Genomic DNA, 72,089 nt, shown 5'->3' on the forward strand with positions numbered 1-72,089 from the left:
GCTCTTGGAACTAAATGTATAATTATCTCCACGAACAATATTAACATCATCACCTAATATAAAGGGCAGCCCGGTGCACAACGCATCCCGTGTTAACGCAGGGTCCGGGGAACTGCTGCACCCCAGGGGTGTGATGAAGACAGCCTACCCTAATGCAAGAATTAGTGGCTTCTTCCACAGCTCGAATCCGAACGTACAGGTCACACAGACACAACTTTAGTGATGCTCCAAGATTCACCTTCCATCATCACCTAATACGACCCACAAAAATTCATAATCGTAAAAATCAAGTGTTCTACAAGAATATCATGATACATGTTGGATATTCAGTACCGTAAGATATAAATAGGTCCACAGAATGAATAGGTACAACCATAAGATAATGACCATTGTTAATGATTTTAATGATAACATACCTATCGCCTATAGAAAAAGTATTGCTTTGTATAAAGCAGTTGGCAAGAGAAACTAAAACCACAAATGCAGATTAATTGAAGAGAAGAGATGATGATGACTAGTCTAAAGAATCTCTTATTGGTTGGACTAAAGCTTACAAAGAAAAGGGGTTAACCCACTTTACAAAGTATATTATCACATGAGTCCCAACTCCCTACCCCCCCCCCCCCCCACAAAAAAAAAAAGAAACTTAGGGTCAACACCTCTTCAAGTCCTATCCCTACAAAGAGGAGGACTTAACCCACTTACGATCCTAAACTACTATTGATTGTTTGATCAATAGTCGCACCACTGAGAATAAAATAGTAGTGTTTGCTCTAAAGATTGCTGCTAAGTGGTCGGAAGTTCGGGAAATAAGAAATTGCTAAAGATGGAAAGTAACTCGACATGCACATACTAAATTATGTCAAAGATACGATTCTTCAAACCAAAGAAATCATGATATACACTAAATGGAGGCAATGGAAAACTATCAGAATCATCGTGTCAGAAGTAAGACGAATATAAGATTTTCATGGAAAAAAACGGAGACCTTAAGCCTATATAATATCTGTAAAAAGCCACATAATATGCCTCTAACATAACCTCCAGATTCCTTAATTACTAATTAGATTCAATAGAACCACATATGACTGAACTTTTCTGCAAAAGCATACGCACTTCAAATCCTAAAAGTACAGCATGCTATGGCTCTATAATGGAAAATTTATAAAAAGAGAAATCCTCAAGGTAGCTATTAGTCATGCCTTGTCTTAATTTTCTTAAATTCAAATCCACACATCCAATCATAAAGTGATATAACAGTCTTCACCATTTAGAAGGAGAAAACGTGCTTTTACAGAATTTGATGACAACCGAGTCATCTGAATGTGAAAAGCACTTCTAAGTTCTAACAAGTTGGTAACAGTAATGTTATCTAGAATCTTCAGTAATACAAGTGGCATATTAACTTGTAAGTTGTGATACGTTGGTGATAAGTCCATAGGCATCCCTTGAATCGTCAAATAAAAGTGAGGAGGCAGTAGAATTACTCAAAATGACTGACCTTCAGCTTTTTGTTATTCTTTGTCTCAGTGTACATCTGAATTTCAACAGCATAAACCTCCAAGAGCTGAGTCCCTTTCTTTTGATCATCAGTACCATCAGCTCTTTGACAAGATCTGTGAAGCTCCTTCAAAATCTTCCGTGGGCAAAATAAGAGGCATATTGAAATGAGTCAACCATGATAGCTCTGTAATCCATGAGAAACTAAGGATGTATATCCAAACGACACCATACCTTGTTCATTTTACCATACTCGCCCATGTCAAACCAGATCTTGCAAAGCTTAAGATTTGTCTTAAACCACAACCTCTGCACAACAATTATTTCATTAGCAAAATATCCATGAATAGCAAAAAAGACCTTCACCCTGGAAAGGAAGCAGCTATATGTAGTAATCAAATAAGTACTATCGTACTTCATTTTTAGCCTCTTCAAGGACTTTCAGTGTGGTTTCGTAGAACTCACGCAACAATTCAAAGTTCTGACTAGCTGAGCCAGAGACAAAATCCATTATGTTGTTTATACACTTCTCGCTGTAATTTCTTGTTACTGCTGATATTATATAAGTAAGCATTTCCCTGTAAGCGTCCATCATCTCCTTATACCTCCCTAAACGATAATGAATTTTAACTGTCTGCTTGAGAGCTTTAAAACCCCTAATCAAGACACAAGAAGGAAGATCATAAGCCATAAACCAATAAAAATCGTAGTGTAAAACCAGTTCAATTTGTAATCTAGAAATGATGAAGATAACGCAATATCCTTAAGAAAACATCTAATTAAAGAAGAGAAATACATTGATACTGATCAAATGGAACATAATGCTTAAAGGGAGCCAAGACCAGAAGATTGTTGGGGAGAATGTTAAGTCATATCTTATGTACAAATAATTATAAACATCACTATATTATGTTACAAACCATAGGCTTTGATCAGAAAATGGACCTTAGGTCTAACTCAATTTCAAACACTAGCTCATGAGGTGAGAATCGCCCAAGAACATATGAGGAGACCTGATACCCATCCCAAAAACCAACATGGGAACTCAACACCCCCGCACACCCAGGGCCTGGATATCTAGAGCATGAACAGTATATGATGGGGCCCACGGGTAAACCATGAACTGGGATGGGACTAACTTCAATACCATGATAAGGAAATGGACCTTGGGTCTCTCACTCAACCCCAAAAACTAGCTCAACAGGATTGCCTAGCACTATAAGGAAACCAGATACCATCCTACAACCGATGTGGGAACTCAACAGGCTTGGTATGGTTTATCCGAAATATGTTAAAATCATACTAGATGGTAACAGTAGTAAATTGTTTAACTAGATTTAAGACTCTCTTTTCTACCTGAATTGCTTTAATAAGTCTCGAGTTACTAAAAGACAAGAAAGTTATCATAATAAAATTAGACAAACTTAACTAAATGCATCCTCTATTTGACTACTACATAAAGTAGTACAATATCCAAAATAAATCCACGAAATTGACGATAGGCAAATGGATAGCATAGAAGAGATCTCATAAGCAATTAAAAGTTGTTACAAGGACTACCAGATCCTTTTCAATGCTCCTTTAATAGGTGATTCAATTGTCAATTCACTAAATCCAATTTGGCTTTATACGAAATAAACCCTATGGCAAGAAGTATGCATGACTAATGGGAATGTATTGGAAAATCTAAGACAGCTGTTTGATACAAATGCTATGCCAAGAAAATGTATCAAGAGGCATAGAGTACTTTGTTTACACTTCATCGTCAGTACTCAAGGCCTTTGTCTCGGGAAGCTTCCGTTTGGGCTCTTAGGTTTTTCGTTTTGTGTCCAATAGTTTTAATGACATGTAGGACCCATTATAAACAGCTTGGGCAGCAAGCGTTACAGAAACTATTACAGTCCAGCCAACAAGTTCTGATTTCCAGCTAGTGAGCTCAATTGAAAAGCTATGATTTTTTCTCGGGCCTCGAAAGCTAAGTAGTCAATAGGTTAGATCGGCCTACAAACTTTTCCTTCTATAACCATATTTTGCATGAAGGATAGTTAATTTATGGGAAAAAACCAACCAACAACGCCAATTTCAAAAAGAAAATTAGTCACCATTGGAATGAACTTCATACGCATAAGGCTGTAAATTACCATTCTGCCTTTTCAGGTTCCATACGTACCACCTCAGTGAATCCCTCAAGTGCACCCTCCGGATCCGTCTCAACCAAACCTGAAAAATCAGGGCAATAGAGAAGAAGATCTAGATTTAGCAAGCAGGAATATGAGTACAAATAAATTCCATACTGAAAATGACAAAATAATGTAAAACATGAATAAAAGCTTCAATTTACATGATCAACGTTCCAGGTACAGAGCTAGCCACTACACACAACTGTGCCCCAGTCACAGGTACAATAATGACTCTTTCATCCTTGTTATGATGTTATAGTAGAACTCAATTTCTTCACCGGATTCAATTTCTTCACCGGAATCCTAGAACAATATTTTTCTGATGAAATTCATTTCGAACCTCTTGATGGAACCAAGAGAAAGCAAGGGAAAGGAAAGGAGAGTTGCATAATTTTCCTTTTCAGTGTTAGGTTTTCAAGGAGAAAGAGGAAACTAATCTAGAAGAATGTCATATTTTGTTGGATCAACTTCTTTAATTGAGTAAAAAGAGTTACCTTAAAATTTCACAACTTTACTTCTGAACCAAATAAAGCAAAGAAATAATTTCTTTTACTTCCTCTGAAGTTTTACGAAAAGCAAACTCAAGTTGCTTCACGACCCAAAGATTAAGGAGGCTTGTCAAAAGTTAAGAGAGTGATCAGGAGAATCATTAAGAATATTCTGCAGGAAAGTCTTAATGATTCTGTCGCAAATATTTGGAATTCCAGGAATGAGAAAACTTTCATTATTACAATTAGCTCAAACCCCTTTATAAGAAGCCCTTGTAATATATGTTATTAACCACTCAAATTCAATAAGACATTCTCTCGTTTTTCATATTTTGTTATACAGCAAGATTGTTAAGTAGAGAAACTAAGAAAAAAGTTGTTAGGAAGTGACTTTCCGAAATATATTTAAGCAGCAATGGAGAAAATAATTATAGGAAGTAGAAATAATTTGGCAAAATAGGAAGTAACGGTGTTAAGTAAGAATGCATTAAGATGAATTGTATTTCAGATTTTCACTTTGGTGTAAAGAAGTTTCGGTGGATGATACTGAAACAATCTTACAGTGTTTGGAAGCGAGTGCGATTATCCAATACAGATGCGTATCCGCGGGTCGGATTCAGCAAAATATAAATTTCAAGATTCGGGGGTACGGATCAAGGTATGCATACGGGTGATGGGATTCGGCTAAAAAATCCAAAATTATAAAGTAGAGCTATATAGATATTCAAAATTGTGAAAGATCTTCTAGGTTGTCTTCCCCAAGGCCCAACTTTTTCTTTCAAGCTCTCTGGTTCTTCCCTCAAAAAGAAAAAGAAAGTCATCAAGGCCTCCCACCAACTCTCGCTACAGTTTGTTGCTACCATCTACCAGAAGTCACAAGACAACTGTTCGAATTCTTAGTTTCTCTCTGTTTGGCCTGATACATGAAGCAACAAATATTGACCAAGAGGAAGAGCTAAAAAGGAGGCAAAAGGACTACACTGTATGTATGCCATTTCCGATGTCTTAAATCTATTTTATCTTTTAGTTTTGAGAAATCAAAATCTCAATTTTCTCACAAATTTGTCCATGGACTCTAGTCAAAGTATCTGATGTGGGTTAACCGAATCCCACACACAGTGCTCAGGAATGCGCTTGCATCGTCGCATAATGCGATGATGCAAAGCGATGCAAGCCCCTCTCGCTGCATATGGCTGATGCAAGCCAACCTTACAAAAGCGGGCGCATCTTTGGGTTATGCAAGATGCCAGTCGATGTGAGCGCTTCATGTTGATTTTATTTTTAGGGTCAATTTTAAATTTTTCAAAAAAAGAGTTGTTTCATGTTGATTTTATTTTTAGGGTCAATTTTGAATTTAAAAAAAAAAGTTGCTTCATGTTGATTTTATATTTGGGGTCAATTTTTAATTAAAAAAGAGTTTAGTGCTGCGATTTTCTAGAGTTAACTTTGAAGTCCACTACTGCGACTTTTTCTTCACTGCTGCTACTCTTTCTTCTTCTTCACTGCTTTAGAAGAACAAGAATTAGATGTCGAAGCGTTACTAATTTAGATTTGATTTTTCTTCTTTTTTCTGGTTTGTTTTGCTATTTTGTTGAACTTTTTGGCGAGTGTGGTATGTGTTGTTTTGCTGATCTGTTTCGAAGCAGATGTTTTGGTGATCAAACTTGTGATTTTGGTGTTTAATTTAAAATTCTGCTTATATATTGTCTTTATTGTTGATTATATAGTAGTTGTGGTGTTTTCAGTTCTATTTTACTGTTTGGATGCTCTGCTTAGTCTTTTTCATAAACTCTTGAATGACGAGGGGGACAGAGGTGTTGTGCTAGGGGAGTTGGAGCACACCGGGGAGTGTCGCGATTTCGGCTATTGTTGGCGTTTTAAAGTAGAGGAGGTCAACGAGGCTATTCGCAAGATGCGACGGGGCAGGGCGACGGGGCCCGATGAGATTCCGGTGCATTTTTGGAAGTTTTCTAGCGTGGCTGGGGTGAGGTGGCTGACCAACCTGTTTAACAACATTTTCAAGTCCACGAAGATGCCTGAGGCGTGGAGATGGAGCACGATGATTCCATTATATAAGAACAAGGGTGACATTCAGAGTTGCAACAACTACCGGGGTATTAAGTTGTTGAGTCACACGATGAAGATTTGGGAGAGGGTGGTGGAGCGGAGGTTGAGAAATATTGTGTCTATTTCGGAGAATCAATTTGGATTTATGCCTGGTCGCTCGACGACTGAGGCAATTCACTTATTGCGGAGACTGGTAGAGCAGTATAGAGAGAGAAAGAGGGATCTTCACATGGTGTTTATTGACTTGAAAAAGGTGTATGACAAGGTTCCTAGGGAGGTTCTTCGGAGATGCTCGGAGGCGAGGGGGTTCCTGTGGCGTACATTAGAGCGATTAAGGATATGTATGAGCGGGCGAAGACTCGAGTAAGGACGGTGGGAGGAGATTCTGAGCACTTCTCGGTCTTGACAGGGTTGCATCAGGGATCAGCTCTTAGTCCGTTCTTATTTGCCGTGGTGATGGATGTGCTGACGCGAAGTATACAAGGCCAGGTGCCTTGGTGTATGCTTTTTGCGGATGATGTAGTTTTGATTGATGAGTCGCGGCAAGGTGTTAATGATAAGCTGGAGGTTTGGAGACAAACTCTGGAGTCTAAAAGTTTCAAATTGAGTAGGACCAAGACGGATTATTTGGAGTGCAAGTTTAGTGACTCGAGGCAAGAAGAGGAGGTGGTGGTGAAGTTGGACTCTCAGGCAGTTTGCAAGAGGAATAGTTTTAAGTATCTTGGGTCTACGATCCAGGGAAATGGAGAGATTGATGAGGATGTCTCGCACCGTATTGGGGCAGGTTGGATGAAATGGAGGCTCACTTCGGGGATTTTATGCGATAAGAAGGTGCCTCCCAAGCTTAAAGGCAAATTCTATAGAGTTGCAGTCGGGCCGACTATGTTATATGGAGCGGAGTGTTGGCCAGTTAAGACTTTCCATATCCAAAAGTTGAAGTTGGCGGAAATGAGGATGTTGCGTTGGATGTGTGGTCTTACAAGGGCTGACAAGGTTAGGAATGAGATTATTCGGGAGAAGGTGGGAGTGGTATCGGTGGAGGAAAAAATGCGGGAAGTGAGGTTGAGATGGTTTGGTCATGTGATGAGGAGGGACACTGATGCCCCAGTTCGTAGGTGTGAGAGACTAGCGTTAGATGGTTTCAAGCGGGGTAGGGGTAGACAGAAGAAATACTGGAGAGAAGTGATTAGACGTGACATGGAGCAGTTACATCTCACTGAGGACGTGACACTGGATAGGAAGGTTTGGAGGAAAAATACTAGGATAGAGGGATAAGGTGGGGGAATGAATCATAGTTCGTAGTTAGGAGGATTTTGGTGTCTTTTGTTTGGTAATGTACATTATTTTTGTGGATGTTGTATCTATGTTAGTTTTATCATGTCTCATGCTTTGAATATTTTTGTATATTGTCCTTTGTCTTGAGCCGGGGGTCTATCGGAAACAGACTCTCTACTTCTTTAGAGGTAGTGGTATGGACTGCGTACATTCTACCCTCCCCAAACCCCACTAGGTGGGAATATACTGGGTTTGTTGTTGTTGCAGTTGTTGTTGTTGTTGTTCACGATGCGCTTGCATCGCATCACGCTTCGTGTAATGCATGATGCAGAGCCTTGTCGCTTTTTTCCACATCACACTTCCCTAAACACTGCCTGCATGTGTCCCGCACCCGTCTCGTGTCAATACGCGAGAGACAATAAAAATGAAGAGTCCATGCAACTTTGCTTGTAAGTGTACAGGGTGATGCCAATTTTTTGTGCAGATACTGAATGTTGCTTGGGCTCTTCAAAAATGTCACTGGGTGCATGTCGGATCCTTCAAAATTAGTGCATTTTTGGAGGAACCGACAGGGGTGCGGCAACATTTTTGGAGAGTCCGAGTAATTTAAAACTTGTCAACATAAAATTTGTGCTGATGAATATATTGTTACCTTTATCAAAAGAAAACAAATAAAGAGAAAGTAAGAACGAAGTAGCAACAGGGAATGGTACACTCTTTATGACACTTCATTTATTAAATGACTATGGAGATAAAGCATTGATGAGTACAGGTGATAGGGGTAGTGATAAAGGCAAAGTATGGCGAAAAAGATTTTTCAGTACCAGAACAGTAAATACTATCCATGGTCCAGGACAACCTAACTGAATCTAAGTAAAAGCTAACCAGAATCAAAGTTTAACAATTAATTGGAGAGACACTTTTGTGTTCTGATTCAACTTTAAGTTATCTGTTTCACATGTATCATGTTTTCACAAGATTATCTCTAGTGGCTCCAATTTTTTTTTGAAAAAAAAACTGGTAGCTTTAGTGGCTCTCCAAAATTTTTAAGATGGATAACCAACCAGTGACTCAATCAACAACATTAGCTCGTGAATTTATACATATACTATTGATCAACAACAACATACCGAATGTAATCCAACAAGTTGGTTTGGGGATGATAGGATGTACGCAAACCTTAACCCTACCTTTGTGGGTAGAGAGGTTGTTTCCGATAGACCATTGATTAACAAAAACAAACTCAGTCTAGTCCCAAAAGTAATGTCTGGGAAGGTACGCAGACATTACCCCTACCTCGAGGAGGTAGAGTGGTTGTTTCCGGAAGACCCTCGGCTCAAGTAACGAACATCAGTGCAGCTACAAGAATAATATAGAAGTAAAGAGGACACAGAAAATAACAGAGAAAACATAACATAACATTCAAAAGAGGGGCAATAACCATAGCCAACTAACGTAATAATTGAATCACAGTAAATACTAGCAGATCACCCATCAAATTATACCAATACAGATCATTCATATAGCAGAAACCCAACTATTATGGGAGTATTTTAGCTGATTAATTTGCATAAATTTCAAAAATTACCTTTTGAATTATAATACTGATTCTCAATATCAACATCTTGTTCCTCCTGCTCCTCATCCGAATACTCAAATCCGTAATCCTCCATATCAGCATCTAACACATACAAATAATATCATATATACATAAAGAACCAAACCCCATGCCTCAAAATTTCAACATTTTTTGTTTACATACACCAAATATTATTTCATATCAGCATCCAACACATACAAATAACATAAGTATATACATAAAGAACCAAACCCCATGTCTCAAATTTCAACTTTTTTTGTTTACATACACCAAAAGTATATATATAAATAACCAAACCCATGTCTCAAAATTTCATCTTTTGTATATATACACCCAAAAAACAAATTTCACACAAATAATATCAGCATATACGTAAAGAATCAAACCCCATTCTCAAAATTTCATCTTTTTTTTGTATACATACACCAAAAAAAAACAAATTTCACACAAATAACATCAGCATATACGTAAAGAATCAAACCCCACGTCTCAAAATTTCACATCTTTTTTTTTTGTATACATACACCAAAAAAACACAAATCACACACAAATAATATCAGCTTAACATAAAGAACCAAACCCCATTCTCAAAATTTCATCTTTATTTTGTATACATACACCAAAAAAACAAATTTCACACAAATAATATCAGCATATGCATAAAGAACCAAACCCCATTCTCAAAACTTCATCTTTTTTTGTATACATACACTAAAAAAACAAATTTCACGCAAATAATATCAGCATATACATAAAGAACCAAACCCCATTCTCAAAATTTCAGCCTTTTTTGTATACATACAACAAAAAACAAATCTCACGCAAATAATATCAGCATATACGTAAAGAACCAAACCCCGTCCCAAAATTTCAACTTTTACGGTATACATGCATTAAAAATTATTCCACAAAAATCCTGATCAAGATTTAAAGAAATTTGGGTATACAATGAAAATAAACTCCCATTAAAACCAATAATTAAATTAATTTTTTAGATAAAAAATTGGAATTCTGACCTGAACCCATCTTTCAGAGAAGAAATAGAGAGCTTTTTGATTTGCTTCTTTAGGGATTTGTTTTGTCTCTGTGAAGAGAAATCAGAGTGTGTGTGTACAGAGGGGAATTTGTCTTCTTTATTGTTTTGTCCAAAGGCTTATATACTTGCTAATTTTGTTTTTTCTTTATGTTGTATGAGTTGTAATTTGTGATCTACACTTTAATATTTATATATTTTGGTTTAATAATATCTCGATTATCGATCAATTCTTATTACACGAGTATAAGGGGAAATATTAAATATTAGGATATGGAGGTGGTAATTTCGAGGATTGTTTTTATTGCAGTACTCTCTCTCTGTTTTATTTTAGTTAGCCAGATTTTATATATTCTTTAAGAAATTATTTAATAGAGACTTATTTTATTAAAATAATCTTATTAATTATGCATTAAAAATATAAATTTGAGTAAATACACTTTGTTTAATCATTTAATGTTGAGGGTAATACTGAAAGAACATAATAAAATTCTCTTTATTTCATCAAAGGAACAATTAAATTGAAACAAATATTTTAGAAAAAGAGTCAACTAAAACGAAACGAAGGGAGTAGTAGATTATTACTCCCTCCGTTCTAAATTGCAATGGCACAATAATTAAGAAAATAACTAATAACATATCTAGTTTACCATAATATCTCTATTAAATGATGTTTGCAACTTAATTTGAAGAAAAAGTAATTAATGCAAAGGGTAAACATGAAAAAAAAAATATTTTTTCTTGATTGATGAAAAAAGACGAGTAAAATAGAAAATCAAATTAGAAAATTTGGGAAGAATAATTTGGGACGGCGGGAGTAATTTATTTGTGTAGTTTTTAACTTGTGATATCTGATATCAGCTATTATTTATTATGCTTAGGTGATTGCTTCTTGTGTTGATATTATGGTTCCTTGCATATATTTTCCTTATCGCTTTGCTATTAGTTGACGTGTTTCTCTTCATTGTCGTTGCCTCTTTTAATTACTACTTTAATTTGCTTCATTTTAGTTGAGGATTTTTTGAAAACAGTATCTCTACCTTGAAAAGGTAGTAGTACTCTCTGCTGACTTCACTTTGTGAGGGAAAATTATGATTTTCATTGAATATGTTATTGTTTGTTGTCGTCGTCGTTGTCGTAGGATTTGGAGGAGGAAAAGTAGGGGCAGGAGGGTAATCTTGGTAAGGAGGAGGATAGTAATTACGGACTATAGACCAAAATCAAATGAAAATGTTGAATAATAATGATTGTCGATGTTGTCATCATCTATTGAGATCAAAGAAGAAGAGTGATGGTAGTTGTGGAGAGTGGTAGTATTTGCCTCCAAAGCTATATGGAGAGGGTGGAGGAGAAGTTGTACAGGAAGATGACGATGGACGAGACGACAAAGGTGGTTGTGCAGATGAGGTGGCGTATGAATTACGTGTTTTATACACATTGTACATACAATTTGGTACTTTGAACTTATTCAGATATATTAATTGGTCGTAACATAAAAAAAAATGCACTTAATGACTAAAATTTGAATAGTTCAAACCTAAAAACAAATAAATTCTCTTTAATAATTGACATCTTAATGATTAAGATTGTGACTTTGATCAAATGTCAACAAACGAGACCCTGATGGATCTGAATAGTTTGAAATTTTAATTATTAAGATCTATAACAAAATTTTAATATTATTCAAATACTTATTTAATGATTTTTACAAATATGACAATTGTTATTTGACCAACTTTCACCGCTAAACATCATCACCTATCATTATTAACTATCCCCATCCACAACCATCATGACCACCTTCATGAATCAGTTGACCATCACCAACATTATAGCCATCACCACCCGACCATCATTATACTCCCTCCGTTTAAAAAAGAATGACCTACTTTAACTTGACACAAAGTTTAAGAAAATAAAGAACACTTTTGAATCTTGTGTCCTTAAATTAAAGTTATGTCAAATATACCAAAACGTCCCTTAATCCTGTGGTCCTAAATATGCCATGTGAAAAGTTGAAATTAAAGTATTGTAAAAAATGAAAAGGGTCATTCTTTTTTAAACAGACTAAAAAGGAAAGTATGTCATTTTTTTTTAAACGGAGGGAGTATTATATATAACAAATCACCACTCACTACCACCATCAATAATATCATCCACCAAATTATAAAATTATCCTAACTATAATTAATCAATATCAATTTAAATTACAAAACACAACCAACCGTTATATATTTATATATATATATATATATATATATATATATATATTTAAAAAATAAGTATAAACAACATAAATCCCCTAACTTAAGAAAGTAATTACACAAAATCCCCTCTTATTTTCTCTCTCCCAAATTTTGGCAAATATACTCATACAATCGTCTACACATTATACTTTGGTGGAATGTATAATGAAACTGTTATTCCTAAAATTAAGGTAATTGAAATCAGTAATTATATCACTGTTCCTTAATTAACGGTAATAATTAGATATCATTAACTCATATATGGATAAAACTAGTAACTGAAATTTGAATTTCAAAAAAAAATATATATACAAGTCAAATTTTATTTTATGTATTATTTGATTGAAGATCTGGAAACGAAAAAGGTTCTAGTGCTGAAAAAAATTTCTTCAAAAAAAATCCCAATTAGCAACAAAATTGTTCTACATATGTTCTTCAAAAATTTAAAAAGCAACATGAATATCTCAATATTGCTGCGGCATTCTGGAATTTGGGAGTCAAAAACTAGTTATAAGTCATACAAAAGTGACGCAATAATTGTTTCGGAAAGTATTACTTTTTTGAAATTGATTTCTACTATCGCCATGAAGTTGGATATAGACGAAGTGCGTAAAAAAATTGAAGTGAAATATGTGGTTGAAGGAAACTCTTCTCCAATTGTAATAAGAAACGACAATGGAGTGAGGGTTTACGTTGAGTTAAAGAAACAACTTGCTGGTTTGGTTAATTTTCCGCTTTTTATTTCAAGTTGCGACAAAGCCAATAGTGAAATAAAGTTTGATAAAGCCACTGGTTCTGTAATATGTATCGAGTGTAGTGAATATGATTCGGTTGCGTTAACAGTTGTTGAAACGAATAATCAGTATGCTCTATATGTGCCTGAAATGGAAGTTACAAACTTCATTACTGATTGCAAGAATACTGAAATAATGGTGAGTCAGATATACAAGGATAAGGAAACTCTTGTTTCAGTAATGGCTAGACACGCAATAGCGAATGGATTCAACACAAAAGCGAAACGATCCGATAAAAAAAGGTATGATATCAATTGTATCTCCTGATCTTATAACATATTGATTTTTTTTATGTTAAGAAATTTATGTTGTGTATTTTTGTTAACTGTTGATATGTAATGCTATCATACGAATGTATAATGTGATATTTTATGTGTTGGGTAATGTATAATTAAATCGTGCCAGGCGAAGAAATGTATGATGCATTGATTTACTAGATTGTGAACTTGTTTGTCTGTTATTACTGTTTTTTTAAGTAAAAATTTTGAATGTATAATTTAAATTATACATTACAGAGATATGTATAATATAACTGTGGCATTGAAAGTTTTGTTTTTTGTTATTAATATTTTAATTTTTAATATTTTTGTTTTATACATTGATTAAGTTTTTATTTGTTGTTGCAGATATCTACTGATAACATTAATACATACTTTATGATATTTAATTCTTTGATTAATGTGTTGTATTATTTATTTATTTTTATTTTAAAAAAGTATGTATAATGTAGATTATACATGCAGAGAAATGTATAATATTACTGGGCAGTTGCTAGAATAAATTTATTTTCTTTATATTTTCAAGATTAATACTTTTAGTTAATAAAATGACTAAGTTTTTATATTTTGATGCAGTTATGTACTCATTTGTCGTAACAAAGATTGTCAGTGGGTCATGAAGGCCTCTTGTATGAATGAATCGAAATTATTTGTGATTAAAATATTTATTTCGGAGCATAATTGCAGTCTTAGGGACCAAGTGTTGAATAATGTGGTTGCGACAAGTAATTTTGTGAGTGAATTTACTGCCCCAAAATTAATCAATCACAAAAGAATACACACCCCGCGGACATTATCGAAGAGATGAAAGTTGTTTACGGAGTCGACATTAACTACATGAAAGCATCGCGCGCAAAAGAAAAGGCGATTGCGATGCTTAGAGGTGGACCAGCAGATGGATATAGAAAAATGCCCCGTTATATATATATGTTGAACCAAGTGTATCCCCAATCGCACATTCGGATGCATAAGGCAGCAGATAACGAGTTTAAATACTTGTTTATTGCATTGCATCCGATGATTAGGGGTTTTGAATTTTGTAGACCTATTGCTGTTGTTGACGGGGCACATTTAAGCGGTCCATATGAAGGAACATTTGTATCGGTAAAGCACATTAGATGGTGCAGGTACTGTGCATTTAATTTTTTTTGTGTTGTACTTTTTTTTGTTTTGTTATTTACTATATAGTATATTATCTTATACATTGATGTTTTATTTATAATAAATCAAACCTTGAGATTTTTTTTTTAAATTATTGACTTTTTTAATTTATATGTAGGTTGTATTCTGCCACTAGCTTACGGTATTGTTGATTCGGAGAATGACAACGCGTGGATTTGGTTTTTTCAAAACTTTCGAGAGGCATTTAGTGAAAGAGACAACATGTGTGTTGTTTCAGACAGAAATGAAAGTATCATAAAAGGTGTAAGCATTGTTTATCCTAATGTCCCTCATCTAGCTTGTATATGGCATTTATGGAAAAACGTTTGCACCCATTTTAGGAAAAGCAAAGATAGACTTAGTGACCTTTATTATTCCATGGCTAAATCTTATAAAAAACAAGATTTTGAATATATTATGTCAAAGGTTGCTAAGGTTGATCAAAAAGTTAAGGAATATCTAGAGGAAGCTGGGTATGAAAAATGGGCTCGGTGTCACTCTCCTGTAAATAGAGGTAGAATGATGACTTCAAATATAGCCGAATGTATTAATGGTTGTTTGGTTGAGGCTAGAAAAATTCCTATTCTATTTCCTAGAAGAAGTTAGAATCTTATTTGTTGCATGGAATTGTAAGAATAACGAAATTGTATCGTACATAAATACAACTCATAATGGTGTTAAATCTTTGCGGATGACTGTATGTGTTAAAATAATTATGGAACAAAAACTTTGTTTTACATTAAGTGTATATTAATATTTTTGCATCTGAAACATGTTATGCCTTTTGGTAACAGGTTAAACCAACAGGGAATTATCTTTATTGTGTTTATGATTCGGGACGGAGGTACATTGTAGATATTGAGCATGGTACGTGCAATTGTGGCCGATATCAAATTGATGAAATACGTCCACATGGAATTGCCGTATTAAAAAGTAAAAATATGGGTGTAAAGGATTATGGTCGTTATTGCTCTGAATTGTACAGGCCACAAACCATAGTGAAGACATACGAACTCCCGATAGTTCCAATGCCAGACAAGAAGGATTGAAACGTTCGATGTTTTGTTGATGATGAAGAAGTTTTACCGCCCAAATATCGAAGACCTCCTGGTAGGCCAAAAAAAGGAAGGCATCTGAAATCAAGTGAATCATTGTCTTCAAATTCAAACCGCTGTGGTAAATGCGGAAGAGCCGACCACAATCGTAGGACTTGTGGTTTCTTTCCAAAGGAATCATGATGAAGATATTATGTTTTTCTACATGTTGATGGTTTGTTTGTTTTTAGTAGTATAATCATATTAATTAGATTTCTTTGGAATGCTGGAACAATTAATTTTAAGTTTTTCGGTTGCTATTTGAGTTTCACTTGTTCATTTAATATTTAATAGTATTTGAACAGATTGTGTAATTTTTTGTTTATCATATTTCGTAATCATATCATTGCAACTTTTAACTGATTGGTGTTTGTGTTATGTTGACTGGGAAATATAACATTCACTTAAAAAATAGTTGAAAAATAATCTGTATGAACTGTTATACGTTAGTATTTAATGAATAAGAAATGTATGATTTAGCGTTATACGTTGTGTTGGTGTATTATCTTTCACAGAAAAAAATATCATTCTAATCAATATTAATTGTTACACGTTATACGTTTATATAAAGAATGGTTTTGTTCATTTTAAAATGTATAAATTAGATTATACATTTGTATCATTGTATGAAATTGTGTAATGCTTTATAAAAGTGATTCTGGTAAACTATGTTTGAAAATTTTGTTTAAGAAAATATAAAGTGTGAATATATGTTATGTGTAACATATATTTAACGTATTAATTATTAGTGTAATGTAGTTTTACCTTAAAAGAAAATTTACGTTACAATAAAAATATTATGTGTTCAAATACAATGGCAATATATTTTTATTTTTATTTGTACAAGTCGAAAAAAAGAATATAAGGCAAACTCAAATTAGACCAAAAAAAAGTTTGTATCATAACAGTATTGTATAAGAAACTGCTAATCAATTGCTTCAAAAAAAGAAGAAAACATACATAAAATTTTCATTAACCATAAGAAAGTATTACTGAAAATGTATAACATTAAACACCAAAACAAGAAATAGTTCTTTCAATGCCAACAATTAGAAAACATTGCTATTCTAAAGTAACAATTGCATTTGCTTCAATTTCTTCGATAACACTTTTCCTTGGTCGAGGCGGATCTCCATTATCACTCGTGTACCCTTCATTTTCCTTTTTCACTCCGTAATACCACAGTAAGAAAGCATAGCGTGCACGTTGACATGCAGAATCAAACCCACATGAATGAACTTGTAGTCCTTCGCTTAATATTTCTGCATAGGCACACACAAATACGCCACAATCTCTGCTTTGAAAATAATAATAATAATAATAATAATAATAATAATAATAATAATAATAATAAGTAAATCAATTCTAACATTACTATACATGAAAAGTAAACTGTAATTTACTTACAAACTATCAGACGCTTGTTGTGGGATATTTTGCACATAGTCAACATCAAATGGAATTTCATTTACAAAACCAGTTTGCTGAGTAATCTTTCCTTTGTAAGCTTCAAGTGATGGCCAGTCAGTTCTCTAGGTCTTATCATAAAAACCATTGTCTGACAAGTAAGTTGGAAGCATAACTGCAAGCTTTTGTATTTCAATTGGAGATTCTTTTTTTCTTTTACTTGACAGTGAGTCATACACACGTATTAGTCTTTCCTTCAAAACAATCACAGCCAATACCCAATGAAATTCTTTACCGCAGTTAATAGGAACATATACTTCATCAACCATATACCATGGTAATCCAATAGGCATACAGAATTCCTGAATTATATTAGCAATAGCATCTTCATTCTTAGCCACCACAATTGATTCTGCATAGTCTTGTTGCATGGATAGGTCAACTGCCGGTTCCGCTGGATAATAGCGAGTATGTGTCTTCTCAACATATGTTTTAAAGAAACAGCTTGTCGTTGTATATCTATAATTATCACCCAGCCAAATCTTTGATTTCTTTCTCAAGTGGTAGAAGATCACATCTAAATGCTACAAGTGAAAACAGGGTAAAATAGTAAAAACGAATCAAAGAAATCAGTAGCTTCAACCTTAATTGTTGAGTATATGTATGATATACAACTATGCTATAGTTACATGGTATTATACATGACATGTTAGTTAAACTTGAAGAAATTATAATGGAAAATACTGCATGTATAATGTGTTATTATACATTGACTAACATGTATAATATGTTATTATACATACGTTTTCATGTATGTTATGCTATTGTTGAATATTAAGTATAAGCAAAAGAACTTATGATATGGATAATAGTTAGAATAAGTTACCTCATTGTTCCAGCATGTCTTGCGTTCAGACATCAAGTAAAATCAATTTTTTGAAAGTGGGTATGACGACAAAGTCCAACTGTCTGTAACCTAACCCAGAAGCATTTACTCGATAGTGGTTGTCCTTCTCTTTCCTGGAAAATAATCATTGATTACACATGACAGTAACCCTTAAGACTAAGATGACAAAGTATTGTTAGACAAAAATATAATATCAAATTTCTTCCTTGGCAGAATGAGTTTTCAGCAATCTTATGGCAATCCATTGGGAGTAATCAATCATCAATTCGTTAGGAAAATCTTGGTTGATGTTGTACCCATCAAAAGCATACTTCAACTTTTTCTCTTTATCGATATCAACCGCATCCTCAGAGCCAGAACCGTACTTTGAAATGTATGGTGATCTTAAAACTCTGGACTTTTTTCTTTCTCGTTTGGCAGGTGCTTTTGATTTGGAGGCTTGACGCCTCCGAATCTGAGCATCAGGGAAGTCAGGTGGAATCTGACTGTATGGAAGGTCCCAGTGTCTTTCGGTCATTTTATTTGAAGCACCAACATCCAATGACTTTGTAGTCGAAGGTGTTGACAGACCAAATAAAAGTGTATCTACAGCTGATTATATAGAATCAGTTATTGTCCCACCAACTTCATCCTACGTGAACACATAAAGATTTGAAATGTATACATATAATATCTGAATGTGTAACTATGATAATTCTTACAACATTTATGTTAGAAATCATGACAACATCAATATCAGAAAAAAATTAAAATGCAGTAGAGAAAAAAATCAATACATTCCAGTTGGTTCAAATTCACAGAAAAAATTTGATATGCACCAGAGAAATAAAATTAAGTCTCAATACGTACTTTTACAAGGTCGAACACGTAGAATAATATTTTTGTGTAAAAAAAAAGCAAGTGTTAAGCAAAAATAAAAAATACCTGGACATCTGTCACATCAGTAGATTTCTGATTTTTCAAATTCACTTCAGTAACATCTTCTTTAGTAGTTAGATTCACATTCTAAATTAAATAATAATTATCGTGTATTAACATTTATTCAAAGTATAATGTAAAAGTTTGTGATGAAGTTTTACACCCGTGATAAGAAATTTCTATCTGTAATAGGTGCATTTGAATATATAAATATATCAGTAGTAACAAAGGATGTAATATTTGATGCACAAACGATTTTATGGCATTAAAAACATAAATATGTATGATGTTAATCATGAACTACAACATTTATGTTAATGAAAAAATTTGTATGTTGGATGTATGACTGTTCTTGATACATTCAATTGAATGTTTTATGTAGATTTAACTGTCCTAATATGAAGAAGTTAGAAGAAACTACATGTGTATAGAAACTTATAGTAGTAATAAAACAATATTAGGGACACAAGAATACCGACAAATCTTCTACATCTAGAATGTTTTTTTTTTTCAACTCTTCATCGCTATATTCTTCTTCATATGCCATAATCTCATCCTATTATTTATGTGTTAATTATCATTATCCAAGTTGCATGTAGATAAAAATTTGTATTTATTAAAACAACTGTTAAACAATGTGCAAAATATTGAAAGCGTCTAGATCACTAAACTGTTAGTCATGTATGATGGATGTTTATACATTGACATGATTAGATAACAGTTACTGATTGTATGATGTTCAGTTATACTTTCATAAAAATAAATCAAACCAACATTAAACAATTGTTAGTTATGTATGAGGGTAACTTATAACTGTGTAAGGTTAATATATACACTACATTAACAAATGTATAAGGTTAACTTATTCATTTGAAAATTAATATAATGTGTTAAACATGTGTGATGGTTACTTATTAAACAACAGTTAGTTATGCATGAGGGTTGTTTAAATGTTTAAATATTGAAAGCGTCAAGATCGATACAACTATATATTCAGCCGATAAGGTTAATATCCTTTTTTCCAAAGATAAATATAATGTACATAAAGATACCTCCAAAGCTTGCAAATCAGAACAATCCTCATTTTCAAAATTATCCTCACGACCTGCGTCCTTATCGGCCGCATTCACATCCTAAATTAAATTACAAGTCGGTTTAATTAACAGTTCTTCATAAACTTATTTTTGGTGATTCTTGAATGATGTAGTTTAAGTAAGTGTAAATGACATTATTATTCATGAAGAAATTTATAAATAACATGTATTTTGCTGAAGGAAAATGTAGAAAGTTTAATGTATAACTGATCATTATACATTCAATTTAATGTATGATGAAAAGTTAAACTGCACAAATTTAGTACGTAACAAGTATTCAGGGAAAAAATACTAGCAATTGTTGCTCTTCAAGAAGGTGATGCTTATTAGATTCTTCATCACGAGACACTTCCATATCGTTTAGTGATCCCTTATCATAATCTTCATGCTATTTTTTAAAAAAAAACATTTATTTTTTATAAGGTAAGTATGTTGATTTATAGTAAAATAACAACATAAGTGTTGATTTATAGTAAAATAACAACATAAGTGAGAAAAAGTACCTACATATCAGATTTATGTTGTCTCTCCTTTTTGTTGGATCCGTCTTCTTGACTTTGTTGTTGTTCATCAATTTTGTCCTCCTGTATAACAACAAAAACCTGAATGTATGAAGATTTCATCAACTTTATGCAAAATATAATGAAATTAAGTTGTTATACCTGTGATTGCTTATTTTGTTCATTCTCCAATGCTTTGACAACCTCAGCAGGTATTTTTGATATTAGTGTAACCAGTTCGGCCATATTTTCAGCAAACTTATCACGTAAAGGAAAAAAAATTAGTAGAAACACATCATGTTATTCTGATAAAATGTACGATGAAGAAACTAAACTTACACATTTGTTGATGTAATTCTTTATTTCATCACCATCTAAACTTGATTTAGAAGTCCTTTCAGGTTGTGTGGATGATGAAGGAACAAACTTGTGTTGGTGACTCTGCGGAGAAACACCAACTTCTATATGATGATGATGTTGAATTTCAGACACACCAATTTCTCCCTTGTCTGCTGCTGCATCCTTATGCGTTTCACAATACAAATTAGATCCATGATGTACTGCATGAACACATCCATATGTATCATCATCCATCACCGCTTGTTTTTCTTGATCAAACATGACAGTCTTTCTTTTCTTCAAAGGTTGGCCAGGTGATACAGGCAATTCAAAATCAGCCTTCATGAGGATTTCCCGCGGCGGTATAGTGCTGAAATCATCAAATTCTTCAGCAATGGTACCAACATGCTGTTGAAGTTCAACTGCTGTCCTTTTCAACTTTTCAGAATCAGATGTCGAAGCATAAGTTGTTGGATCACATATCTCAAATTTTTTTAAAAAGGACAAATCCAATCTGCTAACTTCATCGGTTGTAGGTTGTATATTCTTGTAAGAATGCTGGAAAGAATAATAAAAAAATAAAATATTTGCACATAAATGAAACGATATGAATAAACAAAATAAGTACAAAGTTAAAGAATTACCGTAGTGAACATGTCAGACATAAAAGATTCATACTTAGGCCTTATACACTGCACCGACCAGTTTAATATTCTGGGAATAGCGTTTCTCTGACGGATATCAGTTTTTGATTCTACTTCGGAGCAACACTCAAACATCCAAATATTTAGAACGTGCGACATTCCACTCAATGAATATAACTGTTTCACAGTGTTGAAATCCTGCTGCCAGGAACTCATTAACTTTTCAAATGTGATCTTCCCCCATGGAAAGTGAATGTATCGACCGTCCTCAACAATCTGAAAGTGCGCAACACTTATTGGTGCTTCCTTATGCTGAGAAAACATGAATCTATGAACAAAGAACAATATCGCCAGGTTCAGAGCATCTTCAGCGTTATCAAAGTTTTCATTCTGCACCCGTGTTATCAGTTTTGAACGAGTTATTGCTCCTTTATTGTCAAAAAAATACCTTGACATCAACGCTGATTAGATGATGAAGTATACATATAATCATCAATATTATCGGTACACTTCATACCGCTTATAATGGCGAACTCAAGTATTGTGAATTTGAGGATTTCCCCTTGTACCCAAACATGAAGCTCGTCTTTGTTATCCTGCTGAATTTCAAGCATGAGTAGGCATTTTGAAATCTGTCTTATCCAGTTGCACCGTGGCAAATCCAGAAATATGTCAAAAATCGTATTTCTAAATACTTCCAGTACATTTTCTCCAAAATATTCCTTTATCTCTTCCCCGAAAACACAGTTACATAAGCTCCCCATATGCAATGGGTGTGGTGGGACTTTATCAATTCGGTATTTCATGCCCTGGGAAAAAAACATAACATAATTAGCTAACAGTTAAAGATTGTATGATGTTCATTTATACTTTCATAACATAAATCAGACTAACATTAAACAATGGTTAGTCATATATGATTGGTAAGTTATAACTGTATAAGGTTAAAATATACACTACACTAACACATGTATAATGTTAACTTATACATCTGAAAATTAATATAATCTATAAAACATGTGTGATGGTTACTTATTAAACAACAGTTAGCCATGTATGAGGGTTATTTGGGTTAATTATACATTGACAATTAAACAGTTAGTCATGTATGAGGGTTATTTATACATTGACATAATTAGCTAACAGTTAGTGATTGTATGATGTTCATTTATACTTTCATAACATAAATCAAAGAGTATGATGGTTAGTCATGTATGAGGGTTAATTATACATTGACAATTAAACAGTTAGTCATGTATGGGGGTAACTTATACATATAAAATTTCAAAGAGCACCCTAATTAAACAAAATATACAAATGTATGATGGTTATGTATACATCTAACAAATTATGACAGATCAAAACATAAACAGAAAATACACATGTATGAGGTAACTTATACATTTCAAAAATTAATATCAACTTTATTAGAATGTATAACCTTTACAATAATATTTCAGATCAACTATATTATACATTCCTTTGATGAAACACTAATGTATGGTGTAATATTATACATGTGTCAAATTACACATGCACTCATAGTAAATACCTTCGGCAGACGTGGTCGGCCGGAATCGTCAAATTTCTTTTTACTTGCTTTTGAAGTAGACTTCTTCGATTTAAAAGCAGCCTTATCCATCGATTTCTTCATTGTAACGGGGTCGTTTCTGTGCTTTGATCGATTCTCTGCCCAATTAGGATCCTGTTCATCAAATGTAGCAGGAACAAATTCAAGTGGAATATCTTGTACAGTTGCATCTAACTGAGTAATTCCTAAACTAAAATTTGGAGGATTATCCATTATCAAATAACACTAATTTAAGTTAACAGTATTGTAAAATCGAACTAAAAAACAAGAAAATCTCAGATCTAACTTGTACCATATGAAAAATAACGAAAAGACAAACTACTTAACTTGAATAAGATTGAACAATACTATAATTTGAACATGCAAAAAACAAAAAACGGAAAACCCCTGATTTGAAAAAGTTGAAAAAAAAATCAAAAAAAATTAATGAAGTACAATATTAAAAACAAGAATAACTTACAATTTGATAACCACAAGTAGATTTTACTTCAAGTATGCCGTAAAAAGAGGAGTTTCAAAAATGGAGTAAATAACGGCTTGATAATGGGAGCATAAGGGAGTAAAAGACGGAAGGATGAAACCTGTTGTTACATGTATAATGTTGATGAGAGAGAAAATACCCAATAAAGGAATTTTTGTAATTATTATGAAATTTGTGTAATTACTTTACCAATTGGGGATTTTTTGTAATTGTGTAACTTAAATTTGTGTATATATGTAATTCTTAGAAAAAATAATCCATTGATGTAGTATTGTATTAATTTAATTTTTTATTTATACTTATTAAATATTAAATTTTAAATAAATACATATTTTATACATTCAAATTTTGAAAAAAACAAGTCGTCTAAATTATTGAGTATTTAAATCTTTTCAAAAATATTTAATATTCATATATATACTCTAATTTATACATCTAGATCTCACTGTACATCTAATATTTAAATGTGTTATTCATATGTCTTAACATTAATAAAAATAAACAAGACTTTTGCAATATAAATTAAATTTAATGTCCATTTGGACAATATTCAGTCAGTTTTCTATTTCCAGTTTTCACTTTGTTTTTGTTTAAAGTAAATTTTGGGTTATTAGACCAAGCAAACAACTTTTTAAGATTAAAGTCACAAGCAATAAATCAACAACAACAAACTCAGTCTATTTCCACATAGTAGATCGAGGGAGGGTAGAGTGTACGCAATTTCTACCACTACCTCTAAAGAGGTCGAGAGGCTGTTTCCGATAGACCCCCGGCTCAAGACAAAAGACAGTATGAAAGAGCAACAAAAGCATAGAACACGATAAAATAACATATGTACGACATCCACAAACACAGGATACCAAGTTCAACCTAAATATTGACTGCGACTCATTCACGCCCTTAGCCCTCTATCCTAATGTTATTCCTCCATAACTTCTTATTCAGGGTCATGTCCTCAGTCAGCTGTAATTACTCCACGTCACGCTTAATCACTTCTCTTCAGCATTTCTTCGGTCTATCCCTACACCGCTTGAAACCTTCCAAGGCCAACCTCTCACATCTACGAACTGGGGCATCCGCACCCCTCCTCATCACATGACCAAAACACCTCAACCTCACTTCCATCATTTTATCCTCCACTGACACTACTCCCACCTTTTTTCGAATAATTTCATTCCCAACCCTATCAGTCCTCGAGAATCCACACATCCAAAGCAACATCCTCATTTCTGCCGCCTTCAACTTTTGGATATAAAAATTTTTAACCGACCAACACTCCGTTCACAAGCAATAAATCAAATCCACTTAATTATTTGATTGCAGAGATAATAAAAACCATATAACAATGATAATGATGTAAATAATCAAGCAAAAATAATTAAGACAGAGAGAAAATAGTTATGTATAAAGTGAAATATAGCGTCCACGGGTAACAGTTAATGCATGGCATAAATGGCAGATGAAATATAAGTTACCATAAAGTTATTTTAGAGAAATGGGTAGGAAGGAAGTTGATCATCTAAATCTGATGTTACTGTGATTTAAGATGAATCATAACCAATATAGGTTATGATGCAGTGGATGAGGCTGCTCCACCCTTAATTAGAGGTCAAGGGTTCGACGCTGGGTACAGAAAAAACTTCGTTGGGAGCGTTGCCACCTTTGATCCAAATTAGTGGGGCTCCAATGCGGACACTGAACACCGAACGAAAAACAAAAAAAAAAAATCATAACATCATTTGACTATAAAATTCCTTCCGTACTTATCATGTATCTGGTCAAAAAGTCTTCATATGATCCATTAATTCCCAATCCAGTCAAAGGATGGTATACAAAAAAATAAAAATACATACAATAAAGAATCAATTTTACAAACTACTTGAAAAATCAAACCGAATCGATAAAAATGTTATTAGTTTATTATTATTGGGTTAACGATTTTTTATAATTTTATAAAAAAAATTATTGAGTTATTGGTTCGGTTAATTTTTTTTTTATTAGGTAAACCGATAACCAATAAGAATATATCTATATATATGTGTGTGTGACTTATTATATATTTCTCTTTAATTTCTATAAATTAACAAACTTATTATTTTGATTATACAAACTCTTAATTTCTTCTAACAATTAGTTCAAACTTAAAGGTTCTTGTAAATTAAAACACATTATGTAGGATTTTTGGTTGCAACTAAAATTCCATTTTTTTCATGTTAGTTACTACTATTTTTATTTTATGAGTATTTTCTTATCGGTTAGACAAAAAACTGAACCGTTAAGAACTAAAAATCGATAAAAAATATTTTATTGGTTTGGTTATTGATTTAGCATATTTAAAAATCGAAAATCAATAAATCAAACCGATAATATATAAAACCGAACCGAACCGATCGATGCACACTCCTACTACTCCCTCCGTCTCAAAATAAGTGTTACTAATTTTTAGCAAAAAATTACGTTAATTAAGAAACTATTAAATATGGTGTATAGTTTACTAAACTACCTCTATTAATAAATGTCTTTTGAGAATTAACACCATTAAAAAGATGAAGCATAAGGGTATCATTGGAAAACACATAAATTTGTGCTTTTAATTTCTAAAACGACATTTATTTTGAAATAATTTTTATTTTTTTTTGTTAGAAGTACCACTTATTTTGATACGGAGGGATTAAAAATGAAAATTGTAAAATTAAAGCTTCTTAAACAAACAAACACATTATTCATTGTATCTCACAAAAGCAAAAAACATCATAGAATTTCTTGTAAGGCTTCTTCACATGTGATGGGCTGATGTTCTAAAGAAGTACATTTCAGTTATAAAGTTTCATTCTTTTTTCTCTGTCATGGAAGGTACTACTAAGATTCTTCTTTAGTTAAATTCCTTTAATTTTTGTGTACTTTTTTTGACTTTGTGTTTACTTTTTCTTGACTGAAAATGGACTCAATGTGGAAAGAATAAAAGTCATATCTTTTTTTTTTTTTTTTTATGGTGTTTTTTTTAATGGTTAATGGTTAATGGTTAGTGATTTATTGTTTCTTTAGTTTTTGTGAAAAGGGGTTTTGATTAAAAATGTAGTTTTTCTTTTTGAGGAAGGAATAAATGTTGAATCTTGGAATTGGGATGTTTCTTGAATTTTGTGATGGTTAATGGTTGTTGAGTTGTCTGATTTTTGGCTTTCTGGGTAGTATTACTGAATGTGAATGTAGACTCTTTACAAGAAGGGAGCTGAGGGTGGTGGGGGTAAGGTTTGTGTACGCTCTAATGTCCCCGGAAGTCACTCGTGGATTTCACCAGGTATGTTATTGTTGTAGACTCCTTGTAGTCCGTAGGGAAGGGACAAAAAGGGCAGTCCGGTCCACTAAAGCTTCCATTGTGCGTGAGGTTGGGGGAAGGGCCAAACCACAATGGTCCATTGTACGCAGCCTAGGGAAGGAAAAAATGGGCAGCGTGGTGCACTAAAGCTTCCGTTATGCGTGGAGGGGAAACCACAAGGGTCCATTGTACGCAGTCTTACCTTGCATTTCCATAGGGAAGGAAAAAATGGGCAGCGCGGTGCACTAAAGCTCCCTCTATGCGCGGGGTCCGAGGAAGAGCCGGACCGTAAAGTTCTATTGTACGCACTACACAATATTACCTTGCATTTCCATAGGGAAGGAACAAAAGCTAATTTTCGAATTGAGGCTTTTTTGAACCTCTTTGTGTTATGATTCTATTGCAAGGTATGAGATTTGAGTCCCACATTGATTTTATGGGGAGTTGATGTGGGGCATATATAGTTTTGGGTTCTCCCTCTTTAATAGCTAGCTTTTGGGGGTGTGGTTCTCACTGGTTTGTATCAATGGTATCAGTGTCGCCCACCGGCCTTTGTGCCTTGGTATTGCAGTGTTGGTCTGGGGCTAGAAATAGTCTAGTGCATAGCCATCGAGGATGACGGATACGGAGTGTGGTTGTTTGTTATGATGTTAGTGCAAGGCACGGGACTTGAATCCAACATCGGTTTAATGGGGAGCTGATGTGGGGCTGATATAGCCTTGTGCTCTCCCACCTCAATAGCTAGCTTTTGTTGGGTAATAATTGGTGAGTTTTGTAGCTTTACAGTGATATGGTATAGAAGGTATGGTTTGATCCACTTATTGAAAGAGAAAAAGAGTAAAACAAATTATGGTTTGATCGTTGACTGAAGTTAAGTTTCCGTTCATCTCAGAGTATGCAGCTCTTGTAAAGTTGAATTTAGGTTCTGTTTGGAAGGGAAGAGGGGGGACATTAGTTATACAAGTGCACGTTGAAACTTCTTTTGCTTCGGAAAAAGGAAAACTTTCTTGAATTATTCTTCTGGAAAAGCCTAAATAGATCGTAATGATGACAGAGAATTCTTATACCAGACCCAACTAATTTGGCTTAGAGGCATAGTAATTGACTTTCCTCTGTGGTTCTGTTACTTGTATTGGGAATGCAGACTACGTGTCCTTCTAGCATACATTAGGAAAAATTTATCAAATGAAGTCACAATCCTCATGATTCAATTTTTGGTGAGATTTATTATGTTGGAGGAATCGAAGCAATAAGGCAGTCGAGGAAGGCAGTGCACTGTCTGAAAGTTGGCCTTTTTAATCATATTTTTATCCTTCTCTCTATCCTTCTCTCCTTCTGCCAGTAAAACAATAACAACAACTATGCTTCAGTTCTAAACTAGTACTTGGGCTGGTTATATGGATCCTCGATATCCACTACGCTATGCTTGGACCCATTTCAGTAGGATCCTCGATATCCACTATGCTATGCTTGGACCCATTGCAGTTCAGTCATTCAATGATTGATAAGCTAGGTGTTTTGTACCTCTAGAGGTTCTTTGCTTTTTTTACTAACATGCAATCCTCTAAACAGAAAGGGAGCCTTGGAGTAACTGGTACAGTTGCTTCCATGTGATCAAGAGGTCACGGGTTCAAGCCATGGAAACAGTCTCTTGCGGAAATGCAGGATAAGACTGCATAAAATAACCCCTAAAATTCCAGAAGAAGAAGAAAGAGTTATTGTTTAAAGAAGAAAAATAGTAAGCTAGGAATAAATAAAAAGATGCATAGAAACAGAAGTAGCAAAAGAGTTGGCATTACAAACTTGAAAAGAAGAACATAATGGCAAAGAAAACACTAAAGGTCGCGAAGAGGAGTCTTACTACTCGAATAGAAAAAGGCCATGTTATTTCCCTCCTTTATTTTCTATATTGGGAAATTAGATTAAAAAAAAAAACTTCACTTGTCTCTGCGATCACTTTGGACCTTATTTTATGACACTTGTGCTTGTTTGAAGTGCATCTCTTCCCCTACAAGGTGATAACCCTCCGAGCCGCATAACTCCATTGTTTTAAGCAACAAATCTATGACTTTCAATAACACTGTTGACTCTTCTGCAGACTAGCGAATTTATATGTTGTTTTCTGTAATGTTCTCTTTTAAGTATTGTAGAATGATTCTTATCAGGAAATCCTGGAAACACACCTAACCATCAGCTTCTGATTATCTGTACTAAAATTGACAGGTGGATCCCCAGATCAAGAATCCGTGGAATCTGGGACAAAAAAGTCCAGTATTTCTTCAGGTGGGAGGTTCCAAGATCGCAAAGAATTTCTCCGTAGGTTCGTAGATAGTGAAAGTCTGATTGAAAACCTTAAGACATGGTATGAAGAGGAACCTCCTTTTAATGTTCCTTTTGAATTGATAGATCTTCAACAGTTTGATTATGCTCTGGAAGGAGTTCCATTTCAGCAGCTGATTCGAATGCCTAGAGCAATCTATGACACTGCTTCTGGTACTGTGGAAGCAACTGTTTATCTTGCCCTTGAAGATTTTCTACATTCAAGTGTGAAAGGTTTATGGGAGGCATTTTGGGGTCAGGATGAACCTCTTCCTTTCTATGTTTCTAGCATCCACAATTCAAACTTGAGATTCTACCAGGCTGAGAAAGCCATTGCTAAAGGGAGAGTTGGAGGTCTTTGCGCGACAGCTATAATGCTAAAGAACCCAAAGCATCCACAAGGGAAGTGGGATGATGTTGTGCAACTTGCTATTCTAAGGCCTGATATTGGAAACCGTGCTTCAGTAGAGAATGACTGTAAGCCTTCTCTATCAGCTTTAGGTGAAGCTTTATTCTTTACGCTACGTGTATTGTTTGCGAGAAGCCTCAGCAAATACAATATTCCTCTCAGTTTGAATTCTGTTTATGTTCTTTTAGTTGACTCTCAATATGGTGGGGTCCTGAAAGTTGAAGGAGATATAACCAAGTTGGAGATGGACGTGAATGATGTTTATGGTTGTGCTGCTGAATGGATAAAAACTAATGCTTTAATTACATTCTCCCCCGTTGATAGAATATGGACCAAACTTGGAAATGCTAATTGGGGAGATATTGGTGCTTTACAGGTACTTTTTGCTACCTTCCACTCGATCACTCAGTACGCTGGAATTTCAAATAACTCAGTTGAAGATTTAGCTGCTGACCACAGTTCTCGTCTTCAAGCAAGAAGAATCGAAAGGCAATTGTGGGATAGCAGGTCGAGTGGAAATGGTTTATTTCGCCTTGAGCAGCATTGTGCTTCAACTGAAATTGTAGAAGTACATGAAGAATCTGTCACGTTGGTATCTGAAAAGTCCATGAAGCTGGAAGCTGGTTCTGTCTTGCTAATAGAAGATTCAAACTGGCAGAAGGGTTATCATATCAACGAAGTCCTGACTGACGGAGAGATTCCATATTATATCGCATCTCCTGTTGAAGATCCAGGCAAGGCTTTATTTATGTATGTAGGTTCGCATCCTTCTCAGCTGGAACCAGCATGGGAAGATATGAAGCTATGGTATCAAGTTCAGAGGCAAACTAAGATATTAAAAATTATGAAGCAAAATGGATTATCTAGCAAATATTTGCCTCAATTGAGCGCATCTGGCCGGATAGTTCACCCTGGCAAGTGCAGGAGACGAAATGGTGGTAATTGTGATTACCCATGCTGTGGGATACCTATTCTAGTGACTACCTCAGTGGGCACAACAGTTGCTGATATGGTGAGAGTTGGCCAATTTGGTAAAGATGAGGCTATCAGGTGTTGCCATGATTGCCTATCTGCCCTATCAGCAGCTGCCTCAGCTGGCATTCGGCATGGTGACATCAGGCCTGAGAATGTTATTTTTGTTACATCTGGTGTGAGTCAGCCATATTTTGTTCTTGTTGGTTGGGGACATGCTATTTTAGAAGAGAAGGATCGTCCTGCAATGAATCTCCATTTTTCCTCTACGTATGCTCTTCAAGAAGGGAGACTGTGTTCAGCTTCCGATGCTGAGTCATTGGTTTACATGCTCTACTTTTCGTCTGGTGGTGATATGCCTGATCTTGATTCAATTGAAGGGGCATTGCAGTGGAGGCAAACCTCTTGGTCAAGAAGGCTAATCCAACAGAAACTTGGAGATATTTCTGCAGTCTTGAAAGCATTTGCAGATTATGTCGACAGCCTTTGTGGAACGCCCTATCGTATGGACTATGATATCTGGCTTAGAAGGTTAGAGAGACATAATCGTGGCGAAGAACATGGAAAGGAGATTGAAACATCAAGTTAGTTTTTCTTCATTTCGCTAACCATTATTTTGTGGCTGTAGGACAGCCTCTCAGATTATCTGAACATACTCGCAAGATAGTTCTAGAGTAACCAATTGAATTGTTTTTGTCCCTCAACGGGGGGACTAGAAACCTTGTATTGTTTCCAACTTGAGGAGCAAATCAACCTGTGGTTCCTATACATCTTGGTGATTATATTTTCTGTTTAACTACAAAGGTGATCGCCGTTTCATTTTTTTTCATGGGCTGTTTTACATTTTGAAATGCTCAAGAGAGCTTCTCTTTGCTTGTTCAGTTGTTTGTCCTGTTTGTTGGAATGAAGAACGTTGGAGTTATCAACTTTGAGTTGTTACAGAGATGTGATTATTTCTTGTAAAGATAGGAACTGTGAGATTGGCCTGAACTGTGTGATTGTAAGACACTGTTCAAGAAATCATTCTATATCTGAAAAATGAAAATGGCATATATCATTCATCATTTTATGAGACTTAATGGTGTAGTTGAAATGGTCAATGAATCTTTATTCTTTTGTTCATATGCATTGCTATTTCTTGCTTATAGTGAAATTCTCAAAATTTCATTGTTATGCATCATTAAGAGTAATTGGAACTTGTTAGTATGAGCAAAATGTACTTGAACCATTTCTAGTGTTTTAACTTTTACAAGACACAAGGTTCCAGTTTTGGAAATGTGTCTCATGTACACACACATTTCCTCTCAACAGTCCAAAACCTGGGTTGAATTTGCCTGGTTTAATTCATAAATCAGCTCTTTTGTTGCTTGGACTAAATTCTATTCCAATTGAACATCTCTAACTCCTAAAAAATGTTTCAATTAGACAAGTCCTGTTCAAATTTCTAAAAAATGTTTCAATTAGATAAAACCTGTTCAAATTTTAGATTTTTTTTTGCGTGTATCTCATTCATCTATTAGGTAGTTAAGTAACCACATTATATACATCATTTCTTTTAATTATACACATTCACTTCATTAGGCATTTTCTACTTGAGACTAGTGTGTATAATTAAAGAATATGACATTTTATTTAGTTAAATTAACTATCTAATACTCCCTCCGTCCCAAATTTCCTAATTTGATCTCTCATTTACTCGTCTTTTTTCATTAATCAAGAAGAGACAATTTTTTTTTTCTTGTTTTACCCTTGTCATTAATTATTAATTATTTTTCTTAATCAATGTGTCATCTCAATTTGGAACGGAGGGAGTAGTTGACAGATAAAAACATGCACAAGCTTTTTAAAAAATTTGAATCGAAGTGTTCAATTGAAATAGTTTATTAGGAGTTGAGGTGTTCATTCCACTCGAGTTATCTAAATTGAATATCATGACAAGTGTTTTAAGGGGCTGTTTTGTATTAGGCCAAGATTCATTTGAAGGCATGTACCATCAACATCCCATTTTAGTGAAATTCTTCACTCAATCAAAGCAAATCTATAGCAGTATAACAATAGACCAACAGAGGAAAAAGGAACCAACTGCCACATCTCAAAGATAAAAGGTGGTTAAAAACGAGAATTCCATTTAGGATAATGCAACCTATCCTCTTGATCTTAGAAAATTACTTGAACAGATTACAGTTTCAACAGTTAAAAAGCAATAGCAAAGCTCTTTCATCGTTAACAGCGTTCGTCATACAGGAACCAAATTCCAAACATGGCAGAGCAAGCTATTTGAATCAGCTCATAAAAGGTAGGTTCATGAATAAATGAAGAAACAAAGTGTCTCTGTGCCACTTAGTCTGCATCCATCTCTTCAAGTGCAGATTTAGCTGCAGCCTTGGCTTCCTCTAACAGATCAGCGGGAACCTATGGCAACATCAAATATCAGCATGAGTTACTTACTCACCGGCTTTTTATTTCAATTTAACATCAAATTGTTCATTCACCATTATGAAAAATACATGCACACCGGCAAAATAAAAGAAAACTACAAAAGAAGTAAATAAGCTAAAACGAGTTATTTGCTTTAATATCTCCTTTTTGCTTGTGTGACAGGTCCAAGCAAAAAGGAATGCAGAGAGAATACAAAGATACCAGATCCTATTGGAAGTGTATGCGAGAAGGATTCTGAATTACCTTCTGATGCTGTCGGTTAGACTCATCACACACCCAACTCATTTCCAGTTCAAATGCCTTGTCCTTTGCCTCGTCGTGTACTCCATAAATTCTGATTCAAGAAAGAACATATTGTTAAAAAACTGAACCTACATGGAGAAAACTTTACCGTTGCTCCAAGCCTCCCTCACCACTATAAATTATCTGGATAAACAATTCAATCAGAACAATTACTTACATTTTGGCTATCTCAATTACCCCTTGCCGGCACGTCATTTCAGAGAGCTTCAACTTTTCAATTTCTCTGCAAAGAATTAATTTTAAAATCACATTAGTGTGCATAAACGAAAATTGGTGACAGTAAAAACACAAGAAATCCAAAATAAGGCAAACTAGATTGAATAAAACTCAGCTCGATCACTGTTTTTTTTATCTTACATGTATAAAATAGCTTAGCCTACTTCAAACATACTAACTATACCAGTAAAATATTTAGTTGGTACTTCTAACATCATCAAGATATTATCTTCAGACCATTATAAAACCTGAAGTGACAACAACAACATACCCAGTGTAGTCCCACAAAGTGGGGTCTGGGGAGGGTAGAATGCAAAACCTGAATTGACAAATCTATGGCAGTTCTATATCTTTAAAAAGGCGGTGCAGTCCAATGAGCACTGGGTATGTTGTTGTAAAAAGGTGGTGTAGGCACATGGGGATAGTGTTTCTGACCTCTCGTATAATGTCTTGGTCAGGTTACATATCTCACATCTCCTGCCCTTTATGTTTACTTTTTAACTGTTATACATTTTTGAAATTTAATATCAGCTATTAATGTCTGTACTAACCTCTAATATAGTTAAGGTCAGTAATATTAGTTCAATAGGTAAGCATAAAGTCAGTTTTTTTTCGAAGAAAAAGAAAATTGAGAAGGGTACATAAATCAACATTTCGATTTGAGTTCCAGAAAATTCAAAGTTACGTATATGTTTAATTCAAACATTTCAAATAATCCAAAGAAAGTGTGCAACACAAAAGTGGTTATAGATCTTTCTCATTCTCTCTTGCTCTTGCCTAGTACAACAACAACAACATGCCCAGTAAAATTCCACAAGTGAGGTCTGGGGAGGGTAAAGTGTACGCACCTTACCACTACCTCGGAGAGACAAAGTAGTTGCCTAGTAAGAAACAGAAACTATATTATATCCTAAGCATACTAGACCAGTTTAATGATATAAAGATTTTGGCTGAAGGTGTTTTTAAGTGGCTTTCTATGATGACCAAGTAATTCTCATTGACAATGGGTATTTTTTTGAGGGTAGAAATTCGAGAGAACATTCCCATTGTAGTCCTCATGGAGTCCAAATAAGATGTCCCCGAATTTCAATTACAACACCTCTGACAAACTTAGTCAAGAAAAGATATTTACACCTTTTAAACGTTGCTTTTAAACAAGAAGTGTTTAGGCAAAAGGCATCCTGTGGACATCGAAAGTACAATCAATGTTTCAGGAAATCAAATTTGATACTCCGGATCATAGTGACGTCGAAGAAAAACTTATGTGAAAACTTCTTAATTCTGTTTTTTAACCCAAATATTCATGTTAGTACTAACTTCCTAAGTAGTTTCTGGATCAGTAAGTGCTAGTTCTAAACATAAATTAAGTAATGTCCAAGCTAGGAAGATATTAATCGGTTTAAATGTTTCGTGAAGAAAACACTAGTCATTATCATAGAGGAAAAGGGTGTAAACTTGGTCATTTTCTTGTGGATGGCAGTGGACAGAGACTCAAATCTAGAAAAACCAATTGCATAACCCCAAGGATAGCATCCATAGCACTGCGAAAAGGCTGACCAAAATTTTAACTTGGAACATTCCGTGCAATCCCTTTTTGTTAGTTGAAAGTAAATGCACATTCAAAAGTCAATGCCATCACAAAGCCATGCCCGATAGTTTCAAATCTGAAATTTAGGCCTTAAAGAAGAGATTTAACACACTTACGTTTTAGCAGCTTGTCTGCCCTTCCCAATAGCCGCACCAAAGTACCTCTACAGAAAACAACAGAACACATCAACATCTTCAATTAGTAAGAGCACCCACAGCAAGGAAAGAGAGGTTATCTAGCCGTAGAGAAATTATAATATGATGCGACATGGTGCAACCATGTAGCAGTTAAAACAATGATTTAACTCACATAGGAGACACCAGACGGCTCAATCATGTAGAGTTGAGGTCCATCTCTATCATAGCCTCCAAGAATTACCCCACATCCAAAAGGCCTACAACAAGTAGTATTCCAATAATTCAGGTTCGAAAGTAAAAGGAAGGCATGATAGTATAAAGACAAAAAACAGATATTCCAGCATACCTGAGCCACCAATAAAGTGTGCACAAATGTACATAACTAGCAACACGTCCTGCAAGCTCTTTCACTGGAATTGGTTCACCATATGTACTACACATTACAAACCCAGTCAATAGAAGAGTCAAATTAGGGTGGTGATATAGGAAGACTGTGCAGCAACAATTTTCAAAATTTGAGTGGCAAAAAACTTTCAGCATCATCTAGAGTTATAAGATGAGCCTCTAAAATCTTTTGAATTTCCATCTACTAATGAAGGAAACATATACACTACACATTTGGTAACGATAATAAAAGAAACAAACTGCAAAATCCCCTGTCAAATCCAAAAGCTTAATGAATATCCCACATGACAACACGGACAATTTTCTATGTAGGAAGTTGTTAACAACAGGATCTGCTAAAGTGCAAATAACTCTTTGCTGGAATATCTACAGAAACAGAGAGGTATTAGACAATACCTCTTTGATGCAATAGTGACAGTAGAAGAGACAGAAAAATGACTTAAATGCCACTTTATCTCACTTTAGTAATACAAAAGTGCTTCTGAAAAGAAAAACACAACTCAACCCAAATTTCTTTAGTCTTGAGTAGCTTCATAGTGGAATTCTCGATCTGCAATATTTTTCATTGATCTAAGGTATTGATTGAATATAGATAACTAGATGGTATGCTTAAGGGCCAGATCATCCCGTTATGTTCTTACAATCACGAAATAATTGAATAAGAAGTTCACCTGCAAAAGCTCACTCAAGAAGCGAACTTTGCACTTCAAAGCCATGACAGTTGACACTATGTATAGATACTTAGATACTGCATTAAGCTTTTCGACCATGTATCTCACACTTATGGAGTATGAGATTTTACCTAACACTAATCAAAGACCCAAATGTGCCATACAACTTAAATTATTCCATATAGAGGGAGTTAAATCTTTTGATTGTCAATTGATTCAATAAACAATAGGTTCTAATCAATGTACATTTCCAGACACTAGCAGAAAATTGTGAGTATGAAAAACAGAACTTGAAAGCCAATAAGAACAACAAAATTGGTTCGCAGTTTTCATAGATTTTCAAAAATGTCAGATGTGAACTCCCATGAATCCTAAAATACAGGAGAACACGTGATTTAAGATAAGGTGGCAAGAAGCAAACCTTTCAAAGTTGGTTGCTTCAGACTTTGCCCGGGCAACAATTTGCCTCCCATCTGCAGCGAGCCCTGCAACAGCCTGTACATAAAGAAAATCAGCAAAATAGAATGAATCATCGCCGAAATGAACCAACAGCGTGGTAGTTCACAACTTTAACAGTGCCCTCTGTCCTTTTCAACTTCAATTTGATCATTTGATGATATTCTGTAAATTTACACCTCTAACAAATTAATAAACCATAACATCAATGCACTTTCATCACTACAAACCATCTTACTTTAAACGCCGTAGATAAGAAAGCTGACAGAGCCTAAACCTTTCCTCAGTACTAGTATGATGCTAAAGAACATAGGCGCAGAAAGCTTTCATCTTTTTTGACAAAATTAAACCAGAACCATCATCAAACAAAAAGAAGTAGGAGAATTAAAGAATCTCTAAGTTTAGAGAACCCCAATTTGTTTCAAAGAATGTATGGATGTAGAGGATTCATATAGCCGATCCGTTTTTTTATTTTTTTTTTGAGAATGGTAATCAAGATTCATATAGCCGACCTAGTCCAAAAAGAATGACTGAGACCTAATAGTTTAATTCTGTTTCTCTCAAATTAAGGTGGAACCTGGTAAAGTTGTTGCCATGTGACCACGAGGTCACAAGTTCAAGCCGTGGAAACAACATCTTACAGAAATGCTGGGTAAGTTGATGTAATAGACCCTTGTCATCCAACCCTTTCCCGGACCCCGCGCATAATGGGAGCTTTAGTCCACTGGGCTGCCCTTTTTTTTCCCTTTCAAATTAAAGTGGTGTCCAAGCAAGCTTACTCACAACTAGACTAATCCATAGATATGTGTTATCAAACTATTTTTTGATAAAGGCCCTGTTATCAAACTATATCAATCAAAACTTAGTAAGATAGAAAGAATTGAGCTAATATCACTCTTAGGGACTAAGGCAGCGATATTTGTTGTACTAGTAGTTGCATTGTCAACAAAAAAGGTACTCCTCCAATGTGAAAAATTAAAATTCACGTTGTCAATCAAATAATACAAATATCACATAGAAAAAAATGAGAAAATTACATTCTATCTCGTGCAATTTGACATGTAGGACGCATGCATCTCATGCGATTTGTCATGTAGGACACGTGTGTCTACTTGTTCAACTTTGTGATAGTTTAAGTGTCTACTTGTGTATTATGCCTTTCATATACGCTTTTATGCAAAGTTAGACACATTATGTATAGGCATAATACACAAACATGCCCTTTAACTTGGCCTCAACTCACATCTATATACTCCAAGATGTGAACAAGTAGACACTTAAACTTGCACAGAGTTGAACAAGTAGACACACCCGTCCTATGTCACATAGTACATGAAGGACGTCATGTAGGACACGAATTGGCCATGTATGACGCCAGATAGGAAGCATGTGTCTACTTGTTCAACTTTATACAAATTTAAGTGCCTATTGTGTACACTCAAAGTTAAAAGGGCACAATTATGTATTACGCATAAGGTATAACCACACAAGTGGAGTCTAATTAGCTGAAACTGAAGTCAGTAGCTTTGAGCATAAACGAATTACCATTCCAGAATGACGATGAACTGAATGAATCCGACGATTCGATCCCGGCAACATCATTGACGATGCAATCAGCTTCTCAACTCCCTACAATTCCAAAACCCTAAATCATCAAAACTAACATTCAACATTAAGAAAAAACAAAAGAAAGAAGCAAACAATACCAGTACGATTCCATCCTTGCACTTAATTCCAACAACGGTACCACTATTATCAACAGCTTTTCCGGCGTACTCGATCTGAAATACTCTGCCGTCCGGCGAGAATGTCGTTACCGACAAGTCATATCCAGTTCCAATACTGCTCATTTTTTCTCCTTTTCGCTATTTATACTGATTCACTTTTCACTTCAAATGCTTTTTGCTGAGAGGAGCTGTGAACAATGGAGGAACAAGGAAATAAGAGTTTTCTTTGTTAACAAGTTTTGAAAGAAAAAAAAGTTTATAAAAGAGGGGAATTATTTTTGTTAAAATTGTTATTTGTGAATTGAGTTCCAACTATTTTAATCCATGGGGATTATAATATATTAAAAGAGTGATTTGAACTTTTTATGTTAAAGTATTCTGATTCAAATTTTTTACCCTTTATTAAAACACTCTTCTTTACATAAAATATTTTTTTACTATTTTTTTCAAATTATAATAATACATAAATACTAATAATATATATTTTTGGGAAAATAATAAACCATCATTATTAAAAGAGTTCTAATTATAATACCTTATTTGACAAATTAATTACAATCGTAGAAGTAAAACAAAATTGTTTTATTAGTCTAGGACTGTAAAATTAATTAAATATAGCATTTTTCTTTAATGTCACTAAGTCATTAGCGGTAAACTCACTTCTTACTTTCTTGACCTGTTCACCATCTTCTAACTTCATTGGAATAGTAGGTCCATTAGTGATCTTGTCCCATAACTCGTAGTTTCCCCTTGAATGAACGTTTCCATCCTAGCTTTCCACCAAATGAAGTGAGAACCATCAAAAAGTGGAGGTCTAATAGTGGATTGACCTTCACTGTGACCAGTAGGTGGTGCGGAATTCATCATATTGATCTTTGTCTTAGGTGCTAGCCCCTTTTTAAGACAACCTCTCTCTGATACCACTTGTTAGAGTATGTGCCCTACTGATCAGTGACTTTAACGTAAGAGTTACCTATGGATGGAATGGGTTGCCTGACGTGTTCCAGGAAAGCAGTAAAATAGTAAGTAAAGAACACAATAATTTTTACGTGGAAAACACCCGGCTCAAAAAAGTGTAAAAAACCACGACCTGCACCTCTACAGGATTTAACCTCAACTTCACTAATAACTCTGAGCCTCAACAACGTCTGATTACAAAACTCTTGTAACCAACAAATAGGAATCATAAACTCTAATTCCTTTAACACAACGACTAGGAATTATAAACTCTAATTCCTAACTACACACACACCTCCCAAGGTATGCGTTCCCAAAGTCTCTGATTTTTCCCCAACTCGAAACTATCTCCTAATTCAGTTTATAACTCACTGAAACTAATATTACATCAATAGTTCAAACACAATGAACAACTCTAAAAATCAACACTAAAACTCTTAGCTGGATTCTATTCTTAGGACCAGGTTCTTCAATGTGTTTCTTCAGTGATTGAGTAGCACTTCATGAAGTCAATCTGTCGATTGTACTTTTCTGCTTTATAAGTGCGTAGTTTATTCTGACTGATTCATCTTCTATTTAAGCATAACACTTCAAAGAGTCATTCTTTATTTCAAACTCCAAATTCAATTATAACTCTCATTGCATAGAGTTCTACTTTAAGTGAGACTCCTTCTTCAATTTTAACTCTTGTCTCCTTAGTGTTGTAGTCAAACTCCAACTCTTCAAAGAGTCCTTCAAATTGTACGTTTTGCATAGACTTTTTCAATTTTCAGAATCTTTCTCCTTCTACACATAGGACTATTAAAGATATGCTCAGAAGTGAAACTTCTTCTTCACATAAGACTCCTTTTTCAACTCAACTTGCTTTCCCTTATTATCAAGTGTTTGAATCAAATTCAACTTGTGTTATTCCCCACGTGATCAGTAAGTTGAAGTTTCCAGTTGCACTGAATTAACTCATTCTGATTTTTAATTATTTATACCATAGACTGCACTCTTGAACTTGTCGGATCAGTGGAACACGTATATCAATTTGTTTCATTGATATTTTCATTCATCAAAACATCAAGGTTACAACAAATTCTCCCCTTTTTATGATGACAAACCTCTTGTCTTTGTGCATTCAAATATCTTCACCTGAAGGCACTAAAGTACAAAACACTAGAATGAAACAAGTTAGTCAATGAGTTATAAACATTGCATAACCCTCTTATGCAATAAAATATTAGCCAAAGTGATTTGTTATGTTATTCGTGGCCACTGGGGCTATCACCAAAACAATCAGACAAAGACTTTAGCCAACATAGTAATGTATTAAAGAGAGCAAATATATGAGTCAATTTAGCAAAGATAACCATTCCATTTAACTGTCAGAACATGTTCCACATTTAACCTAAGCTGGTCCTGAACAAAGCAAAATAACTGAGCATTAATAAAAAATTATGGTATAAAAGTGGGACATGGCTAAGGATACGAATAGCTGATGAGAAAGGTGGAACAGATATTATCAACTGTGTCAATTGACGAATGACTTCAACATTTTCATCCTTTTCTCAATCAAGGTCAAGCTTCAAAGTCATGATCCTAGCCTGAAGGACCACTTATTCCGTTTTATGGTTGTCAGATGCAACTTCTAGTTCAGAATTTATCTCAGCTAAATTATTTTTCTTATCATTTTTTTTTGCAATGAGTTTTAGCGCTCCTTATTGAATCAGGTAGAGCAACATAATTCATTTGTTCAAAAACATCCATTGTTGTTTGAAAATTCAAACCTAAACTTGAACTGAGAAATCCTAAAAGATCTGAGCCAATTAGGAACTAAAAAAGAGAGTATGTCCCTTTTCATTCTTCCGAAACATATGATGCATGTGATTGATGTTTAAGCTTGGTAAATCCATGGTACAAAACTGATATTTTGGTTGAGAGAGAAGAAGAAATTTCTGGTGTAGGATTAACTCATTTGTGCACAATCATTTGGAGAGAGTCAAAGAAAATTTGATCAACCAATTCGTCAGCATCATAGGACAAGGGAAGGATGAAGTATGAGGAATGGAACAGGTGTGCTCAACTGTTTCAACTTAGACAGCCTATGCTTATATCAGTGTAAAGCATACCTGATAAAAAGAACTTTGTGGTCACAATTGCTTGCTTGTACCTATTTTCTACACAATCTAATACAAAATTAGGTTAGAAGAGTCAAAAATCTGGAACTGGGACACACAACTAAATGTGTAAGACTGAATCGAATAACATTTTAGCTAATAAGATTTAAAAGAAAAATAATTGTTCTAGTCAATCAGTGAGGGGAGTTCATGCAATTTTAATCATCCCCAAATCGAACCTATTCCTTTCAAAATGCTCTCTACTTAGTGTCTTTGGTGCTTCTCCAGTAATTTAGGTAACCCACATAGTCAACATTTTTATAGCCTTCAAGAGTGAAATTACTTTTATTTGAATACCATAGTCTCAAGCCATTGATTCCCATGAGATATCTCAAGATTCTTGTGACAACACCAATTCTTATGAACTACCAACAAAATTATCATTAGCTTGTGTTGGTGTTATTGATGCATCAATTTATTGATTTGTTGTTCCCCCTGTTAATATGCCCTCAGTCTGTACAACAGTTGAACCAGGTGGTACAACATGTTCCTGTGCATGCTCATCAGTTTCACTGTTATCCTCTTTTTTTTTGCCATCTCCAAAAGATCTATTCCCCCTTTAAATGTGGTGAGTGAAAGAAACTTTATTTGCTTCCAGTCTTATACCTTGAGCAAGCTTTATCCATGTACAAATTTTGCTTACCTCCTTTTACTCTCACCTACAAAACAAATTAGGGGTTAACTTTAGGCACCTAGACAAGCTTGGGTCCTTTCTTATGAGAAAAAGAATGTATGAGGTTCCTTCTAGCCCATCGAGGCAACAGGTTATATGACCTGTTTCTCTGACCAGATTTGACCTTCTTGTTAGCTTGTGCTAATATGGAATCAGATTTTTTTACTAGGCTTATGCTTCTTGATTTGCTTTTTGCTGCAACTGGACATTCAGTGGTTGGATGCCCCTGGTTACCACAAATGTAACACAGATCCTTAATAGCATTAGAACTTTTATAAAAGCCCAACCCATCCTTTTCATTGTGAGTTCTTGACCTAACTTATGAACAATTTTTGAAGAATGTGTCCATTTATTAGCTCTTTCAAGATCAAGTTTTAATTTTGAAACTTCTTGACTCAATTGACTAACTTTTTCTATTTCACAAAAGTATTCATGTTTAATCTTAGTCAGTTCTGACTCAATTTTTTCTTGTTCCTCACTTTTGACCCTTTTTCCTTTTTCAGAAAGAGTCAGTTTCAAGATTTCAAATTTAAGGGTTAGGTTTGATGAATTAAGTCTGCTAACCTGTTCCTTAAGAGTGCAGTTTTCCTTTTCAACAGTGTTCTTACAAGTTTCTAGATCAATAAAATCAAACTTGAGACTTGCAAAATTGTTGAATAACTCATCCCTATCAGAAGTTAATTCTTAGAAATCATCAATTAGAAAACTCATTAAGGAAATAAGTTTGTTTTAGAAAACAAATGCAACTTTTCTTTAAGTTCAAGTATACTTACCTCAGAAGCATCATCTTCTTCCCCCAAGTCTAAATCTTCAAGAGCCATGAGTGTTGTTTCATCAACTTCATCATCATCTGAGTCAGATCCCCAATATTCTACCATTGCATATTCTTTCCCCTATTTCCCAGACAGGACAATCCCTGATCTGATGATCAGTCTTACCACACTTGTAGCATCCATTTGGATGTCATTGGACCATTTTTTGTTACCTGTTCCCTTCTTCTTTTTGAAGAATTTGCTAAAGTTCTTAGCTATAAAGGCAACTTATTTTTCATCAAGTTCAATTTCTTCATCACTGTCAGATGCCTTCAGAGCTAAGGTATCCTCAGGGGCTGCTAGCTATTTAGTTCCATCAATTTCTATTTCATAAGTTCTCAGATTCCCTATTAGTTCATCTAGTTCATACCTGTGAGATCCTTATTTGCCTCCCTAATAGCAGTCACTTTAACATTCCATTTTGATTTTGGTAGCACCCTCAACACCTTTTCAACTTGTTCTTCAACAGTGATGACTTTTCCCAAAAAAATCAACTCATTTGTCAAGGCAGTAAGCCTTGCCATCATTTCATGCAGGGTTTCATTCTCCTTCATTTTAAAAGCTTCGTATTCAGTAAAGAGAAGAGCAATCCTGAATTTTCTTACCTGAGAGGTACCCTCATGTGCATTGACCAGTACATCCCAGATTTGCTTTGCAGTGGTACAGTTTAACACTTTGTTGTATTCAGCCGGTCCTAGTCCAGTGACTAAGATGTTCTTAGCCTTAACATTTTTCTTTAATGTCACTAAGTCATCAGCGGTAAACTCATGTCTTACCTTCTTGACCTGTTCACCATCTTCTAACTTCATTGGAATAGTAGGACCATCAGTGATCCTATCCCATAACTCGTAGTCTTCCCCTTGAATGAATGTTTTCATCCTAGCTTTCCACCAAATGAAGTGAGAACCATCAAAAAGTGGAGGTCTAATAGTGGATTAACCTTCACTGTGACCAGTAGGTGGTGCAGAATTTATCATATTGATCTTTGTCTTAGGTGCTAGCCCTTTTTTAAGACAATCTCTCTCTAATACCACTTGTTAGAGTACATGCCCTACTGATCAGTGACTTTAACGTAAGAGTTACCTATGGATGGAATGAGTTGCCTGACGTGTTCCAGAGAAGCAGTAAAACAGTAAGTAAAGAACACAATAATTTTTACGTGGAAAACACCCGGCTCAAAAAGGTATAAAAAACCACGACCTGCACCTCTACAGGATTTAACCTCAACTTCACTAAATAACTCTGAGCCTCAACAATAACTGATTACAAAACTCTTGTAACCAACAAATAGGAATTATAAACTCTAATTCCTTTAACACAATGAATAGGAATTATAAACTCTAATTCCTAACAACACACACCTCCCGAGGTATGCGTTCCCAAAGTCTTTGAGTTTTCCCTAACTCGAAGACTAGCTTCTAGTTCAGTTTATAACTCACTGAAACTAATATTACATCAGTAGTTCAAACACAATGAACAACTCTAAAAATCAACACTAAAACTCTTAGTTGGATTCTACACTTAGGACCAGGTTCTTCAATATGTTTCTTCAGCGATTGAGTAGCACTTCATGAAGTCAATCTGTCGATTGCACTTTTCTGCTTTATAAGTGCGTAGTTTATTCTGACTAATGCATTTTCTATTTAAGCACAACACTTCAAAGAGACATTCTTTATTTCAAACTCCCCCTTCAATCACAACTCTCATTGCATAGAGTTCTACTTCAAGTGAGACTCCTTCTTCAATTTCAACTCTTGTCTTCTTAGTGTTGTAGTCAAACTCCAACTCTCCAAAGAGTCCTTCAAATTGTATGTTTTGCGTAGACTTCTTCAATTTTCAGAATCTTTCTCCTTCTATACATAGGACTCTTAAGGATATGCACAGAAGTGAAACCCCTTCTTCACATAGGACTCCTTTTTCAACTCAACTTGCTTTCCCTTATCATCAAGTGTTTGAATCAAATTCAAATTATTCTATTCCCCACGTCATCAGTAAATTGAAATTTTCAGTTGCACTGAATTAACTCATTCTGATTTTTAATTATTTATACTGTAGACTGCACTCTTGAACTTGTCGGGTTAGTGAAATATGTATATCAACTTGTTTCATTCATATTGTCATTCATCAAAACTTCAAGGTTCTAACAATAATAAATTGACTCATGTATGCTTAAGGCTTAACAATTCCTCATGTGTTTTAACTTATGATGAAGAGAGAAATTACATTGTGGTGTGGTGAAGCCTATTGGTATTATTGGGTGTTCAAGTGATTATTATCTTTCTTTACATCTGTTGTGAATCATACCATCTCTTATGAAGATGATCTTAACTCACACGGAGCTTGTACTGCCCTAATTAAGGAGAAGGCAACGAGAAAGTGTGTTCAGCATATTAAAGCAAATTTACCTCCTGGAGTTGCATTGTTAACATCTGGTCATGGTTTTACAACCAAGGTCGATGACTCCAAATTAATTTAAATGTGGAAAGCCTCTATGACTTATTATTATGTGTGGTTTGGCACCCTATACCTCTTCAGTGAAGAAAAGCTCAAGAATTAGTGTTGTAAAGAGTAAAGTCTAGAAATATTTTAGAAAGAATAGTTATAGAATGAAATAGTTAGGGGAACATTCTAGAGCATAGACTTGTTGAGTCGCGATAGATGCTCTTGCTCGAGTTATAGAAGAAGTTTTTATTTTCTGCTTGCTAACATCGATTTGGTTCAAAGTATATTCAGTAGTCCTGCACATCTTTTTGGTGTTTAGTGATAACATTCAGCTTACATGTCAATTTAAGTGTAAAGGCGGTCGTCGTCAATATATTTATCCAACTTGCGAGTTGGGGTCGAATCCACGAGGAATAATGTGAGTGACAATCAAGTTACTTCGTAATAATAGATACGAGCCAAATCCAAATCAGTGTTACAAGAAGGTAAAAATAGGGGAGGTTGGTATCTACACTAGTGTTTCTTTTTGAGTTTTTTTTAGTATAAATTTGGGGTTACGAATAATTAGAGTTTAGACAATTATGCACGAGTGTCGCCAAGCCTATAGGAATAAAATAAATGAATTTTAGAAGAAAAATATTAGTAATTACCGCAGTAAAAAATAATTAGCGTAGAAGTAACATCTAAGTAGATTTTGGTTCTAGGATAGTGTTTTCTCTCATCTGCAAAAAATCCTTATGAATACTCTAACCAACCAAAACGTAATAAATAGTGTTAATATTTCTGCTATCTCTAATAAAATAGCTAAAATAGAGAGTGATTTGCAGAATTGAAATATTTCAAAAGAAATTTTTAATAGAGTCTATAAAACTGGACACTTTGATTTTGTAAAAAATTATAATATTAAAACTTTGGAATCTACTGTTGCTATTAATAGAAATATTGAGACTATCAAATTATTAGCATCTGAAGATATTATAGATATAGAAAAAACTACAAGTTCCTTCACATAGGTCTTTTTCAAGTAGCAGTTAAACCATTATATATATTAGATTTAGATGTTCCTATATGTATACTTTTCAGAGATAATAGGTTATTAACTTTTGATGATTCATTATTAGCAGTATTACAAAGTAACCCTGCTAATGGCCCGGTATACTTTAATGTTATCCTAATTTTTGTATAGATTTTAATGATCAAAATGTTATGAATACATTAACTTTAAATGTTAAAACAAAAAATATGAATAGTAAAATACATACTAGAGAAATAACAATAATATATAGAGTATATTATAGATTAATGAAAACAATCTTAGGCCCTAAGGCTAAAATAGTTAGTAATAAAGGAGCTACCATGCTTATGAAAGCTAATCATAATCACAATAATACCTTTGTCCCCAAAATGATAAAATAGAATGATGTATTAACAAAAAATAATTGACATTTCGACTCCATAACGGAGCCAAAAATTGAAGAAAATTCAAACATTAAACAAGTTATACAATAACCAAACGGATCTATAGGTTTAAAATTTCTAAGATCCCAATCCTTTAATCAAGCATCTTCAAGTAGAAGAATGTCCTTTTCTAGACCTTCAGTTTCCAAATCTGTAGAAGAAAGGAAAGAAACACTAGAAGATATTGAAAAATAAATAAAAAAGGAGTTGATTTCTCAAGAACAATTTCAAAAGTGAAATATAAATCAACAATTTTAAAAACTAAAAAATCAGTTAGTCTCATTGCTAGTGAAATGCTAGGAGTAAATGACTCTTTATGCATGATTATGTCAGATGTAATATTTCAATCTGACTTTGAATATTTAGATAAATTATGAAATAGCCCAGAAAATTATATTAAGAAGAAATGGTATAAATAAAGATATTCATTAAAAGAAAGATATTCTTTTAGAGAAAAATGGTGCAATGATATGAAAAGATTAAGATGTAATATTGAATTTTTTAAATGGTTCGAAATTACAGAAAAATTGGATGATCAAAAGGATTCGTTAACTATGACTGTCAATAAATGGTATACTACTAGTAATAAAGTAGTAGAATCAACAATTACTCCTTCAGAAGAAATTAGCCTACCAGTAGATGGAAGAGTTGTTACTGCCTCACCCTTCAAATTAGATATAGTAGATTCTAAAGGTGGTCCTACAAATAAGGATATAAATAAGATACTTCAACAGAATAATTATACAAATCAATTATTACATGTAGTATTTAAACAGATTTTTGAAGTCGAGAATAAATTAACTTTTAAGGATAAACCAAGTTCTTCTCATCATGATAAAAAGTTAGAAACTCACCGAACATTTAAATTATCAAAATTGCCCAAGGATGAAATTCCTATATTTGAAAAAGATTCTAAAGTGACCAATGACATTATTAAGGAAAATAATAAAAATTCAGAATCTCAATCAAAATCTATTAATAATGTAAATAATAGTAGTATAGGTTGGGACTATGAGAAAATAAATCATAAAACTAAAGATTGCAGAATTCTAGATAAAAGAAAAAAACATGAGTAATAATTTATGTTGTGTCTTTGAAGAAAATGAAGATAATTCCTCTCCAAAAAAAAAATTAATAACGTTTACAGTGATAAATTAGCTAATCATTGTAAATGCACCGGTTCATATTTCACTTGCAATAATCGTTCTATCAATGTTATTACCAATAGTAACAAGGAGAAAGAAGTCTTATTTGATATTATCAATCATCCTTAAAAATATATTTAATAGCCTTAAAAAATATTGTTCTTAATCAACAGTTTGATAAAGAAATAATTGAACCCTCTAACATGAGAGATATGTTAAATAAAGAACAAAAATCAGAAATAACTATGCAAGACCTTCAAATAAAGTTAAAATACTTTAAAAAAGAAGCTAAAAATTTTAAGCAAGAATTTAGCAATGGATCACCTGCTAATAACTTAACAACTAATTAAGAACCAAATTCAGGTCAACTTGGAGAATCATCAAAAATAAAAAGAAATGATAAAGATATTACGTCTCACGATAATCAATCAAAAGTTGACAAAATTACAAAAGATAAAGCACAAAGTTACCACATACCCATTACATTAGTTATAAGTAAAAATTACACAATTCACAAAGTGGCATTATTAGATATAGGAGCTGATCAAAACTGCATCATTAAAGAAATAATCCCCACTAAATATCTTGAAAAGGGTACTACAAAATTATTCTCTGCAACAGGCGAAAGATTAAAAATAAATTATAAACTTCACAATGCACAGATCTGCAATGATGGAATTTATTTTATAAATGACTTTGTAATAACCAAAGGTATAAATGAAGAGATAATATTAAGTTTGCCTTTTATAAATCAAATAAAACCTTACATTATCGAATTAGATGGCATCCACACCACTATTTTGGGAGAGAACATTATTTTTCCTTATATAAATGGTTCATCAAAAGAAAAGAGTGACCTTATAAAAAAATAAAATGGTCTTTAAAATCAATTTTATTTCGCAACAAATTATTTAAAAGATGAAATAAAAATTCAAATAATTGAATCCTATTTAAAAACCCCGGAAGTATAGGCAAAGATTAAAAATCTACAAGAAGTCATAGAGCGAGAGGTTTGCTCGAATTTTTCTAATGCCTTTTGCGAACGAAAAAGGCATATTATAATTACCCTATATTGAGGGATTTGACGAAAAGATTGTTCCAACAAAAGCAAGACCCATTCAAATGAACCATGAATTAATAAAATATTGTAAAAAGGAAATTAACGATCTGTTAGATAAAAAAATTATTAGGCCGTTTAAATTGCCTTGGAGTTGTTCATCCTCTTATGTTAATAATAGTGCTGAAAAAGAACGAGGTGCCCCAAGACTAGTTATCAATTATAAGCCTCTTAACAAAGTATTAAAATGGATTAGGTGCTCGATACCTAACAAATGTGACCTTCTTAAAAGAACTTATAAAGCTAATATTTATAGCAAGTTTGATATGAAATTAGGATTTTGGCAAATACAAATCCCAGAAAAAGATAAATATAAAACAACCTTTACTATTTCTTTTGGTCAATATGAATGGAATGTAATGCCTTTTGGACTAAAAAATGCTCCATCTGAATTTCAGAATATTATGAATAATATATTCAATTAATATAGTCATATATCTTTAGTTTATATAGATGATGACTTAATATTTTCTGAAGATATTGACCAACACTTTAAACATCTCCAAACCTTTTTAAAAATCGTCAAACAAAATGGATTAGTAGTTAGTGCTAAAAAGATTAAATTATTTCAAACCTCTATTAGAATTCTCCTCTAAGTTTTCAGATGAATTAACTGATAAAGCCCAACTTCAAAGATTCTTAGAAAGTCTCAACTATGTTGCAGATTTTATTCCTGATATTAGACAAGTTTGTAAGTCCCTTTATCAGCATCTTAAGAAAAATCTAATACCTTAGGGAATAGAGCACACTAATACAGTTCAAAAGATTAAATCAATAGTTCAAAAACTTTTATGTCTAGGAATACCATATCTAGAGGCTCGTATGATTGTAGAGACTGACGCCTCGTACATAGGATATGGAGGCATCCTTAAACAAAGGATTTTCGTAGAATCTACTGAACAATTAGTAAAATTCACGTCGGGAATCTGGAATGATACTAAAAAATTATAGTACTATTAAAAAAAATTATCTATAGTACTATGTATTACTAAATTTCAAGATGATTTAATAAACAAAGAATTTTTACTAAAAGTGGACTGCAAAGCAACCGAAGATGTTTTACAAACAGATGTTAAAAATTTAATTTCTAAGCAGATATTTGCCAGATAACAAGCTTTATTATCAAGTTTTGATTTTCAAATAAAATTTATAACGGGAGAAAATAATTCTTTCCCAGAATTTTTGACTAGAGAATTTTTTCAGGAAAAAAATGAGAAGACCCGAAAAATTTGAAATAAAGATGAGGCCTCCATTTCGGTCTTTTCGACCAGAAGAAAAAATGAAAAACCCTTCAACGAAGAAAATAAAAAGTCAGAAACTAGATTTTTAGTCCTGACAGAATTTTCATCCCTGCCAAAACATTCCACTCTCCTACCATCAAAAGAATCCATCACCAGAATGCGACTACCTAAACAAATATTTCAAGAAGATTGTTCATTAACCAATAAAAGTATTGCTATCAAAATCAGAGATAGTTATAGGATGAAACCACCGGAGACATATGCACAAGCAGTCTCCCCAATCACACTACAGAAGAATGGAGAACAGAGTATTCCTAATAAAAGACAATTTGAGATAAGAGATGTATAGGTACTGCCAATAAGAAGACTTGATAAAAAATACGAAGGTACGAGAATGGTTAAGGCCTTGTTATACAAAGTAAGACAAATAATCCCCTCGAGACCCGAAAATATTAGTGAGTTCATTTTAACAGAATATCTCTACACTATTGGAGAATATTGAGTCCCTTCGCTAATTATTATTCAAATAAGTTTTATCAATAGAAATATTTTAAACAAGAAGCATATTTTACAAAATTAATAGCTTCGCCAAATTACGACACTTAATAAAGAAGCATAACAAGGTTACAAAAATATTTTAAACCTATAAGATGAATATTAGCCCATCTACCAGTAAATTTTTAGTTTTCTAATATTGTACCAAAAATCCTATTTGGTCCTTTACTATATTTTGAAATAAATAGATTTGATGAATGTTTACCTTTGCATAAAAATGCAAAATTTTAGGTAAATAGCTGTCACAAATATTAAATAGTTTTCATGTATTATTAGTCTGCTTTTGGAGTTAAATATTTTATGATAAATCCCATCAAAGAAATCTATATCTGGTTCCTTCTCACGGAAAGAATCCTACCTTCAAAGCAAGATAATGGAGTTAATAGATACTGTGATATCTGTTCAGCAAAAGAAGAAGACCCAACATCTCTTATACATTCAAAGGGATAACACAACAAAGGACAAACACCAAAAACACATGTCACTACAGGACGAAGAAGCACAAGACACAACAAATGATGGACCCCATGACATCTACCCAAAAAACCATGTCACTTCAGGACAAAGAAGCACAAGTCTTTATGTCACAAAAGACAAGGACACATAAGACAATATAGTGGACGCTTCAAAAATATTAAAAGACACGTCTCTTCAAAAGTCATCAAAATCAAGGATCAACTATTCAATAGATATATAGTCACCAACTATCGGACAAGTGTAAAGGAAATAGCATGTATTAGTAATATAAACAAATGTAAAAGAGATTGAGTTTATAAGATATGAGTCAGCGCTTTTGAGGCCTCTTAAAAGGCTTTCAACTTGTAATAGGAAAGCATTATGAAATTTTCACAACTCAGAAAAACTCTCTTCTATCTCCCATATTTTCCATCCTCCCTCTGTAAAGTCCTCTCATTTTTCATATCAATAAAAAAAAATTTGTACGTATAAATTTCTCTATTTCTCTACTGTTTTAGTTAATTTTTCTTTACATTTATTTTGTTCTTATTTTGTTGTTTTAAAGTTAGTTTTAAAGTTTAAACTACTTTAAAGTATAAATTACTTTAAATTGTTATTTTGCTCCCCATTTTTCTAATCCGTCCCCCAAATGGTATGAGAAGCAAGTTGCCTGAAAAAGAGTGTGAGTATGAGTAGAAACAGATAAAGCATTAAGTTAGCAGATATAAATGATCCCAACAGTATTCAAAATTCGAAGTACTTTACAATCAAAAGGATATTAAGCCCATTTGAATGGTATGTAGATCATCTACATACACCCATTCCTCTGTCGAGAAATTACCGATCTCAGACCTATAATTTATACGATTATAAGGCGGTCTGGTATAACTTTATGTATGTTAGGCCTAACACTCACTCTTGGTTCGTGAAATATTTGGAGCAGATGAAGACTGTCGTAATTCCCCAATAGTTCTACGAGGTGGAACCAGTTTGGAGGAAATAAACAGGTATTATCAACACAGTTTTAAAAGTAACTTAAAAAGTTTCAGGTAGAGCGGAATATTTTTACACTACCGAAAAATGTTAAATGGTATAAATTTTTATCGCTAAAAGAATTTCATATATTATCTATTGGTCCTTTGATATTTATGAAATTGAAAGGATTAAATACTTGAGCAAAACCATCAATATTAAAGGATGGAGTACAACAGAGAAGCCAACAACAAGTTCATCCTCACAGAAGAAATCGCACCTGTCTAAGGAAGAATCAAATATATATATATATAAAGGAGGAATAAGGCCTTGCTTATGTGACATGTCTCACAAGCAAGTATTCCTATTTATCCTTTTTTAAATTTTTTTGTTATGAAGTCAATATGGATGCCATGTGTATGCTAAATGGTTATCATTGAGTTTGGCATATAGCCAACTCATCTCCCACCTCTTGGTAAGTAAGGTTGTATGCTATAAATAGCCCATGCCTTATGTAGAAAAAGTGAAGTGAAAAATATTAACAAAACATTCCTCCTTGTCTCTTTGCTTGTACTTTATTATTATAATTTTATAATACACTATCAGCAAGAGTCTCTGTCATTTTGAGCAAATACAAGTAATAAAGGTAAGTATTTATTTTTCTTAGATAATGTCGAATATATCCAAACACGGATTTGTTGCCTTAGATATATCGGTAAAAAATTATATGTCCTAGGCACTGGATGCCAAAATACATTTGGATGCAATAGGTCTGGCAGACACCATTTGAAATGACAATCAGGCATGAAGTAAGGATCGGGCCAAGGCTATGATATTTCTCTATCACCATCTTGACAATGGTTTGAAAATGGAATACCTCGCAATTAAGGATCCACTTATATTGTGGAATAATTTAAAAGAAAGATACGACCACCTGAAGATGGTCATCGTTCCACAGGCATATTATGAGTGGACTCATTTGAGGTTACAAGACTTTAAAAATATAACTGATTATAATTTTGTGATTTTTAGAATTAAATCGCAGTTGAATTTATGCGGACAAAATATAGTTGATCACGATATATTAGAGAAAACATTCTTTACTTTTTCCGCCTCGAGTATGATCCTGCAACAATAGTATCGAGAAATTGGATTTAAAAGTATTCTGAATTAATTGCTCATCTTCTTGTTGTTGAACAATATAATGAGCTTTTAATAAGAAATCATGAAAGTCGACCTCCTAGTACTGCTCCATTCCCTGAAGTGAATATTGTACATTTTCACCAAATCAGGCGTGAAAGAAGCCCTGACCCCAGTCGTGGTCGTGGAAGAGGTAGATGTTTTAATCAGGGTGATCGCCCAATAATAAACAATGACCCTCAGCACCAGCAGTGCAAAAAGAAGGGTGAAGCTCCTGAAGCAGTGTAATGCCTCGAGTCTATACCCCGAATGCCACATGGTGCTTACGACCCTGAAGGACCACAAGCTAACCCATGATTGGTGCCTGCTATGAGCACTGATAATAATACTAAAATAATACAAAAAATAGGCTGAAATGCCATAAGGTTCATAATCTGAATACTGATAAAGAATAACAACTATAACAGCATCTGAAAACTAAGTACTGTCTGAACTAGTCTAGTATGAAAAAGCCTCTAAACTGAACTGTCTGAATGCAAAGTTAATAGGACAAACCCCCAACTAACTCCGACTACTGAAATACCAAAAATACTAAAATACTGAAATAAAAACATATCCTCGATAGATGAGGACTCACTACTAAATCTGCTGCTATCTGAATTTATCTAAGCGCAGTCAGGAACCTGAGCGTCCGAACCTATGATATGAGACATTATAGCGCAAATAAAAAGTATGCGTAAGTACGTGGAATGTGCTGGTATGCTAGATGAGGCAAGACTGAATGCAAGGGTTCATATGCTTGAATAGTAACTGACTTAATGATATAGAGTAACTGAATAAGAATACATGGATAACTGAAACTACTATAAAATACTGAGTATACAATACTGTGCATATACATGTATGTTGTATCTGAGCTTTTACTGAAGCTGAGTACTGATTTTTGATATTGAGTAACTAATATCTGAGATTACAGATAACTAAATTACTGATACTGAGTGACCGCGTCTGACAATTCGAATTCTGTAGAACTGAACGGAGTTCTATACTAAGATTGAAACTGAAATTGTAGGAGGTAATCATCTAACCGATATGCCCCAAATAAGATAACTGGGGTCCAACTTGTAACCCTAGTTGGAAGGGTGTCAGTACCGTGCCACGGGTAAAAGCAACTGAAGAGTCACCCTCATCTGATAGGTGCCCTAAATGAGAACAGTAGTACCCTTAACTGACAGCTAGAAACACCTTATCAACCCTTAACTGGTAGGTTGATATATCAACCTACGCTGGCTACGTAGTTTTGGAACACAAGGACTGTATCTAAGGATCAGACGCTCTACTAGCAGGTGAGCCCCCATCCTTGGGTTCACTCAGTGCTGAATCCTACTCCCAACTAAATAGATGTAATGTCCAAATTAGGTAAACGATTAGAGGTTGGTAGACCATGATCATGCAATTAACCCTGCAATTTATTTTCTTTTATTTCACTTTTTATCACAGTTCTTGATATGTCAGCCTGGTATAGATGACTTTCAAGTAATGATGATTCTTGTTGTATCTCTGGGGGACCACATCAAGCGGCTTATTTCCAGATTTTAATGGAAGTGCTTGGACGGGACCTTCACAATGTGATGCGGATACTGTTCTATCTGTGGAGCAGACAACAGCTTGGTGTTTGGTTTGTGGTCAAAATGGTCATACTGCAGCTATGTGTGTTGTCAATCCCGATTCAAAATTATTTATTGGCTATGCTGAAAGGAAAAATTATATAAAAGACTACAATCGAATGGGGCAGAATCAGTCACAAATTCAATCATGGAACAACCAGCAGCAGTTTCAGCATCAACAACTAAACACGTAGGCCACAACTCAAACGAGCAATTTGGAAGAGATGATGAAACAATTTTTAGCGTCTTAGGTTGAGTTGTTGGCATACATGAAGAACCAAAGGGAGGCTGTCAAGCGCCCAAGCGCACACGCAAGTGTACATGGTCTTATCAAGTAGTAAAGTGGCTTCAAGGAAGCCTAAGTATTAATCTCTGTGGGACTTACATTCAATGACTATCTAATTCTAGTTAACCAATTGAGGAGAGTAGCAAATAGAGTTTTAGAATTGTAAAAAAAAAAATACAGAAATATAAAAATCTTGGGATAATCAATGGATTAAAACCCAGGGATAAAGAACTTCGAATAATCATACTATGTGGTGATCTTAATTCGTCAACTTGCTTATCTTGGTTGTTGATTTGTAGGGTTAATTGCATGATCATGGTTTCCCAACCTCTAATATTTTACCTAATATGGACATTGCAACTACATCATTGAGTGGAGATGGAATAATCTAATTAAGTTAATTAAAGCTATCATCCTACGTTGAATCAAGTAAGGCACCTAAGTACATCCTTGTCCTAGACATTAATTTGAATTCCTTATTTAATAAAAGAAAAAAAAACATACTTTGTTTATTCCCACGTTCTATCTTCCTATTCCCTCTCCCGAGATCAAAAGATCCATAATATATGTATTCTAAGGGCGATCAATCCTCAAAATAATTAAATCAAGAATAAACAAACAACCAATAATGATAAGCGAATTAAATGAAATTAATCCAAAACAATAATAATCATGCTCTTGGCTTTAACCCTGGAAAGGGAGTTTAGCCTTGAGTGAAAATATTCATCATCCAATCCCTTGGATTGATGATACAAACCATACAAAAAACTAAATTAAAGAATGATAAAACCTAAAAAGAAGTTGTGGTAGCCTTCAATGATGTCCCAAGTGATCTAGGGTGTTCCAAGATGATTAAAACGGAGTTTGGGACATTATATTTATAGTATACAAGTCATAAACCGACTTGGGTTAGGTTTCCACGTCATTTTCCTTCAGCTGGGCAGAATTATCCCAATTTTGGGCATCATACATCGCGGTGACATGCCAATTTACAATTTTAAAAAAATCTATTAAATTCCAGTGTCTCGTCGCGATTTCAACCCGTCATGGAGCCTCCTTAAACCCCATTATATGCTACAAGCAACACATCTTCAATAATTTAGGAATCCTATGAATCCAGTGGTATTTTGAACTCATACATTTTCCACTCCTACTTCTCATACGTGCCCCATAAATTTTAGGGGTCTAAATTGTGTCAATATAGTATTGTGCTTTCTGAGCCATTTCGGGCCTTCTTGAGTTGTTTTCACTTGATTTAAAGCTTGTAAATCCTTCATATATCATCATAATTTATTTACCAAGCATCCTATAGCATTAAACACAATAATTTAGAGCTCAAAACAACACAACATCCTCAACGATGAACTAGAAACACGAGCTAAGCCTAGGCTAAATTCACATTGAACTTTAACTCATTGTTTTGACTCTTTTCTTGATCCAATTGACCCTTGAGCATTATAACTAAGTTGTTTTACATATAAATACATAATAACAACCTTAGGAACACATTAAAACACAATAAACTAGACAACCACCTAGCTCAAGCTAGTAACACTAGTTTTCTCGGTTGAACTCTAAATGCTCAAATTGAATCAAAACTCACGTAAAACCACCATTAAACATTGTAATCACATACTTGGACATATAAATGCTCATTTATATCATTATCAACCCCTTAATCACATGAATCGTCCTCAAAACAAGGCTAAATAAGCTAGAGTAGTAGCACTAGAATGCATAAATACACCCAACATCAATAGACACTGAACTGATCACTAAACTGTACTAGACTTGACTGAACTGTTACTGTTCATGCTATCTATCTGAACTAGACCGAGTTCACTGAATTCTGTTAACTAGCTAAATACACTGAGTTCTGTAACTGACTGAGTATTACTGTACGTGACATCACTGAGACTATTCTGTAACTACTGTAGCTCTATGTAAAAAACTTGATTTTTAGGTATTGAATACCCCCAGGACTCAATGGCATTGAAAATAAAGCATAGCATGATCATAAAAGTATAACAATACTTGCTTGTTTACACTGCACTCATTTGGATATTTTGTCAAACACTGGATATACATGAAATTGTGCATGAATGGGATCACATAATGACATGTCATGGTTTCACTATCCAATTCACATAGGCATTTTATCAAACACTTGGGGAGCATGATTATTTCACATATTAATAGTCAATACATGAATATCATGGATGCAATAATCAATTGTAAAATTTAAGGGTTTATCATGATATTCACATATTCATCACACATGTTATTTAATTTCATGAAACTTGCAATTTAATCATGGATTGAAACCCAATTAATATCATGAACATGAATACAATCAATTTCAAGCATGGAAATCATAAATCTATAAAGTTATATGTTTAAATAGGGTTCTTTCACTCCATGGGTGAAAGGGAACTCAAGGATGAACACCTAACATACCTTGGTAATCAAATTCGTGAAGATTGATGGTGTGTTCTTGAAGCTTGAATTTGAATTTGGATGCCCTAGGATTTGTTCTTGAGAAAATTTGAGGGAGAATGAGTGATTTAGCCTTTAGAGTAAGTTAATATCATGTTTTGGGGGTTTTTTAAGGGTGGGTAAATGACCCAAATACCCCTATGGACGCGGAATTTCAATGACTAAAAACGTGTCCAGTGACGACAGACCAACGCACCGCGTCGATGGGGTCAACGCGATAATCGATGCGCCGCATCGAGTTCGCGTTGGCTAATTGAAATTTGCACTGAATACTGGGGGAAAATATCTGTCGATGCGATGGGCGATGCGACGCATCAAGATCGCGTTGACCCACTATTTTAGTCACCCAAACAAGCTTCAAAGGAGGTTCGAAAAATCCAAAACTCATCCGAAGTGACCTATTGACACACCTAATCATGACTCAATCCAAGGATCGATATTTTAAGGTCATAAGGGTCGTAAAATAAGATCACTAAATTATGAAGGCTAAAATAATTCTAAGTGTAAACACTTCGCTGAAATTTCTAAGTCTGGGACCTCTTTTCATGCTCTAAAGGGCTGAGTTAAGCTAGGATTTTGCGGGGTATTACAAGTAGCGCCAAGGACCAACACTGAAAACAGATGTTATCGATGTGGAGCAAAGGGACACTGGTCATGTGTCTGTCGTACGCCAAAGCATCTAGTGAAGCTCTACCAAGCATCCCTTAAGAAAATAGATAATGACATTAAGGCAAACTTTATATCTGAAGATAATATTAAGCCCATGAATTTAGATACCTCGAATTTCTTTACAATCCCCGAAGGATATGTTAATCATCTTGTAGATGATGAATATGAAATAGTCTGATTGTTTTACTTTCCTGTTTAGTTGTATTAGTTTACAGTTCTGTTGATGGTATCTCACTAATCTTATAAGTAAATAAAGTTTGTGTAATACGTTATTTTCTAGTAATACTATAATGTTTACTTTGTTTATAATTTCATCTTGGAGAATGTATGAATACTCCTGAAGTAGAAAATCAGAAATTTACTCTTGAAGTAGTAAATCTGAAATTAAAGATATGATAGTTAAAGTTCTCAACAGCTATATGTATACCTCGATTTTCTTCTGAAGTAGCAAAATATTGACAGAAATTCTAAGGCATCATAGTTTGATATGCTTAAGGCACGTTGTAATAATTATATTTCATTCTCAAAGAATGAAAACTTTTAATAAATTGTTAATAATCTTTTATTCTCAAGGAATGAGAATTTTTTATAAATGTTACAATTACAGATCCATTCCCTTAGGTGAATGAGATATTTAGTAAGGTATATAAATGTGTACTTGACAGTGAAAACCACATTCAGAAGAAGTAGAATGAATTATTCTAAAATTTACTCCCGAAGTAGTAAGTCTGAAATTTATCTTAAATCTACTCCTGAAATAATAGAATCTTGAAATTTACTCCTGAAGTAGTAAATCTTATATTTACTCCTGAAGTAGTAGACATTTTACTCTAAGTAAATAACTCATGCCATGATAAATTTGGAGTTTACTAGTTTAAATAATTTTCTTTGTTGCGTGAATGATTTTGTCATCCTGAAGATGAGCATATTGAGTTTTATACATATAATGAAGAACTAGAAGATTCTTCAAGAACTATTACTTGTTCTCATGATAAGTTAATTGAACCAGCTAATGTTGAGACTAAATTCCCTAAAATTCTGAAAAACGTAAAAGGTCAAAAGGGGCTCATTCACTCATCATTTGATATGATGCATCCGTGAGATGGTCACATGTACGTTTATCGTCAACCTGAAGTTTGACATTCATAGAATTGCCTTCTCAATTAAATTGAGTCAAGAACATAATTTTCAGATAATGTAGTCAAGACAATTGATCTTGATAATACTGGTTATATTCAAGTTAGTTTAGCATTGAATGCCTCATATAAATAGCTAAACCATTGCTTATAAGAACAAAGATAAAAAGTATTGGTCTGAAATATATATTGCATACAATAGTACTTGTGTGCATTAGACCAATAAATTATGATCAATTCTTCCCTCTCAATTGGTTCAGGGTTAGGAACTATATATTTTCCATTTAATAGCTTTTTGACATGCGGTATGTAATTAATAGATATACCATGATTAACAAAGATGGATTATCTTGGTTTTTCTAACATAAGGGGGAGATAATAAGCAGCTAAGAAATATATTGATAATTATCATTAGTACGATCCTCATTTAAAAGATAATTCTAGTCAAATGACAGAAGTATTTGTTGACCCAAAATTGATTTTATATTTAGCTGCAGATGCTCCTACTATGTGTCCCTGAAGGACATGGTCTATTGCATGCATGAAGCATGGTAGATCAATCGGTTCCAAATAAAATAATTCTTGAAAAGAAAATGGAGCAAATGGTCATAATAAAGAGGCAATATGCTCTTGAAGATCAACGACATAACGCTTCGTGAAACCTTCAGAAGAGGTTCAGGTACCTGAAAATAATGATGTGATGAGATCTCAATAAGTTATACGTAATGTGAACCGATACAAATGATATATTGTCGATGATATCTTTAGTACAATAGCGCGCAATATTGTATAATATTATAAGGATTTGAATTCTACGTTTATTTAAGTATGCTGACGTAGAAATAATTATCAAGTGAAATATGTTTCTTGGTAAGCATAAGGTTTATTTGGACTGCAGTTCTAACACTAGAAGATGTCATGTATTTAATATTGAATGGTTTACTTGATAATGAAATTTACATGAAAATCCCATAAGGATTAAAGATGCCTGAAGCATATAGTTCAAAGTCTCAAAATTATATTCAATCAGATTACAAAGATCATTATACGGCCTAAAACAATCAGGGAATATGTGATATAATCACTTTAGTGAGTACTTGATAAACGAAGGTTACATAAATGATGTCATTTGTCCTTATATTTTTACTAAGAAAATGGAATTAAGGTTTGTTATACTCGTTGTTTATATGAATAACATAAATCTCATTGGAAATCCAGAAGAGGTCCAAAAAGGCAATTGAAAGAAAGATCTTGAAAAGATAAAGTTTTGTCTTGGTTTGCAAATTGAAAATTTAGCAAACGGAAAAAAAGGTAAGCACATCTTGCAATATCTAAAAGGGCCTATTAATATGAGTCTATTTTATACGAACAAAGATAGTTTAGATCTTGTTAGTCGTGCAGCTGCATGTTATTTATCTGAACCACATAAAGCGAGATCTCAAACAAGCTGTGTGTTTACATAAGGAGGTACTGTTATGTCATGACGATCTACAAAGCAGTCTATCGTCACTACTTATTCAAGTCAAGCTGAGATAATAGCTATTTATGAGACAAGTAGAGAATGCATATGATCGAGATCAGTGATACATTCTATCAAAGATAAATGTGACTTGAAGTTTAATATCAAGATACCCACAGTCATATTTGAAGACAATGCAGCATGCATAGCTCAATTAAAAGAAGACTTGATAAAGAGAGATAGAACGAAGCGCATCCAGCGAAAGTTCTTCTTCACACATGATTTCCAGAAGAATGATGATATTGATGTACAACAAATACGTTCCAGCGACAATCCAGTAAATTTGTTCACCAAATCTTTACCACCTTCAACCCTTGAGAAGATGGTATATAAGATTGGGATGTGAAGATTGAACCAGTTGAATCAAGATCTTCATCATAGGGAGTAAGAATACGCGTTGTACTTTTTTCTCCTTAACCAAGGTTTTTATCCCACTGGATTTTTTCTGGTAAGGTTTTTAATGAGGTAGCACTCAAATGCGTATTTAGTAAATTTTGTTTTACATGGACATCCAAGGGGGAGTGTTATGAAGGCAATATAAATGTCACGTGTATGCTAAATGGTTATCACTGAGTTTGGCATATAGCCAACTCATCTCCCACCTCTTGGTAAGTAAGGTTGTATAAGTTTCCATGCATGAGCTATAAATAGCCCATGCCTTATGTAGAAAAAATGAAGTGGAAAATATTAACACAGGGTTCCTCCTTGTCTCTTTGCTTGTACTTTGTTATTATAATTTTATAATATTTTTGAATTTTTCTATCTTTAAAACTTATTTATCAATTAGCTATTTCATTTAATTTTAAGATAATTAGCATTTATTAATATAATAATGAATGATTGTAACTCTCCTTTTTATTAGGTCATGTTAATTGTGAAATATCATTAATTAATTTTAACTCCACACTTTTGATCTTTCCTCTCATCTATATAACTAGTTTAGGTGTACGCGCCTTGCGCGTGTACCTCACTTTAATGAGTTCAAACATTACACTAAATATAATATTTATTTAAATAATAAAGATAAATATTATAATTAAATTTAATATCTTTTGAGTATGTAAAATGAAGAATTTATTTATTAAACCTAATGTTTGCCAAAATATTTTTAAAAGTCGATCGACATTCATCTATCATCTGGAAATTGCAACGAAACAATACAATGATAGAGACATCAAAATAATACAATTAAATCTAATCTCTACACACAAAAATTTTCTCAAAGTCGTCTGACACTCATCTACCACCTGTAAACAATAACAAAATAATATGATAATAGAGATATCAAAATAATACACTAAACCTAACCTTTACATAAAAAAATTCTCAAAGCCGACCAATATTTATCTATCACCTGTAAACTGCAACAAAATAATACGATAAAAGTGATATCAAAATAATACAATTAAACTTAAATTTTACACACAAAAATTTCTCAAAGCCGATCGAAATTCATCTATAAACTGTAAACTAACGCAAAATAACAAACTAATAAAGATATTATGCTAATACAATTAAACCTAATCTTTACCTAATTTTTTTTTTCAAAGTTGACCCACATTCATCTAGTAGCTGTAAATTAAAATAAAACAATAAGATAATAAAGATATCAAAACAATACAATTAAACCTGACCTGTAAATAAGAAATTCTTCAAAGACAACTGACATTCATCTACGACCTGTAAACTATAAAAAAAATATAATAGTGATCACAAAGCTTTGATTTTGATCCAGCTAATTCTTGTCTGAACGGAAATTTTGACCCGAAAGAATGATTTTGAATGAAAACAAAGAAGATATATGTATACACACATGTTGAATTCTATTATACTGACAAATATAATGAAGAAGTTGAGGGTTAGAAAATCAAACATCCACCAATTTAGACATGCAATCAAATTAAGTTAGATGAGCATCAATCATATTCTCCCAATAGGCAAACTGATTTGTTCTCTACTTTAACGTACGTCTCAATATTTATAGAAGCATTTCCTTAATAAAGTTTGGAGTATTTTTCTAATTGAACATTAAAAAGAAAAATATTGATTAATCCTCCTACCATATATTTTAGGAGTCTCATATATTTTAGGAAGTCTAGTAGAAAGGAAAATATTAATTAATTCTCCTGCCATATATTTTAGGAGTCCCATATATTTTAGGAAGTTTAGCAGAGAGAAAAATATTAATTAATTTTCTACCATATATTTTAGGAGTCCCATATATTTTAGAAAGTCTAGTTAATATAATAAAAAATAATTAAATAATAAATTAAAAAGATAGTGAAAAGACAGTTTTGTCTAAAGAAGAGTCTTTTAATGAATAGCAAAAAGTTCAAATCACTTTTTTAAGGGTCTTCACACTTTTAATATATTATAGATTATAGATATAGATTTTTGTATATAAGTGAAACCAACTATTGAATCCAAAATCATCACAATCTCTCCATATCCTTTACCATTTTGAAATCGGGTATGATTTTAAGTGTGTTATACTTTGATTTCATTTTTGGTCTTTACTTTTTAGTTCATCTCTCTATTCTAAATTTCTAAAAGTTTAATGATAATATAGGTGGTCACACAACAACTAAGGTTTTATGTTGTTGCTACTACATGACTACATCATATAATTTGATTCTTTACGCGGCTTTGTCAAGAATTCTTTGATTATAAATTTATCTTTCTTCGTATTTGATACTAGTATTAAAGCCTATCTAAATTCAAATTCACGCTGGAAAGTCCCACATTGAGATTATAAAGATATGTGACAATAGTTTATTTAATCGGTCATTATCTTATTTAAATAACATTGTTATTTATTTGTAAATTATATATTAGAATATTTACAACAAGAATTTTATGCAAATTAGTTTCAAGGATGAGAACTTTTGTAGAATGGGCAATCTTAAGACCTTAACTTTTACAAATAATTTTATGTAAATCAGTCTCAAAATATTTTTTTGCTTAAAAAAATAGAAAGCAACAAACTATACAATTATACAAAGAGTGGAAAGATTAAAAAAATTGTAAATTAATTACTTATTTCATAGTTATTGTTAAAATCTATATTTATATAAAGGAATAATGTGAAAATAATGATATGACATGCTTCTAAAGTCACCATCCATACTGCGATCTTTTTAAGTCTTTTTTTTTTTATAACTCAAACCATCAAAAACTAATTATAGTGGGTCATTAAAATTGAAAGAATATTTAGATTATAGTTGGTCATTAAAGTTGCAAGAATTAAATTGAAATAATGAGTCACTAAGCTGCCTAAGTGTAAGACCCCTAAAAGTTCTAGTTCAATTCAGTCCCACATAGCTTGTAATAAGGGGTCCCAGACTTAGAAAAATTCAGCTAAGTGTTAAAACTTAGAATTATTTTTAGCCTTCGTAATTGAATGATCTTATTTCCGATCCTTACGATCTTAGAATATCGATTTTTAAGTTGATTCCTGATTAGGGATGTCAATAGGTCATCTTAGGTGAGTTTTAAAATTTTTGGACATTTTTTGAGTCACATTTGGATGACCAAAACAGCAAGCCAATGCGATCTCGACGCGTCGCGTTGGCTATCGCATCGACACCATTGACGCAACGCGATGCCTGTCGCGTCGCTAGGCATATTTTGCTCATTTAATTACGACTTTTCAAGGGAAATTAGGTCCTTTTTTCCCTTACCCAATTCAGCCAAAACACGAAATTAAGCTTCCAAAAGGGTAAAATACATTCACTTTTCTCAAAATCTCTCAAGAACAAAACCCTAGGTTCATCAAATTCAAGTCTAAGTCTCAAGAATTCACCAACAATTTTCACTAATTCAACAATCAAGGTATGTTAGGTGTTCATCCTTGGGTCTGCATCCACCCTTGGAGTTCAAGAACCCATTTTAAAACTTGAATTATGATTCCCGTGTTATGAATTGAATTATGCTCATGTTGGTGTCGTCGTATGGGTTTCAAGTTAAGATCTTGTATGAATTCCATGAAATTAAGTTAGCATGTGTGTTGAATTAAGAATCTCTCATGTCAAAATCCTTAAATTTGCAAGTTTTATGTTGTAGTTATAATGCCCTATGTGGTTAGTTTTCATGTATAGCAATCATGCTCCCCAAGTGTATGATAAAATGTTCATATGAGTAAATTATGCATGGTAACCTATTGTTGTGTTGCTAAAGTTGTGATATGAGCTTATCAATTATGTTATTGAGTCCTGGGGTATTTATTACCCAAAATCTAGCTGTTTACTTAGTTGCAGTAGTTATAGAATCGTCCCAGTAAAGGCCAAGAACCGTAGTACTCAGTGAAATCAGTCCAGTTCAGTCAGTCAACACGATCAGGATCAATTCAGTCAAGCTTAGTACAGTCTAGTGATCAGTGTCTTTCAGTTGGGAGTAGGATTCAGCACCGAACAAACTTAGGGATCGAGGCATTCTTCCCAGTTAGGGTTTGACCCTTAGTAGCGATCCCTGAGTTACAGAACTATGTAGCCAGCGTAGGGTAAGTCGTCCTCCTGCCAGACTAGGGTTGACACAATCATATATATATTTCACGAGTCTTCTTGCCAGATTAGGGTTGACACAACATTGTTAGTATCCTGTGGCAAGGTGCTAACACCCTTCGAACTGGGGTCACAGGTTGGACCCAAAATCAATCTATATCGGGGTATGTCGGTTAGATGAACACTCCCATAGTTAAAGTTTCAGTTTCAGTATTCAGTAAATAACTCAGTCAGTTCTACATAACCATGGCTATCATTTATCAGCTACTCAACCATCAGAATTTAGTATTCAGTTTCAGTATAATCTCAAATACACGATATATACCTATATGCGCAATATTGCATGTTCAGTAGTTACAGTTTTGCATGTACTCTCTTCCATTTACTTCATGATATTCATTTAGTCAGTTATCGTCTCATGCATATGAACCCATGTATATCAACCTTACCTCACTTAGCATACCGGTACATTCCACGTACTGATTGCATACTTTATTTTGCGCTATAATGTCTCATATCATAGGTTCGGACGCTCAAGTTCCTGACCGTACTTAGCAACTCAGGCTATCATCAGCAATTGTAGTGGTGAGTCCTCATATTTCGAGGACAGAATTTATTTATTTCACTATTGCAGCAGTTTAGTAGTTATTTCAGTTGAAATTAGTTGGGGGTTTGTCCCATCAACTCCATATTCAGACAGTTAGAGACTCTCAGACTAACATAGTCAGCTATTTAATTTTCATATGTTATTATCAGTTATACTCAATTGTTATTTCAGTATTTTGAGAACCTTATGGCATTTTTAGATTTCTTCCGCATATATATTTCAGTATTATATTCAATGCTCACAGCAAGTACCAGTCATGGGTTAGCTTGTGGTCCTTTGAGGTCGTAAGCCCCGTGTGACGCCCAGGGTGCAGTCTCGGGGTGTTACACTACGTGCCTTTTCGATTGCATTATAGTCTTTTCAGGTTTCAAGGTTCAACGTATAGTAATAATGTTGAATATATATTTCAAGATAAAGTTTTAACTCTCCCTCAATTTTGCTTTGTTTTAGTCTATTGGATCTTAAAATCAAAAGAAACAATTGTTCTTCTTGAGCATGTATCTTGATTTGAATTGTTCAGGAGACAGTATGAAGGATTTGAAGAAGACAATTTAAGCATCAGACTAAAAATAAGATAATTTGTGTTTATTGCTTTGACACAAATTTTTATTTACTTTTTACAGCAATTTTCATTTACTTTTTATCACTTTGAGCAATTATAATTCTATGTGATTATATGCATGTTCTACTTCACGTTTGATTTTCTGCAATTGTGATATTCGAAAATAAGTTTTTGCTTTTGAGCTATTTTTTCTAATTTATTTTAGTTTTGTAGTTTCATCTTAAGCCTGAAAGAGTGTATTTCATCAATTTTTTATTTGTTCATTGAATATATGTATGTGAGATAATGATGGAAAAAAAAACTCTTTTAACTCTCTTAATTATGTTAAATATGCAATGTTAAGAAATTTGAATTCTTTTTTTTATTTCTATAATGTGAAACTTAATAATCATTATTTTCAATACTCCCACAATTTTTTTTATTATCATAATCTATTAAATAATTAATAATCATATTCATGATATATATTTAGTATTTCCATAGTATAGTTTATAAATAAACATAGCAAAACTTTGTACAAATAATCACATGAGTTTTTTAAGGTTCATTTTACATTTTCGGTGCTTATTACATTTCTTTTTGTTATTTATCTCGAAGAATAAGATGAAGGTTATTGAATGGTGGCGTCGGCTTGTGGGAGATGTCGATAAGAGTTCAAAAGACTGTGTATTAATTTTATAATGTTTTCTTTTAGATTTAATGATTAAGATAGTAAGAATAATGTTGTATTATTTTTTTATTTTTATACGTTCTTCTTATAATTTTTTTTGTTTGTATATATAAATTTCTTTGTTGTAAGTTCATAATTTTTTTGATTCAAAACAATAACTTATAATTTTATTCGAAATCTACCAACCATCGTCTTTTTTAACCACACGAAGCGGGAGTAGATTTACTAGTTAAAAAGAAGACTCAAGAAGCCTTGTCAAATCTAGATAATGAGAATCATTCGAAACAGATAATCGAGTTATTAGATACTGCATCCTCATATGCCAGCGAACCTAGCAATGGGACATGCTGGATCCACAAGGAATATCACAGACATACCTTCTCAATTGAAAGAAAGGTGCCTGCACCCCTTCAAAGTTTGAAAAGCTACTTAATGGACCCCACAAACAAAACGAAGACTATAAGACAAATGACACAAATCTTCAAGGAAGAAAAGGTCAAAATCTTCTCAAAGTCATCAAAAGACACAAAGATAGTCAGAGACACGCGCAGAATAAATGAATAGTCATCAGTTACTCCTAGAGAAACGTAGAATAAATAGCTTGTATTAGTGTATGGACAGATGTAAAATAAATAGTGTTTGTTAACATTAGTCAGCACTTCTGAGGCCTATTTAAGACTTTCAACTTGTAATAGCAGAGAGCATTCTGAAATTTCCAACTCAGAAAACTCTCTACCATTTTCCATAGTTTTCCTCTGTAAAGTTCTCTCATTTCCCTAATCAATAAAAAGTTTTTGTGAGTATAAATTTCTCTCTATCTCTACCGTTTTAGTTAATATTGCTTCACATTTATTTTGTTCTTAATTTATTATTTTAAAGTTATTTTCAAAGTTTAAAGTACGTTTAAAGTATAAAATCACTTTAAATTATTATTTTGCTCCCTGTTCGTATTTTAAATTGTTATTTTGCTCTTCGTTTTTTTGATCCGTCCCCAAATAGTATCAGAGTTGTGTTGTCCAATCCAGTTGCACTTGAAGTCAAGAGAGACGGGTGTACACTTTCACAAACAGATGCAATTGACTTTGTTTCTATGCAGGCATTTGTCAGATTCACTGTCTGGTTTTTTTTTTTTTTTGAGTTTTCTTTGTCTTATTCCCCTGTTTCATTGAGCAGTGAGTCATTCATCTTTCTGTTACTATGTAATTTACATGATCACTTGTTGAGATAAAAATATATTCCACCGTTTTAATTTATATGACATATTTTGATTGGATTGGACACAAAATTTAAGGAAAAAGAAAAATTATATAAATAGGTCGTAACATTTGTGTGGCTACAAGATTTTTGTTTATGATCTTAAAAATGTTATTAATTATTTTTCTTAATTAATATGCCAAATTAATTTGAGACAAATAAAAATGGGACAGAGGGAGTACAAAACAAAAGCTACTACTGCAATATAGTTATCCGCACAATCTTTTTTCCGAAGATTTTTTATTCCAAAATTGTAAAAGCAGCAGTAAAATCATAAATCATAATCTTAAGTTCCAGAACCATTTTAGCCTTAAGCACTAAAACCTATACGTATGTTTTCATGAGCAAATTCAAATTATACACCTATTTTTCTCATCTCTTTTTCACTTTTCACGTCACCAGATGCTATTGCCAGCCTATATGCCTTCCCTTCTCATGTTCAGTCTTTTTCTTTTTCATTCTTCTTTCTCACTTACCATTTTTGTAAAAATGCATCATGCCAAAATCAATAAATATCATCTAATCTTTGGGAAGAGGTAGGTGAGGAAGGAGAGAGAAAATTCGGGTCATAAATGGGTCGACTCAATTCCCCATCTCCTTCCTTATCTTTTCTCTATAAAATCCAGCTCAAAGAAAAAGAGATATCACTTTATATACGAAAACCAAGAGTCAACAACTAGAGTGATCGGTAGGGCTCTTTACACTCCCAAATTACTTTAAAGTAGTTTAAACTTTAATTTTGCTCCCCATTTTTTCGATCCGTCATCCAAATGGTATCAGAGTCAAGTTGTCCAGGAGGGAGTGTGAGTATGAGTAGGAGCGGCTGGAGCGTTGCGCTATCCTAGAGCCGGTCGAAATTAGTGTTACTCTTGAAATAATTATTTTTCTACTTAGTAATTAATGTTGTTCTTCCTCTATGTTCTTAGTTTTATTCCTTAAGTTGGGTAGCCGTTTAATAGCACTTTAGACATTGACAAACCTGAAATTTTTCGTTGAATTAGCTCTGAGTGTGTGATTTTTGGTTAGTAATTACTGTCCTATATTTTTGTTTTTGTTTTTGTAATTATTATTAGAGAAAATACATAAATACCCCCCTAATGTTGGATCGTTTTTTCAAAAAGACACTTGAACTTTGTGAGTGTCCTAATACCCCCTAAACAATTTCGAATCGATATTATTACACCATTTTTGGACGAAACCCAGTTTCAAAAAGTAGGTGCTTTACACGCACCAATTAAAATTTGACACGTTTGACTTAATAAAAAAAATATTTTTTATTTTTAATTATTTTCTTTATATTTTTTTCTTCTTTCTTTTTTCTCTCTCTTACTTTTTGACTTTTTTTTTTCCTTTGCACCAATAATTTCACTCCACGTGTCCTTCTTCTCCACAAAACATCTCCATGGCCACTACACAGCAATTAGAATCATTTTCTTACAATTTTTTTAGCACTTTCTCAACTTTGATTAAGTTATTAATATGAAATTAATCATCCTTTTATCTGAATAAACTTTGATATTTTAAAGCAATGAAGATTTTGAGAAAAATAATATCAAAATTAATTTTTTTTTGTAAATGAATTAGTGAATTTTCTAAAACCCGTAAATAACTTATAGAAATGTAAATAAAAAAAAAATACTCCTAATCAACTTGAAATATATTGGGTTTTATAAAATTGTTCAAAACATTAAAAAAAAAAATTGAAATAAGAACTTGAAATTGAAGAAAATAAACATGGTGATGGTAAAAGGTGAGTAGAGTTATGGTGATGATTGAGAGGATTGAAGAGAAAGAGAGTTATGATAATGATGATGTTGTTGATGTAATTGATCTTGTTGTAATTGATGTTGTTGTTGAGTTATGGTGATGAAGAATAAGCTATCAAATGGAGAAGAAGACAATGGTAGGGTGGAAGTATTGGCGGGGGTGGGGGGTAGGATGGGGGGTATGGGATAATTTTAAAAATTAAATAAATATTAATTTTTTTATAAATAAGAAGATAAATTATATAACAAATTATTTACACGTAACAACTTTTAATTGGATAATAAAGTCAATTTTGAGTTTTTTCACGCGTCTGTGGTGCGTGTATACACGCAGAGAGTCAAAATGATGTATTTGCAATGAAATAAAGAAGAATCGTGAGGTAATAGGTCAAAGTTAAAGTTTAGGTGTCTTTTTGCAAAACTCGAACAAGATCAGGGGGGTCTTTATGTATTATTATTATTATTATTATCATCATCATCATCATCATCATCATCATCATCATCATCATCATCATCATCGTTGATACATACATGAGAAAATTAAGTGGGAGGTGACAAAAAAGTTTTTGAATTAAAAATGGTGACAACTTTGATCAGTTAAGGTCAAAACTTCATTTAAATTGTGATTAAATTAATTGAGGTGTAAAGTGTAATTTTTAAATTTTTTTAAAATTTTTTAAAAAGTCCTCCAACTCCAAATTTCAAATTTTAGAGTTTCCCCTTTTCTTATCTTTCAATCTTTCTTCTTCTTTTTTTTTTCTCCCCATCTTCTTCTTCTTATTTTTTTCTCGCTCTATAGATTTTTCTCTTCTTCCATCCTCTGTTCTTTTTTTTTCTTTTTCTTTTCATTTCTTTCTTTCTTTTTTAATTTTCATGGACTATTTTTATATATATAAAAAAAAAAGAATGAGAAAATGGTCAAATAGCCCCCCAAAATTTATCTCAAATCTCAACTACACACTTATACTTTGAGAAGGTACTATGACCCCTTTGAACTATTTTAAAATGAAATTATTACCTTTCCAATGTTAACATGGCAAGAGAGTGTATTTTACTCTCTTTAAAGAGAGTGAAAACGAAAATATTTTATTAAAAATTTATTTTTAATATTTCTTTAAATAAATATATATATTTTAATTATTATTTTTCTGTCTCTTCTTCTTCATTTTTTCTTCTTCCATTCTTTTCTCTCCAATTCTTCTTTTTCTTCAATGACATCCAAGAATGACAATTAATTTTTTTTTTCTTCTTCTTCAATGGCATCCAAGAACCC

General features: G+C 33.4%; 3 protein-coding genes across 5 annotated transcripts in view; 1 reads left to right on the forward strand and 2 right to left on the reverse strand.

Moving 5' to 3' along the window:
* The window catches only part of LOC107843744 (COP9 signalosome complex subunit 2), a 14,304-nt gene extending 3,986 nt beyond the window's left edge, over positions 1–10,318 (reverse strand). Inside the window, exons 1-6 of the mRNA XM_016688122.2 lie at positions 10,127–10,318; positions 9,099–9,191; positions 3,642–3,720; positions 1,916–2,156; positions 1,735–1,809; positions 1,502–1,636 (exon numbers count right to left, since the gene is read on the reverse strand). Coding sequence (XP_016543608.1) covers positions 1,502–1,636; positions 1,735–1,809; positions 1,916–2,156; positions 3,642–3,720; positions 9,099–9,191; positions 10,127–10,136 — 633 coding nt within the window. The 5' untranslated portion in view covers positions 10,137–10,318. The remainder of the gene's footprint in view (positions 1–1,501; positions 1,637–1,734; positions 1,810–1,915; positions 2,157–3,641; positions 3,721–9,098; positions 9,192–10,126) is intronic.
* A 15,977-nt stretch (positions 10,319–26,295) lies between these two features.
* On the forward strand, positions 26,296–31,677 carry LOC107843745. 3 transcript variants are annotated; one of them, XM_016688124.2, is made up of 3 exons: positions 26,296–26,450; positions 29,137–29,733; positions 29,830–31,677. In XM_016688124.2, exons 1-3 carry the CDS (start codon positions 26,444–26,446, stop codon positions 31,200–31,202), a joined length of 1,977 nt encoding a protein of 658 aa, XP_016543610.1. In that variant the 5' UTR covers positions 26,296–26,443; the 3' UTR covers positions 31,203–31,677. The 3 variants fall into 3 exon arrangements, with proteins under 3 accessions (XP_016543610.1, XP_016543611.1, XP_016543609.1); XM_016688125.2 differs by having other exon boundaries at positions 29,137–29,709; XM_016688123.2 differs by having other exon boundaries at positions 29,137–31,677.
* Positions 31,678–32,719: 1,042 nt separating this feature from the next.
* On the reverse strand, positions 32,720–38,890 carry LOC107843746 (proteasome subunit alpha type-3). The gene is made up of 9 exons (XM_016688126.2): positions 38,535–38,890; positions 38,374–38,457; positions 36,794–36,867; positions 35,643–35,729; positions 35,469–35,553; positions 35,276–35,322; positions 33,513–33,578; positions 33,296–33,386; positions 32,720–33,025 (listed from the first exon to the last, which is right to left on the reverse strand). Exons 1-9 carry the CDS (start codon positions 38,676–38,678, stop codon positions 32,954–32,956), a joined length of 750 nt encoding a protein of 249 aa, XP_016543612.1. The 5' UTR covers positions 38,679–38,890; the 3' UTR covers positions 32,720–32,953.
* Positions 38,891–72,089: the final 33,199 nt, after the last annotated feature.

The sequence above is a fragment of the Capsicum annuum genome, chromosome 10 (assembly GCF_002878395.1).
Source record: "Capsicum annuum cultivar UCD-10X-F1 chromosome 10, UCD10Xv1.1, whole genome shotgun sequence".
Taxonomy (NCBI): domain Eukaryota; kingdom Viridiplantae; phylum Streptophyta; class Magnoliopsida; order Solanales; family Solanaceae; genus Capsicum; species Capsicum annuum.

What these genes read in the sequence shown, in the direction of transcription:
- LOC107843746 (XM_016688126.2), bottom strand. Translation starts at nt 38,678, where the DNA reads ATGAGCAGTATTGGAACTGGATATGACTTGTCGGTAACGACATTCTCG. An exon ending in TTCATCGTCATTCTGGAATG is followed by an intron (nt 36,868 to 38,373) that starts GTAATTCGTTTA and finishes CTTTATGTACAG; the next exon opens with GCTGTTGCAGGGCTCGCTGC. An exon ending in GAAGCAACCAACTTTGAAAG is followed by an intron (nt 35,730 to 36,793) that starts GTTTGCTTCTTG and finishes TGTAATGTGTAG; the next exon opens with TACATATGGTGAACCAATTC.